Source organism: Cebus imitator, unplaced genomic scaffold (genome assembly GCF_001604975.1).
Source record: "Cebus imitator isolate Cc_AM_T3 unplaced genomic scaffold, Cebus_imitator-1.0 Scaffold98, whole genome shotgun sequence".
Taxonomy (NCBI): domain Eukaryota; kingdom Metazoa; phylum Chordata; class Mammalia; order Primates; family Cebidae; genus Cebus; species Cebus imitator.
Genome location: NW_016107413.1, coordinates 481275 through 553363, shown reverse-complemented (window position 1 = coordinate 553363; position 72089 = coordinate 481275). Strand labels below are relative to the sequence as shown.

The 72089-nt window shown below is 37.5% G+C and overlaps 1 protein-coding gene, 2 long non-coding RNA genes and 1 pseudogene across 5 annotated transcripts in view; 2 read left to right on the top strand and 2 right to left on the bottom strand.

Moving 5' to 3' along the window:
* The window catches only part of LCA5 (lebercilin LCA5), a 65623-nt gene extending 62088 nt beyond the window's left edge, over nucleotides 1-3535 (top strand). For both annotated transcript variants that reach the window (XM_017536409.2, XM_037741293.1), the window contains exon 8: nucleotides 682-3535. In XM_017536409.2, the coding sequence (XP_017391898.1) occupies nucleotides 682-1538 (857 nt within the window). In that variant the 3' untranslated portion in view covers nucleotides 1539-3535. The remainder of the gene's footprint in view (nucleotides 1-681) is intronic.
* A 26266-nt stretch (nucleotides 3536-29801) lies between these two features.
* Nucleotides 29802-32308, bottom strand: LOC108309863. The gene is made up of 2 exons (XR_001827531.2): nucleotides 32178-32308; nucleotides 29802-30234 (listed from the first exon to the last, which is right to left on the bottom strand). It is a non-coding gene; the product is annotated as an uncharacterized LOC108309863 (long non-coding RNA).
* Nucleotides 32309-36085: 3777 nt separating this feature from the next.
* On the bottom strand, nucleotides 36086-62351 carry LOC108309861. Of its 2 annotated transcripts, none has more exons than XR_005201526.1 (3): nucleotides 62041-62351; nucleotides 36551-36644; nucleotides 36086-36194 (listed from the first exon to the last, which is right to left on the bottom strand). It is a non-coding gene; the product is annotated as an uncharacterized LOC108309861 (long non-coding RNA). The 2 variants fall into 2 exon arrangements; XR_001827529.2 differs by lacking the exon at nucleotides 62041-62351 and adding an exon at nucleotides 48359-48395.
* On the top strand, nucleotides 37875-48360 carry LOC108309856 (annotated as a pseudogene).
* Nucleotides 62352-72089: the final 9738 nt, after the last annotated feature.

The following is a 72089-nucleotide window of genomic DNA, read 5'->3' as shown; positions in this document are numbered from 1 at the left end:
ATCTAATCATTCATGTCATGATTTTGTCAGTTGATACAATATTGTTTTTGATAGCATTTCCTTCCCTCTGGTACATAATTATGAATTACATTTAGTTTTCATATCTCTTCAGTTGTCTTTGATCTGGAGATTTTTGTTACATATATAAAGTGGGAGGAAGGGAAAAAGAGAATGTGTGTGAGAGATTAACGTTTTTGATGAATATAGACCCATTTTTAAAAATATAATGTTCTTCATTTTGAGTTTGTCTGACGTTTTCTTTTAATTAGATTCAAGTTAATGTATCTTCTGTCAGAATACCACATAAATCATCTCAGGATATGACATCTAAAGGTTTCATTTATTTTTAAGTTTAGAGTCTTTGTTCTGTCTATCCATCCATCCATTCCCACCATACAGCATTATATTAGTTATAAAAAAATAGGCAGAGAACCTTTCTTCTCTACCAGTACCTTGAAGAACAAATTTTTTTATAAATGAGAATTGTAAATGTAATATATATTAAATATATTATTCTCTAATCCCAGAATATCAAGTATAGAAATAAAATTTATGATGTCCTTTCTCCATTGATTTATAATACCCAAAGTAAATATGGTTGTTTTATGAAATTTGATAGTTTTCCTATTTAAAAATATTGACCGTTACAAAACCCCATTTAAAAACTTTGATTTCATACAGAATGGGAAAGAGAAGAACTTGATAAAAAGCAAAAAGGAAAGACATCTTTACTGCAAAGAGAAGAAAAGCCAGAATGGGAAACTGGAAAGTACCAACTAGGAATGTATCAAATTCAGAATACAGATAAATTGCAAGGAGAGGAAGAAGAAAGACTAAAGAGAGAAATGCTACTTGCTAAACTGAATGAAATTGACAGAGAACTCCAAGATTCTCGAAATCTAAAATACCCTCTTTTGCCATTGTTACCTGATTTTGAATCAAAACTACACTCCCCAGAGAGAAGCCCCAAAACTTGCATGTTCTCTGAATCCTCAGAGAGGTTATTTAATGGGCATCGTTTGCAAGACACCAGTTTCTCAACTCCAAAAGGAGGTCAGAATTCAGGAAATGTAAGTCTAGCCTCCCCTAATGAGTTTGCATTTGGTAGTTATGTGCCTTCGTTTGCAAAAACATCAGAGAGGTCAAATCCGTTTAGCCAAAAAAGTGGCTTTTTGGATTTCCAAAGAAATAGTATGGAAAAATTTAGTAAAGACGGTGTAGATTTAATTACAAGAAAAGAGAAAAAAGCTAATTTGATGGAACAGCTATTTGGTGCCCGTGATAGCAGCACTATTTCCTCCAAAAGCAGTGACCCATATTCTATGGCTTCCAGCAAAGGAGACTTTGATCCTCTAAATTTTCTCCCTGGGGATAAAGGCAGCAGAGATGAAGAACATGATGAAGATGAAGACTTTTTCGTCAGTGAAGGAAGAAGTTTTAATCCAAATAGACACCAATTAAAACAAGCAGACAATAAACCAGCAGTTAAAGCAGTTGATTCTGTAGAAGATGAAATTGAAGAAGTAGCACTGAGATGACTGACTATACATTTTTTCTAATTGTAAATATTGAAAGATTTTAATACAGTATTTATTATAAACTAAATTTAGACTTTTTAATGCTAAAAAAGTCCTTATTAAGGAATGAGTTTTAATAGCTAAATACAATGCAGTTAAAAAGAAGTAGATCATACATATACCACATAGATAGTTTGCCAAGAATGAAGGAGGCTCTTTTGAATGAAACCAAAAATAAAAATGTATCTTGAAAAATGAAATAGATTTTAACTCTTCATCCAGTACTATGGCAAGTTTAACTTCATTGGAGATTGTATATCTTTTCTACTTTTATACCTATTTATATATTTATTTTTGATTATATTCTCACTGAGCTAAATACAGTCTTCCCATTCATTAATTGTTGAATGAAAATTAAGGGTAAAAGTCTGTGTTGGGAAGTGTAGCTCCACGTGGTAGAGAACCAGTGCTTCTTAGGAGCCCTTCCTTTTATGGATAGGTCCAGGTATCCCTATCTTACATGGCAGTGCTGAGCTACTTACTCTTGAGTGATAGCCATCACAACACTGGGATATCCCATTCCTCTGAAAGTACCCACAGCTAAACACTACTCATTTCCAAATTACAGTGTTTACTGAAATCACTTGCCTACAGTTCTTTTAGAATATTAGATTGCATTCAGAAGACACTTCTCTTTTTGCGTGGACAGTTGCTCTCTGTCATAGCCCCCAGAACTTTGGATACAGTGTAATTCCTCTCCTTGTTCTCCTGCACTCTTTGTATCTCAGTGACTGAGTGTAAGATTTCATGCCAAATACAAGGAATAGAAGAAATACATACCAACTACAAATAGAAGAAACTTTATCCCAATATATTATAGGAAGATCTTCAGTTCAATTATGTTTCCAGAGTAATATAATTTGGAAATGTTAATACTTTTAAGATTTGTCCTCAAACCAAGGAGACAACAATAGTGTAATACTATTGGACTTTAGGACTAATTTTAAAGCAACTTTGGATAGTAGTTTTCTAGAGATAGGACTTCCGCCTTGCTGACTAGAGTGGGTAGTTTTCTGTTTAAATGCATTGATCTTTGGCTGTTTGTAATTCACTTCAGCTTGTAGAGAAGTTGATGACCTTGGATCATGATGGGTATGATTGGTCTTTAAAAAGCAATAATATACCACCAACCAAGGAGAAAACACTGTTAAAATGAGGAGTGGTGGAAATAGTGTTTTGAGAAGAATAAAAAATTTAGATTGGCACTTATTCTAAAGTGAGCTGTTTTTTTCAAGAATTTAGTAGCATTTGCTTCTAGTACGATTTCTGATACCAGGCATACATGCTGATGAAGGGAAGGAGTTACTGTTTTATTCTGAGTTCTTGTAAATTCATATTATTGAATTTCATTGCATGACTATTTGACAAGACTTAAGCTGGTTAGGTCTCTTAAATTAAAAGATGTACTACCTATCATCTTCTAAACTGTGTTCCTTTCATTTATTGGGAACAGAATCTCAAAAGTGCTAAGCTATATTAAAAAGTTGTCTTAATAGATTTTTACGTCTGATATGTATAAGCATTTAATATGTTAGAAATCATTCTAATATATGTAAAACTATTATTTGTAATGCAGTTCTTGGTAAAATACTATTATGTAATGTTAATTTTGTTCATAGCTGCTAATTTTTCTGCCAAAAGTATTCTTTTAGGTTATTTTAAAAGCTTTTTAAACTTATTAGCTAAGTTTTTTATTCAGATCATTTAAATTAGATTTTTGCTTTTTTTCTACCTGATGATCTCTTTAACCAGATACAACAAGACAGAATTATTAAAATTAAACCTAAAGTTAAGTTATAGACTTAAAGGCATTTTGGTGTTAAGCATTAAAATTGGAGATTAAAATGTACAAAACAGGTTTTTCTTTATGAACAAACCTTAGAGGGTAAAATTTTTTTTCTAAATGTTGTTAAATTTATTTGTATTCAGAACTCTTATTAATAAAAATTAAAAATGCACTATGACTCTTTATTTGAGTGAAACCCTAGGTTACTTAGAATATATGTAGTGGAAATTAACCCAGGGTTAATTTTTATTTCATTTTTACCTTTTTTTTTTTATGTGCAGTATTTTTAGTTGAAGTAGATGAATTTGCTCTAAATCGGGTTAGACAGTATGCTAGTCTTATCAGATAATTATAGTTTTAATTAATCCTTTCACCCTTAATGGCTGTCATAATGGCACGTATTGCTCATAATTTTTTCTTTTTAAAAGGTGAGGGCAAAAAGGATTAAACCGAATTGTGAAATGAACACAAACTTATTTCATGGCAGACTTGCTATTTTTCTGATCATCCTCTTCCATCTCATTTTCCGAGATACTCGGCTTCGGCTTCTGGTATCCCTGACTAGTCGTTAGTTGGATAGAGCGTGTAAATCTGCCTGATGAAAAGGGGAAGGGAAATTTGTATTATGGGATAATATGGATTTTTTTTAGGATTAAAGAAGTTACCATAAATTATAAAGAATCTACCTTAAAATGTTTTCCCTTTCTATATAAAACTTACCTTTCTTATGTTAGAGCCTCCTTTTATATTACTTGAAATTGCTCTCCATTTATTTAGGAGTTTTGTTTTGTTTTTGTGGGTGTGAGATAGAGTCTCACTCTGTCGCCCAGGCTGGAGTACAGTGGCACAATCTTGGCTTACTGCAATCCCCGCCTCCTGGGTTCAAGCAAGTCTGTTTAGGATGTTTTTGTTTTTGTTTTTTTAATTTTTTTCTTTCAGAGACAGCATCTCGCCATGTTGCCGAGGCTGGAGTACAGTGGCTATTCACAGGCGCGGTCTCACTACTGATCAGCATGGGAGCTTTGACCTGCTCCATTTCTGACCTGGGCCAGTTTATCCCTCCTTAGGCAACCTTGTGTTTCCCCGCTCACGGGAGGTCACCATATTGATGCCGGACTTAGTGCGGACACCCGATCGGCATAGCACACTACAGCCCAGAACTCCTGGGCTCAAGCGATCCTCCGCCCTCAGCCTCCCGAGTAGCTGGTACTGTATACAGGCACGCGCCACCGCGGGTGGCTGTTTAGGAGTATTTTAAAAAATTAACCACTAGTGCTTCCTGAATGCCCTGGACTGTGTTAGGTGGCAGGACAGCCTGGAAAGTAAAGCAGACAGGCCCCTGTCTTCACAACATGGATGAAGAGCACAGTGAGCCAGACTGCGTGAGGGTCCATCCCTGCCCCAGCACTTTTCCCTGTGTGTCCTTGGACTATAGCTTGCTCAGCCGTTACTGGTCTTTAATAATACTTTTTATGGTGGTTATGAGTAAATGAAATACTGAGATTTATGCTTGGCAGGTGCCTGGTACATTATAAGCACTCAGTAAACATGAGCTGCTATTACCATGCCTAACTATGGGTTTCTTTTAGGGAAACATATGAACAAATAGAACACAGGTATGAATGTGTAATACGTTGATGCTATACTTTGCACAAGACATAAGCAGAGAAAGCTTTTAAACTTCCAAATTATCATAAAACTTCTGTACTAAATATATTATGTCTTTTACACCTGCACTTAGAACTCTCCTTTATTCAGTATTAAATCTGGGAGGAAAACAGCACATACTGGGGGCCTGTTGGGGAATCAGGGGTGAGGGAAGGTAACTTAGAGAATGAGTTGGTAGGTGCAGCAAACCACCATGCTGCACATATACCTATGTAACAAACCTACAAATTCTGCACATGTATCCTGGAACTTAAAAAAAAAAAAAATTAAAATAATGAATAAATAAATAAATGTGCAGTACAACTGATGAGCTTGTTTTCTAATCCACAGAAGAATTAAAAAAACTAAACTTTGGAAGGATTTTCTGAAGACAGCTTCAGTGAACTAAGAAGGAGAGGCGAGAGTTAACAGCTTAACCTCTCTGCACCTTTGTTTTCTTCTTTATAAAACAGGGCTAGAGTGCCTATCTCGTAGTAATCTAACCTAATTCACTCAAAATTAATACAGGAAAAACTGCTTAGAACTGGAAGCACTCCAATGTTAGCTGCTATTGTTTTGTAAAGACAGTCAGGAGAAAGGGAGAGCAGTTATTTTTGCTGAATGCCCGGCATGGCATTTGGTGTTTTTATGTGCTTTATTCCTCACAGATTTTTTCCAAATAAATACTATTATTCCGGTTTTACAGTTACAGCTAACAGGTTGTGGTATATGTTATAGATTACCCATTAAATCACACAGGTAGTAGATTACGTTCAATAGTCTCAATGTGAGAAATCTAAAGAAATGTTTTAGACTTTTGCTTTAGTCTAAAAAGTCTTTAAGTGGTGACAGAAACCCAAATCAAACTAGCTTAGGCAAAATAAGGAAATTACTTTTGTCTCAAATCCAGAAAGCTTAATAAAATGTGGTTGGATCCGGAGGTTCAAATGATAGTACTTACTCTGTCCACTGCTGGGTCTCATTTTCAGATAAACTTTACATTTGATAATATTGCAGTTGTTGCAGTTGGTAGCTTGAACCCACATCATTCCTTTATCCGACATACCCCCTCCCCCCACCCCACACCCCCCAAAAAAGAAATTCTAGTCTGGCAGAAGTCTGATTGGCCCAATTTATGTTGTGTGCCTAGCATTAAGGGTGGCGGTGGTATCCTTGTGCAGGGAAAGGATGGATTTCTATTCTTACCCACTTCATAGAATTGACAGGATTTTTGTGAAATGGAGGAGGCATGATTCCCTGATGAAGGAATTTTTGACATACAAAAAATTTTCTATATTTTTTAATTAAAAATTTTAATCAAAATATGGAATAAACATTAAAAGTTAGTTACTTGTTCAGCACATTATAGATATCACATTTTTCTTTACCCTGATATAAAGAACTTGAGAGTTTTTTACATAGGCAATCACAGCTACTGAGATGGAAGTATATCTAGAAAAAAAAGGTTTGTTGAAGGCTTTTTTTCTTATATAAAAACTTCCCCCCGAGTCTTAAATTTAGTCTCAGTATTTGCTTCTAATCTCCGTTTTATCTGTAATATTTACTCTAAGTACTTACAGAGTAGTTCCAAGTAATCAGGACAAACCTTCATACTCTTTATCTAAAACAATTTTCAGTAGAGAAATAGAATCAATACAACCAAAGAACATAGGCCAGGAAAATCTGTTAGTGTTATTGCTTTACACATTATGACCACTGTCTAGAATATAGAAAAATGGAGCCCATATTTCTCAAGTCTAGTTTTATAATTAATATCATGCACTCCTTCATCCTAGGCAGAAAACTGTGGTGTTTCCCTGGACAGTGACTAATGTTTTCCTATTGAAGAACAGATTCAGCATCATTTAAATAAATTTACTTTAAGTAGTAGTTCTCAAAGTGTGACCTACAGAGCTGCAGCAATGTTCCCTGGGAACTTGGTAGAAATGTCAGTTCTCTGGCTCTATTCCAGACCTGCTATATGAGAAACTCTGCGTATAGGGGCCAGCAATCTGTATTTGAACAAACCCTCTAGGTGGTCCTGATGCAGCTTATTTGAGAACCACTATTCTAAAGTAACACTCATTGGGGTGAGTAGGTGTTCCTTTATATAAAGAAATGGCTACCCTGGAAGGTTTTCCCATATTTAAATCTAGCATCTAGGGCTTGTGATCACAATGAGCAGGTGCAGTATATGGATTCATCTTTGCCTCTACACACTACACACTGTCTGGACTACAAAGAAGCCACTGTCTTTTTCATTTTGTGACTGCAACCAGTTGTGGTCTTTAACTGTCAGTTCCGTGTGGTTGACATGTCAGAAACTTTGAACTAGTTACAAAAGAGGAATTCTATTAGAACAATCAACACTAAAAAGATTGGGTAGTTCATATAGCATTCCTCCATTATTTCCCAAATATGATTCCCAAACTTCAGAAAAAGTTTCAAAACATTATTCTTAGAGCATTCCCTCAAGAAAAACAAATCAATGTTATTTAAATTTGACGTTCTTTGTGAACATTCATTTTCTTATGCAACAAGTTTCTTAAATGTTCAGGTTTTTGAAAGTTTGAGAAAAGTATGTGTGAGTGTGTGTGTGTACTTCATGGTCCAGTCAAGTAGTTCTATGCTTGAGCTTTAAAAAATATTAAAATTATCTAAAATAAATTAGCCAATATACAAGTAATAGTTTCAAATAAAAGAAAAATGAGACAATTAAGTATTCTGTTTCTCATGTGTCCACTCCGCAGTGTATGTGAAGACAGCTGTATATAAACAAGCATTCCTATATACATCTAGAGGAAGTGTTTATTAACTAACAGTCAATCAAATTTGGATTTTGTTTGCTATACAAAGTCTTCATATGTCTTTTTTGGGCTTTTTATTTATATTTTTGTCTTACAAAAACAAAACCCACATTGTCTAGAAGAGACCTGTTTCTCTGTAATCTGTTTACATGGTACCAAGTATCAGGCCATATAAAATATTGATATTGATGATGAAGTGGGGAAGTGGTGGTGACAAAAATTGGTCTACTTCCAAATGTAGAAGGGAGAAGCATATTTCTCCAAGGCTCACGTTCTGTAAAATCCATCTCCACTAGAAAATATACAGTCGGACAGACAGGCCAGTGAAAATGTAGTGGCATTGCAAGTTTTGAATATATCTATAAAGCTGTGATTACGCCAATGTAATTTTGGCTATGGGACTAGCAATCTCTTACAGTAATGAATATACTGGTTTTGACACTCCCACTGGAGTCGTAACTTCATAAACTTCCTTGTTACTCTGCTTATTGATAAACATGCTCCAGAGTAAAGAGTTCTCATTTCGTTATGAAATTCTTCTCTTAGTACCCTTCACTAGTAGTTCTCATTTTCAGCTGTAACTTAATTTCTGTTTCTGGTTTTAAGTGTCTTTTTGATTAACTGCAAAGTTTGATGGAGTCCAGCAGCATTAATCAAATCAGTGTATATTGTCAGCTGGGTTTTTTTCTTAGCTGCTGAGAGATTGCTAGGATACTCTCTTAAAGATACAATTATCTTGATTAACTGCAAAACTCAGATTGCCCAAATAACATTTTTATTAATTCATAAAAACACAGGTCAGTATTGCATTTAAATTTATAGCAAGGTAAGTGCTGTATATCTCCGGATGCTTTTCGTATTGCAGAAATATGTTTACATATACTTATAAAGAATATGCTTTGAATAACAATTTAGTAGATGAGAATTAGTCATTTTTATTTTAGGGAGAACATTTCTTTGGGTTGCTCAATATATATCAATTTGAAGCTGAAAAAGTTCTGAATTTTATATCACCATTTGCAAATGCATCTCAATTGATATATCTCAATTGTATCTATAGCCCTGCAGAAATCCTATTGTAATTATCCTAATTATTATTTATTGGTATAATTGATTTCAAAATTTTATATAAATTGCAACCATTGTCCCTGGTTGATTTAGTAAAATAAAATCAAGAGGCATATGAAGAAAAACAGACCTTCACCTCTAATAGTTTGGTGTGATATGAATAGTTGTTTCAGAGGTTAAGGACTAGTGGCTTTATCTGGGTGACTTTTTTTCTAGCAATTATTTTATGGCTAATAAGTATGAAAGTAACTATGCCTGAATCTACACCTGCCCATCTTGCAGTTGTACATTAATTCATTCATTATTAAGCATTTATGGAGCTCCTGTTATATAATGTAATTTACTAGAAGTCATAAGAGGATTTTTAGATGACAATATAAGATTTTCATTTTGAAATACGCACTTCTATACAAATATGGAAAATTGATTAAACAGTTCAGGAATTGCAGATAAGAAATAATGAAAAAGTCAGTGGAAATATCCTATATAGATGAATCATAGAGTTATTTATGAGAGAGAATTGATACTACTTAGTAATCGATTGAATGTGGGAGGGGGTAGAAAGAAGAGTCCCCCAATAACTGAGGAGATGACAGCGACCCTGACTGAAATGGAAACTATAAGAAAATCAGATTTAGAAGGTAGGAAATCATGAGTAGCTCTGTTTCAAACATGTTGAATTTGTAGTGGGATATCCATATGGACATATCCAGCAAACAAAGAGATCTACACCAGAGATATTGATCTTTGTCACAATCCTACATATGCAGAATTTGTAGCCGTGTGTGCACAAGGTTACCCAGTATGCCAAAAGCAAACAATAATAACAAATAAATGATCCTGTCAGTTTTCACTTTGGAAATGGTTTTCCTAATGCTCATTTCTCCCTGTTAATTCTGAGTTTCATTAATATCTGAATTGTACAGTTAATTAAGTTGCTAGCCCTTCTTCATTCTCCTCTCTCTGCAAATCCTTCAAGGTGAAAAAAAGTTTTCTTTAATAGGGGAGGCATTCCGTTTTTAAATCTTTTTAGGAAAATGAGGAACTTTTTGATTCTCAAAAGGCTTTGATGCTTGTTTGCCTCTGCCAAACTTACCAAATGGTATTAAAGACATTTTAAATTGTTTATTGATACAAAAGAAACAAGCTCATAGAGGAAACAGACAATATAGATAAGCAAAAGAACATAAAATTAAACTAAAAGTTCAACCAACTCATCTGAAATGACATTTTTTGTGTGTGTATGTGTGTGTGTGTGTGTGTGTGTGTGTGTGGTGTGTATGTGTGTATATGTACACTTCTGGACTTTGTATCTTGTTCTAATGATCCTCTTTTTTCGGTGTCAGCACCACATATCTTACTATTGTATATTCTTTCTTAAACATTTTGGCTAGGAAATATACTCCATTATTGAGAAATCAAAATATGAAAAGGTATATAATACATTCTTGTTCCTTTTCCTGTCTTTAATCAACTAGTTATGAATGTACATAAATATTTTTTAAAACCTATTTTCATTAGTTTCTTGAGAACGAGTGACACTTCCAAAATGTGTGCAAATACAATATGAATTGTCATTCTTGCCACCATGTAAATATGGCATATTTTATACACTATTGTGTATATTGATTTGCTTTTTATTAGTTATATTTCTTATTGTGATGGTTAGTCTATATGTCAACTTGACTAGCTGAAGTATCCAGTTATTTAATCAAGCCCTAGTGCAGAGAAGTGTGCCTTGTGAAGATGGAGGCAAACTGAAGTGATGTCTACAAGCCAAGGAATACCAAGAATTGCCAGCAACCACTAGAAGCTCAGAGGGAAGCATCTTTTCTAGGGCCTTTCAAGGAAATATAGCCCTGTCAACATCTTGATTTCAGACTCCTAGTCTCCAGAACTGTAAGAGAATATTCTAATTTCTGTTGGTTTAGAGCCAACCAGTTTGTGGTAATTTGTTATAGTAGCCTTAGGAGAATAATACAGTGATCTTTTCATATCATTACATAGAAAGGCCTCTTCACTTTTAAGAGATAGCTTCATGCTTCAATTTTTATGGATATGCCAGCATTAATTTACCAGTCCTCCTGTGAGAGGTATTTGGGTTGCTTCCAGTCTTTGCTATTACAGACAATGCTTCACTGAATGAATTTGTACATTTACATGTGTGTAAGTGTAGTTGTGGGAGAAATTCCCAGAATGGAATTGGTGGATCAGAAGGTATATCATTTGTTAGTTTAACAGACGCTACAATACTATCCGACATGGTTTTAACCAGTTTACACACACATCAGTATAAGTGCCTGTTACACCCTTTTGATAGATGACTCATTATTTGTAAGGAAATTTGCGTTTCTCTTAATTGGAGATTGCATTTAAGAGCCATACACTTCTGAACTACTTATTCATATTCTTTCCCCATTTTACCATTAGGTTATTGATCTTTATCTCTAAGACTGATTTATATATTTGATATATTAGTCAGTTACCTGTGATGTGACTTGAAAACTTTTCTTCCAGATCATCTCTTATCTTTTGATTTTGGTTATTTTTTTTTCTTTTTACCATGCTTACTTTTTTATTTTATGTAAACTTTATCAGTCATTTATTTTTAATTATTCTAGGGTTATTAAAGGATTCTCTAATTTTTATCTAACATCCTAAGTTTTATTTTCTATAGAGTTTATACATATATATACACTGAGAAATATAGCTTTAACTAATTTTTTCCATGTGGCTGTCCAACTAGCCTGATACCGTTTGTTAAAAAGCCTATCTTTTGAGTTTGATTAGAAATTATACCTTTATTATATACTAAATTATTTTATGTATTTGGATCTATTTCTGGAATTTTTATTCTGTTTCACTGGTTGCCTATTTATTCATATGCCAGTATCACCCTATTTTAATGTTTGAAACTATAAAATATATTTAATGACTAGACTCTCCACCATTACTCATCCCAAGTTTTCCAGAGTTTTTCTTTATGTAACACTTTGCCTTATAAACTTTAGTATCATTTCGTTTAGCTTTTTTAAAAAACATTTTGGTGCTCTTATTTAAATATTAAATCAATGCTTTTATAATGTTTGGCCTACCTATCAAAGAATGCAGTATATGTTTCCATTGTTTAATTCTTCTCTATACTTTAGTAATGTGTTAAACTTTTAAACAAAATGGTCTTAAAACATTTAAACAAAATGGTCTTACACATTTCTTGTAATTCTGTAGATTTTTAATCCTTTGTGTTGCCATTGTTATTGAGGTCTTTTATATCTCATTAGTATTTGTATATGTAAAAGCTATTTTTTAAGTTTTTCAGGTACATAATAATTTTGATAATGATAGTTTTAAGTCTTCATTTCCATTTTATAGCTCTCTGATTTCTTTCTCTTGGCTAATTGCATTGGTTTCTTTCTCTAGCACAGTATTGCATAATAATGGCAACAGAGGTCATAATTGTGTTGGACATATTTTTTAGTTGCTCTGCTTCTCTTCATTTTAAGGATGATGCTGACTTTTAGGCTGAGATAGATCTATTTTGTTAGGCAAATATACATCTTTTCCCATTTTACTTGAGTATTTTTAATAAAAAATGGCTGTTCAGTTGTTTTTCATATGCCTTTTTGGTGGCCACAGATAGGCTGTGATTGTCTGAATGTAATGTGGTGAATTATGTTAGTAGATTGTATTTCTATTATTCTTTGTAATTTTTGTAATGGTTGCTTTATTCAATATGCAGGAGTGTTATTCGATGCATAAAAGATTCGTAATTGTACCCTCACTGTAAATTGTGCCATTTAAGAAAGTCTTTATTTTTAGATTATTGCTTGCTTCTTCATCTGAATTCTACCTTTTTTGATACTAAGATCTTGATTCTGTTTTTATTTTGAGGGGTGCTTGCCTAGTATTTATTTTTAACCTTCCTGGATCATTTTGTTTTTGGTGTGTATCTTGTATAAAATACAGAGTTGGATGGTTTTGTGATCCAGTCTGAAAATCTTTCTTTCAATGTATAAATTAAGTAACTTGACATTTATTGATATTTAGATAAGTTTGATCTTTATTCCATTGTATTATTTTGTGTACTCTGCTTTAGCAGTTCTTAAAATGTCTTTTACTATGTGGTTTTTCTTTGTGTGTGTGTGTGTATTTTTTTCTCATATTAAAGGTCTTTCAGTTTTTTCTTAGGTCTGTCGGTTTTTTTCCTAGGTCTTCTATTACTTTGGGCAGTATCTATAAGTTCCATATTCTGCAATGTTGAAAATTAACATGTTTCTTTTTCATGACTCCTTCTCTTCAACAATAGATTTTAGTTGATAATATAATATGGTCTTTCTTATTCTTTATACTGTTAAATATTTTTATATTTCTACTACTTGTTTTGTCAGCTTTAATACCTTTCAACTCTAAACTATTACAGTTAGGGAAAGCAATATACTTATTATAGCTCCTATGTTTTTCTCCTTTTTCTTCCCAACTTTTATTAGTTTTATAATTTTCATACCATCAAGACATAAAACATTTACACCCTGTTCTGATACTTTATTCTGCATTTGCTTTAATCTTTATTCTGTAGTTAAATATATTCAATGCTTATAGGCAATCTTACTGCAGTAATGTCCCAAATCATCTTTCATTTATCTGAAGTTCATCCCATCACAGTGAGATTCTTGTTGCTATCTGGCTGGAAATGATACCACCTGGCTCCAGATACCACCCTGAGGGTTTGCTTTTCAGGATCATACTTGGCTTACTTATGTTCCCAGAAAGGGGAAAGGTAAGCCTGACATAAGAACTTGTGTACAGGTAGTTTGTTAGGGAAGTGATCCCAGAAAGTATGAGTGATGGCCAGAAAAAAACAGGAAAAGAAGAGAACTGCAATCTGTGTGTGCATTAGTGAATTGATAAGGAAATTCTGAGAATTGTACTGAGCGTGTCTTGAATTGTCTTCTCAAAAGACAAAGGGGAGAAGTATTTCTCCATTGACTCCTTCTCACACTTCCTAGTTAATAATTCATGAGTGCTGAGTATGACTAACTCTTTAGGTGAGCTGTTCTATTTACAAAACAGTTTGCAACCTATGTGGAAATATTTGCCACAGATATAACTAGAATCAGAGATGAGACCAAGAATATGTGAGGTGGTACACAGAGGCATCTGATACAATTCCAGTATCTTAAACTGTTACTTTAATTACCTCTTTGACCAGATGGTTAAGATTATTTGATATTTGGGATCCATTTTAAATTTTATTTTGCCATGGTCTTACATTGTTAATTTCTGATTTTATTTCTATAGTTAGAGAATATGACAAGTAGGATTGCCACTTTTTGAAATTTATTGAGATTGTATTTGGGGCTTAGTATAATGATCAAGTTTTGTTTTTTTTTTTCATGAATACATGAAAAGAATGAGAACCCTCTGTTTGTAGAATACAAATTTCAGTTCTGCTCTTTGTCATTTTGCTCAATTAAAGATTAATAGAGAGTGTTTGTTTCCCTTTTAAAATGTTATTTTGTCGACCAGGCCTGGTGGCTTATGCCTGTAATCCTGGCACTTTGGGAGGCCAAGATGGGAGGATCACTTGAGACCTGGTCAACATAGTGAGACCCCCCCCCCACCCCCAACCATCTCTATTTACAAATAAAAACGATAATAAAATGTGATTTTTGTCAATTTCTTCCTATGTATTTATCTAATATATTTTCAGTAAAGTTAATGGTCCCCATTTTGGAGGTTTGGAGGGTGTTAATTACCCATAACTTTTTCCTTTCCAGTTTATAAACTAATTGAGAAAGATATTTAAATCGGATTGGATAGGATGAAATATTAGCTTCCTTTCATGCTACACTGAATTAGAGGACTTCTCTAATTCAGGACTGAATTTCTAGCCAAAATAGACTTTCCACTACTGACTCACTTTATTTAGTCATAAATAAAGGTGGATGAGAAAAGGCGGTAGCCCTGGAATTTTTAAATAGTAGTGATAGGAAAAACAATGTGATTGGAAGAGCATGCTTGGGAGAGTATCTTCCAGTTATGTCTGCATAGCAAGCACACTGTCTTACTGTTCAATGTTTTACCGTTCGTTGGATGGCTTGGGTGGGAAGGGGCTGAATTTTTCCAAAGCCGGACTTTAATTCTACTATTGTATGATTCATGGAGGTTTCCATGTGGAACTCATGCTGGTTTCAGGTGGGTAAGTGAGTGTGTCAAGGAGAGGACTCCATGAATACAGAATGATCCTTTTCTGATTTCACTGATCAAGTAAGTCATCCCTGTGGAAGGAACAAATGAGAGCTAAGGAGAGGCACTTCTGAGGGGTGCACCTTAACACTTATTAGGGGGACTACTCAGAGGGAGAAAATAGTATCCCTTCCCTTTGTCATTACTGTGTAATTTTTAGCAACATAAAAGTCTCCCTTTTGCTTAGTTTCTTTTACTTTGAATTATATTTTAGTGTTGACATTAAGACCCCCTACTTCTCTTTGGTTTGCATGTATCGTATTTTTGTTCATCCCTTGATTTATTTCATGCCCTCGGTATGGTTTTGTGTTTGATACAGTCTTATAAAGAGCATGTATTTGAATTTCTTTAAAAGCCAGCATAAGTCTTTTTTGCTTGTTACACTTAGAGTTGTCACTACTGGGTTTTGTTTTACACTGACCATCTAATATTTGAAGTTCTTGATTTGTTTTCCTCTGTTAAGTTTTGCTTTTTCTCTTTATTGATTTGAATGTTATTAATCATAGTACTTTTATATTACCTCATCATTAAACATTTATTCACTCATTTGTTTATTTCCTAAATTTTTCTGTCTGGGTCAAGAATAACCCAAATCTGTTGACCCTCTCAGGGGAAGATATAAAAATTATCTTATTTTCTTCATTTCCCCATCCCATTTATTAGTTTTTGTTCAAATGATATAGGAACATAAATTTATATTGTTATTATTACTTTACATTCCCTTCCAAAACTTTTACTTGATATGCATACTAAATTTCATAACTGTATTAACAATTACTTAGACTTTATTGGTTTTACTGCTTACTGGCTTTTCTTCTGTGTCTGTCTTCACTTTGTACGTTTTGATCTTTTGTTTTTGATGTGTCAAATATTTTCTTAGTTATGTTGACACTATACTTTTCCCCTAATAATTAAGTAAATTAGTATTTCCCAAATAATGACTGTCATTGTGAAATGAATTTAGGAAACACTTGGGCAAGCAAAATTAAGCATACTTCTTTATTGCAAGTTTCTCAGAGTCTGTATTATGCAATTGTGGATTATAAATCTTAGGGACATGCACTTTTCCCCAATTTGATACCATGTCAATTCTCTTGGTATTAAGTGTTACAGAGAATTTTAATTCAGATTTCTTCTTTTTAGTAAATTCTTTGTTTACCTAGATTTTATTTCTTTATAACTGAAATGAAAATGTCAACAGAACATGTTTACTCTAGGTCTCTCTTGTTTTTCCTAGTACTCTGTGCATCAGACAGTATAGTACATAAGACAGAAACCTCTAATATTTTAAACAGAAAGGATTTAATATAGAGAGTGAGGTGCTTATGAAATTAGAAGAACCGGAGGAGCAGGCCCTAGATTGGGCTTCCGGGTGTGATTCATAGAACACTGGCCTCCTTACAGTCAGGAGGCTCCCTGACTTCAAGAATGTATCATCCAGCTACAACTCAGACAATAAAAAGCCAGAATTAGAAAGCTACCAACACCACAGTCGCTGGACACCAGAGTCCAGAGTTTGGTTCCTGCTGCCCTTGCAGCAGCTGCAAACTGCATTTGCAGGTCTCCATAGTCTTGGTTGCTATCAGAAAAATGCCCCAAATGGGAGGAAGATGGCTCCCAGGACCTTACATTCCAGCAATGTCATTTTTACCTTTCTAATTTTTGATGCTAGTAAAAGTATGTTTTCCTGATTAATACAATCTTAGGCTACTAGGATTAACTAGACTAATGGATGCCAAATGCCACTTCCTAACTTCTGGGTTTCCCATCTGTGAGAATCCAGTATGTTCAATCCTCTACTCATGAATCATCACCTTTTCCCTTTCCAGGAATTTTCCACAAGGGATGGTGACAACAACTCACAGTGAACAGAATAAACTAGGGCTGAAGTTTCTCTACCACCATTGATTGCCCCTGTAATGAGTAAGACTTTAGAAATATTTTTCAGGATTTAGTTTCTTTCTCTTTATCAGAAGACCAAGTAAGCTATTGTTGTCATCAATACTCTGTCAGTGCTCATTTAGGTAAACAGCCCCATTGACTATTATTTCCTTGTCCTGTCTCACAAGACCTTCAGGAGCTCTTTCCCAGGGCTCCTGCTTTTCTGGACAACAAAATACTGCTTAAATATAGTAAAATAAAACTAAAATTTATAAGAATAACTGCTCCATTATTCACAAGAAACATCCTGAATGACTCCATAGTTTAATAACTGCAGTGACCTGACAGGATATACAGGTGATTTCCCTTTATCGATGTAGTACCCTTCAAGACCTGTCTCCCAGGAACACTCTCCCCCATCCTGACATATAGCAGAACCCCATTATCCTGGCCAGTTTTCATAAACACCCAAAAGATTCTGTGGATATGTATTCTGAACATCCCATAGGAGACACTAAAAGATGTACATTTACTCCTTTTCATCACCCCTAAAAATCACAACAAAATTCTGTCCTTTCCAGCTTAAAATTCTTACGGAAACAGTGACCATTTTAAGATCTCGCCAGAAAGACCTTAGAGAGGAGAGTCTAAGGGGAAGTCCTGCTCTCCTCCCTTGCGTGTTCGTTATTTTATCAGATTGCCTCATTGACACATGACACAGTTCAAAAGGAAAGTGTATAAGTGACAGAAAGCATTGGCTTAAAGGGTGGAAACTGAGTTGTTTGCTAGCAGTGTCCTCAGGTTCAGTTATTTCACTCTCCAGTTAGTTTTGTTAGCAGTCAACTGGAGATTGTAGTAACTTGCCCTGCCTAACCATGTAGAATGCTGTCCGTGCCATTTTTTATCTGTGTCCAAGTACTGATGACCATTTAGTGCAGTATAATAAGCATAGCTAACAGGACAAGTGGAGCTGGGTTGTGGCAGTGATAAGCCTGTTTTTCTGGGCATCAGCAGGAACACAGCAGCCCTTTCCTCAGGCCCATGGCTGTGGCTGATGACCAAGGCACTGAAGGCAGCTTCTCCAACACTCACTTGTACCTAGGCTGTGTCCGTGGCCCAGGCTAGAAACCTTCTTGCTCATTCATCGAGAAGCACCTATGAGTTTCAAACTTCATCTAGAGCCATTTTTCTTGAGCAGGGCCTTGGTTCCAGAAGGGAATTCTGAAAATACTAAGAGAATGCTGCACATCTTTTTCCCATTACACATTAGAGACAGGGCAGTCAGACCTAAGGAATCCTGTGGTTCCTGCCCAGCCAGCCACTGTGCCATACTATGGTGGTGATAAAACCTTAGAAGTACATCTTTGGCTCCTCCTTTAAATCAGCCTCTTAGCTAAAAAGAATAAATCATAGGAGGAGGGGTTTTGTGTTACCTCCTGCCCTGGAGATTTTAAGGAATCTATGCTCTCTGGGATCTCTCTTCTCTAAGAGCCTTTGGAAGGAAAACCTAAACAAACATTTAAAGCCCCTTTGAACGCTATCTTGTGAAGTTCCAAATACACCCTAGGAGGCCTGTGAGTCAATGTGATGTGGGATAACAGTCAGCTGCTTCCACTAGCTCCTGCATTCCTGCTGCTCTGATGACACAACTTTTAATTCTGGTCTTATTTTGAGGAACCTGCTAAAGATGGCTCTATTTGCCTTAATTCTCAGATTTCTTTGGACTAATGTGTCACGTCTAATTAAGATGGTGCAGTGCTATCACCTTGCTCTACTTACCACAGCTGTCTCTGCTGAAATGTGCCATTTACCCTGGATTGTCCCAAAAGCTGGGGAATAGCTTTGCTAACTGTGATTGATGCCACAGTACCATCTTAGCAGATATTTTATTTTCATTCACATTTAACCTAATATATCTTCAAGTGTTTTAATATTTCAATCAATAAGTATAAAAATAGATACTGGAAAATTAATTTTCCCACATAATATGATTTATGCTCCACAAGATTTTTTTTTCTTGCTCTGCTATTTTATCAGCCACTCTGCCAACCCCACAGATTACTGTGAGACTCAGGTACAGAAATATATATATAGTAATATGTCAGAGTAAGTTGTCCAATATATCAGGGTAAGTTGTCTGCAGGTGTATGTGCTAAGTGCCAACCTAATGTGTGATCTTTGTTGTCTGATAAACCGACCTAAACTCTGGAGGAAAAGTTTTAAAAATATAAACAGTGCTCTATATGTGTAGTTTTGGTAACAATAAATGATGTGTTTTTCATTCCAAAGCATCTCATTATGACAATAACTCTGCCACAGCCATTAATATCTGGAGCTAATAATCTTCTGACTCACTGACTTTTTAATGTCTGTAAGTCAGATAGTAATCACCAAGATTTGCCCTGCTCCTAATCAATAATAGCAATATATTGTTTTACCAAGCATTTCTTCTGACGTTATCAAGCTATTTGTGGATGGACCTGTGTGTGTTTGAAAGATGGATAGAAGCAAAAACATAAAAATAAACCACAAAATTAGATGGACAAATAAAAATCCATAAATGTTTCATATCACTTTTTCTTTTCACGCTTATATGTTTCAGCCAAGCTACACTGCCTGCCCTCTTCTAATTCAGCTAATTTGGCTCTCTTTCCTGATACACAGGTTTTCAGCAATTGCCCTGAGCAAAAGCTGACAAGGCTTTCTCAGCATTTGATTCTACATATTTTTTTCTTCAGTGTGGCGCGTTTTCCCAAGATACATACTTGGATCTGCTTCTAGGGTTCCAGTCCTCCAAATCTAGGGTGTCTGTCCTCTACTCTGAAATTATCCCCTTTTCCCTTTCTAGGAACTTTCCATAAGGGTGGTAGCAACAGTTCACGAGGAGCAAAAGCAACTAGGGCTGAAGTGGCTCTGCCAGCCAGTCTATCAGTGGGTTTTCAGCTACTTGTGATACTTATGAGTAAGGCTGGCCTGCATTCTTTTTGTAATATTTAATCTATATTATTATAAGTTACAATTAAGTAGCATTTTGTTGGAATAAGTGTTGAATTAAACCTAGATATTGAATGTACCTCACATAGATTTCCTTTAGAGGGCACTATTGATTCTCTAAATCCATGGAAACCTATCTTCATGTTTTCTTGGTAAAGTTGGCCAATTTTGAAATCTTAGTGGGTTTCAAATCTACTCTGTCTAGTACAAAGTTAGTACTATACTTGTTTTCAATTCTATACTTTGAAGATTGTCCATGTACAGAACAAGAGTTAAATGAGAATGTTGTTTATGACAAGTCATCAACACAATACATATAATTCTGTGTTTGAAAACTTCAACTGGTTTATTTGCTTTTGAAATAAACCAGTTCAAATGGGAATTTCCTTTTGTAACTTGATGCAAAATTTAAGTTAAACAATTCAATCTTTTTTTTTTTAGAAAGACAAATTACTTTTTAGAAACTAATGTCTAATTCTAGAAATTGGTGATTATTTACATATATTTAGAAGAAACGATGTTTATGGTAGTTTCATTCAGACATTCATTAACATATGAAGATATTCTACTAAAATTTTGTTGTCGCATGTGCTGTGTTTTGTTGTTGTTGTTGAGACAGAGTCTCGTTCTGTTGCGCAGGCTGGAGTGCAATGGCACGATCTCAGCTCACTACAACCTCCGTCTCCTGGGTTTAAGCTGTTCCCCTTCCTCAGCCTCCCAAGTAGCTGTGACCACAGGTGCGCACTACCACACCTGGCTAATTTTTTGTATTTTAATAGAGAGGGGGTTTCACCATGTTGGCCAGGATGGTCTCGATCTCCTGACCTTGTGATTCTCCTGCCTCAGCCTCCCAAAGTGCTGGGATTACAAGCGTGAGACACTGTGCCCAGCCAATTTTTGTACTTTTAGTAGAGACAGGGTTTCACCATGTTGACCAGGATGGTCTTTATCTCCTGACCTCGTGATTCTCCCGTCTCAGCCTCTCAAAGTGCTGGGATTACAAGCGTGAGACACCGCGCCCAGTCAATTTTTGTACTTTCAGTAGAGACGGGGTTTCACCATGTTGGCCAGGATGGTCTCGATCTCTTGAACTTGTGATCCGCCCGCCTTGGTCTCCCAAAGTACTGGGATTACAGACGTGAGCCACCACGCCCGGCCATTTGTTGTGTTTTTTAGACTCTGCCAGTTCATTGAATTTTGTTAAATGCCAAAGGAGAATACTTTTCTTTCCTCATTATCTGAAGTTAAGAGAATAGACCTTTGTAAATTGTCTCACTGCAGTCTTTATCTAATTTCAAAATGATTGGAACGCTAAAATACTTCAAAGCTCAGAAACGTAATTTTGTGGACATAAATACATTCATACCACTATCTACCAAATTTTGCCTAGCTTCCATGTAATAAGGTACTATTCTAACACGTGTGCCAATATCCTAGGTTAGTGGAAAGCAGTTATCTTGCGTTTTATAAACAAATTAACAAAAGGTAATGCATGTTCTGAAGAGAAGAAAATTGGTTTCCATTGTTTAATGAATTACATACAAATTCCTCCAACCGGCCTTTTAAACTCTTCACAGAATGGCCCCAGTTTGCCTTCCTAGGCTCGGCGTCCTCTACCAGTAACCTAAGCTCCCAGCAAACGGCACCACCCACTATTATCTGGACATTTGTCCTTTTGATATTCCTCTCTTGACTCATCCAGTGTCTTTTACCCAGAATGCTTTTGCCTCCCCAAATGCAAATGTAAAGGTCCCATCCATTCTTCAGGCAGCATTTTGAATACCACTCACTTAACTGAGTCCTCGCCAGAACCCGCCCATCTTGTGAATTTCCATGGCTGGTTGAATATAATTCTGAGTTTATCAATTTTGTTTTGTATTTAAGTGGGTTGGATATCTGTTTCCTCCCTCTTTCCAGATTGCAAATTTTTTAGAGATCATTTTGGGATCTGTATCAATTCTAGTGCACAGCATGTGGTAAGGGCTCAATACATATTTTTTCAAATGAATTGGGTTAAACCAAGACATTTTTGCCATTTGTCAAATAAGACACATTGAAAGGAGAACTTGGATAGTGTGGGATATGAGGAATAAGGATAAATACCAGAGACATTAAAAATGAAGGGAAAGACCTTGGCGACTTATTAAATGTGGAAAGCAAACATTCTTATGTTCTCTCTCTTATTTTAAATCACTGCCCTTATATAACACAATTTGTTGTTTAAAATGAAGTTCTATATGAGAAAGAACTTTTTAAGTCACCACCATATCCTCAGCACATAGTCACTGGTGCAAGACAGGTTTTAGGTGCCCAATAATATTTTATGAGTGAACGAATTAATTGATAAGGATGCAAACGTGGTAGCTAGAAAGACAGAATTATTACCAACAGATTAGAAAACAAAAAAGAAGGGATAAGTTTGGAGAGTATGGTGACTTCAGTTTTGTTAGAGATGCATAGATGAGCATCCAAGTAGAGAACACAGAGGAAGTAGCTGGAAATTGGCATTGGAATTTCATCCAAAGAGTCAGACTCAAAATGTGTAGTTTTGGGGCATACAAAATAGCTATAATTGTGGAAGCTATAATATTTGATGGAATTATGAAGAGGAAAATGCAGGGAGGTTTTCCCCACCTATATCATTGGGGAGTACTTCTGCAGAGGTATAGGGCTGAAAGCCAATAGTGAGAACTGCTCGTAAAAGTCAGGGAAAAAGCAGGGATATTCTAGGTCCTTTTCTTCACTAACCTCTGCTATATATGATGTTACTTAATTTCTTTTTTTCCTTGTTTTTAACATTTTGTACTGATCCTTATTATCCCATACTAAGTGCTATAGATTTTTTATCTCCTAAAAATCTCTTGAATTTATTCTACCTTCTTCACATCCACCACTATAGTTGAATTCAGAAACATCTCCTTTACTTGAATTATTTAGCACCTTCCTTGAGGACCTCCAACTTCTGGGAACCTGCCTATTTCATCCTCCACTATTCTGCTAGAATGATTTTTCTAAAATAAAAATCTGACCATGCTATTAAGTGGCTCAGAATTCTTCAGTATCTGTGCATGACCCATGCCACTGTCCAAACACTTGTTGACTTGGCTCTGCCTTCTTGCACAACTTTATCTTGTGCTCAGTCCCCACTGTTTCTTCTAATCCCCAGCCCTCAACCATACCAAGCCACTTGTTTCCTGATTGCACCATGCTCTTTCCTGTGCCTTTGACATTTTCCAATCAGCAAACTCCATTTTCTTCAAAAGACAGTCCAAGAATTGCCTTTTGGTGAAGCTTCTCTAATTCCTAGCAGATTTGGACACTTACTCCTTTCAAATTATGGCTCTTACCTGTGGTTTCATTGATGTTTCTCCACTATCCCTTCTTAAGAGCAAGGGCCGAATGCTTTAATGTTTTATCCTCAGCATCTACCCCAATGTGTGGCATGGGGTGGGTAGAAAATAAATATTGATTAAATAAATAGATAAGAAGGATAGAGTTTCGGGTGGGCGTAGTGGCTCACGCCTGTAATCCCAGCACTTTGGGAGACTGAGGCAGGCAGATCACCTGAGGTCAGGAGTTCGAGACCAGCCTGGCCAACATGATGAAACCCCGTCTCACCTAAAAATACAAAAAAAATTAGCTGAGCCTGGTGGCGGGTGCCTATAATCCCAGCTACTCAGGAGGGTGAGGCAGGAGAATAGCTTGAACCTGGGAGGTGGAGGTTGCAGTGAGCCAAGATTATGCCATTGCACTCCAGGCTGGGTGACAAAAGCAAAACCCTGTCTGAAAAAAAAAAGGAAAGGCTTTCAAGGAGTAAGATGTGGTGATCAGAGAAGGTGGAACTGGCCAGTGACATTTGGATTATGGGTCCTGCTTTGGATTCAAATAATTTATAGAATAAATTCAGATTGGATCAGATGGTTCTTAATAGTTGCTTATGCAGAAACTTACGAAAAAGTTTTAATTAAAGTTGTTATGAATGGCAGCTTTTGCTACTTAGAGATCAAAGGAGCAAAGAGGTTTACTAGATTCTAACAGGCCAAAGAACACTTGGAATGCAGAGTCTACTCTGGGTGACTCATTTTAGAGGGATGCAAACAAATCCAGGCCCTCCAGGTAAGTGTGGGCCGTGAAAGGAGTTGGGAAACCATAAAGAAAGATTGAATAAACTGTCACCCTGAAGAAAAAAAGATTTAGTAAGAACTGGGAATTGTCTTTAAATAGTTGAAACAGTCGTGTATAAGGAATTAAATTTATTCCCCACTGCTCCAGAGGGCAGACATAGGACCAGCTAGTGGAAACTAGAGGAAAGCAGACATAAGGTCCTTTTAAGAAAAAAAACTCCCAGGCTGGGAGTGGTGGCTCATGCCTGTAATCCCAGCACTTTGGGAAGCCAAGGCAGGCGGATCACCTGAGGTCAGCGGTTTGAGAGCAGCCTGGCCAACATGGTGAAACCTTATCTCTATTTAAAAAAATACAAAAATTAGCCAGGCATGGTGGTGGGTGCCTATAATCCAAGCTACTTCGGAGGCTGAGGGAGGAGAATCGCTTGAACCTGGGAGGCAGAGATTACAGTTAGCCAAGATTGCACCACTGCACTCCAGCCTGGGCAACAGAGTGAGACCCTGTCTCAAATAAATAAATAAATAAAAGAAAAAACTTCCAAATATTTGGATCAATCTGTAAATGGAATGAGTCTGGTGAGTTAGTGAGCAACTGAATTAAGTGATCTCAAGGCTTCTTCATCTCTAAGAATTAATGATTTATGATCTTCCAAACTATGTCAAGAGAACCACTATTAACCTGGTATAAACAGCCTTTCAGTGTTTTCTATGCATATTGACATATATTATTTATTTATAGAATACGTGCTTTTTCTTCTTTTTTTTGATATGGAGCTTCCCAATTGTCACCCAGGCTGGTGTGCAGTGGCATAATCTCAGCTCACTGCAACCTCTGCCTCCCTGGTTCAAATTATTCTCCTGCCTCACCTCCCAAGTAGCTGGGATTACAGGTGCCCACCGCCATGCCCAGCTAATTTTTCATATTTTTAGTAGAGACAGGGTTTTGCCATGTTGGGCAGGCTGGTCTTGAACTCCTGACCTCAGGTGATCTGCCCACCTCAGTCTCCCAAAATGCTGGGATTGCAGGCATCAGCCATCACATGAATCAAATAAGGAGCAGTCTATGCATACTAAATTATAATCTTATTTTTTCGCTCAATGTATAGTAAACATTTTTCTATGTTATTAAATATTTTACATCCTGACTTTTATGGGCCACATTGTATGGCTGCTCCATAGTTATGCAACCAGCCTCCTATTTTGGGGCACTTATATTATCTCCAAATTTTTTAATGATTATAAATAACCTTTGTAATAAGCCCTCATAATTTCTCTTCATCAAAAATACACTTATCTATAAGAACACGTTTCATGACTACATCAAACCAAATAAGTGAACTAACTCACTCTTGACATTTTAAAAGCATTTAATTTTCCTTATAATTTCCTTAGCCTGAAAGCATTTTGAGGCAGGAATTTTGGCTCTTAAATGTTCTATGCAGCAGGACACATATCATTCATTATATGTGTTGGTTTTTTTTTTTTTTTCCGTTACAAAATTGTCCCCTTCATGTTAAGAGTGCCTCAAGGTACAAGTACAAAACATAAAACATTTAATTAAATTTATAAAGCAGAACTCTTGTCTGGTAGCATAATCAACATTAATGACAATGTGAATATATAATAATGATTTTTGAAAACATAGGAGAAAACCCTAGGTTATTTTTTAGAATATAGGATAAAAGTATTTTAAATCACAGTTCAGCATAATAAGTAAGTGCACCACGCATGACCATACTAGACACAAATTGCATTATCTTAAAAGAATGCTATTATGTTCCCTATTTATTTTATTCCACAATTCTGAGATAAGTGCAGTGAAAGCAAAATGCTTAATTTAAGAGGACTTTTGGACCAAAGATCAAAATGTAGGTGTAGGTAAGTATCAACACATTTGAAATGATTTCCCTTTGTGAATAATTATCATTTTGTCAATTCAAGTTCTTTTATTTTTGTGCCTTATGATTTAGTTCAAGTACATGTGGGAAATAATTTAGTTGCAAATAAAGCCTTTTAGCATTTATAATATAGGCATAAGCCCAAGGCTGGACCCAGTCTAATTTTTCCAAAGAATAATAAAAAATAATAAGGCAGGCTACTCTTATAGAAATCTCTAAAGATGATTAAGGAAGACCAAAGACTCAAGGTGGAAATCTTGTTTTCTGAGAAGGCTTCCCCTGGCTGATTGTTCACTGAAGGAAACAGAATGGTAAAGAAATCTCAAATAAAACAAAAAGACAGCCGGGAGAGCTTTAAAAGGTCCTGTTCTAAGTCTGTGAAGCAGCCTTACCTGGATGACATAGTCAATTTCTTTAGGGTATTAATTTAATATTTTAAAGAAATCTCATTATTTGAGACTACATGACCCAGAATAAGTCTTCAACATGCTTCACCCCTAGTGAAAAGGGGCAAATCCCTATGTTGCCATGGGAATCAGACTTTTAGTACTTGGCTTCTGAGGTGACTTGTATTTGTTTTCATATTTTTTTTCAACTTGAGGAGGAAACTGTCTTGCAAATAACATTCTCCAGGGACCTGGCACCAGGAGATTTTCCCAGCACACTCTATGGCATTTGTCAAACAAAATGAAGAGATGCCACTGACCCTGTTCTCACTTCATAGAACCCAGTCACTATGTTAGTGACTTGACAGCAGCAGAGGAGAGGGTCTTCTGAGCATAGACTGGGCGTAGATTTATACCTTAAATATTTTGGGAAAGGAAGAAAGAAAGAAGACAGAAATGAGAAGAAAAGAAGAAAAAGGGGACAAAATGAAGAACAAAATATATTACCTCAAGGTATACTAATAAATTACCCAGACCCAAAGAGAAGTTTGTTTTTTTCCTTGGGTCCTGGGAGGTACTTTCTAACCCCTTAGAATGTCATGTCTTTGTCTACCTGAGGGACTTGGGCGACACCAACAGTCTAACAGTGTGCTTTTGGTGGGGCTGGAGGCTGAGGTCAGATGCATGGGTGATCAACCATGTCTGTGTGACTGAGATAGACACCAAGATGTGGATGAGCTTCCCTGATTGGCAGTACTTTGTGCATATTGCCTTCCAATGTTACTGGGAAAGCTAATGCTGTCCACAATCTGCTGGAAGAGAACAATCAGCTCTGTGTTTGGGACACTGCCCTATATATCACTTCCCTTGACTGATTTTATTCTGTAACCTTTCATTGTGACAAATCAAAACCATGAATATAACAGCTTTCAATGAGTTCTGTGAGTCCTTCTAGTGAACTGTGGAAACTGAGGATGGTCTCCAGGAACCCTGGAACTGCATCTGGTGTCAGAAGTGAGGGTGGTCTTGTGTGTTGCTCCCTGACTTCGCACTCAGGATAGCAATTCAGTTCTCTGCACTGTTCTTCATGGTGACCCACCTGTGAGCTTTGCCACCTTCTCCTCCTCCACATCTCTTTGGCATCCACCCACCACTCTACAACCAAGCACACCTACTACTATATAAGATTGATTCCTCCTCAGAAGTTTCCAGAAGATTCCTCCTCAACCTCCCACCAATTTAGGAGAAATTGTCTGCTGTAGCCTGGCGACTCAACTTATGACTTCTCTCATATATGAATATATTGTCTTTATTCAGGCTGTTCCCTTGCTTTAAATGTCCCTTCCTCTCTCATCCCATCTAAATCCTACCTGTATAAACAAACACTTAAGACAAGAAAGGGGAAAGCAGCAATATCTTGGGGATTTTATTTGAAGTAAATCCGAGGTCAATTATAGAATGGTTGGATTCAAGGAGAGGCGCGATAGTCTACGGTGGGAGGTAATATCATAGAAACAACACTGGGTGTCACCAGCCAAAAAGTCTTTTGTCTTTTTCAGAATAAATCTAAAGTGCTATCTTATTCTACTAAGGGTCTCATTAGGCAAAGGATGCGTTTTGTGATTAGTCCTCTGTCCTTACAACCAGTTATCCTCACACATAGACAATTGGATGACAGTAGAAGAATGTTTGAAACTTTGCCTGTTGTAAGTTAATACATCAGGATTTGAGGTCTCTTTATTACAAAAGTGCAAATTGATTGAAACATAATCTGTTCTACTGTTTTCTGAATTTCTTTGCCTTGTTCCCTTTCCATTGTATAGACTTAAGGAATACAATGAAAATACGGATTTATACAGTTGAAACTCAATAATGCCAAAACATAGAAATATACAAACTACCTAGAACTATCACCGTTTTGGGGTTGCTGACAGAACCATCATGATACTTCCTTGGCCACTTGCCATAATATACACAGCTCTATCCCTAGGGCTCAAGTGGGGACAGTAACATCAGAGACAGGTCATTTGCAGTCCAGAGGATATACTGTCACTCCCAGCTGCATGCTGCTGCAAACCATCCTGTAATGGTTGTGTATTATAATTTGTATATATAATCTATATTATAATTACAGTTATAATGGTAGAGTTACAAAATGGATACTTATCCGAAGTGTTTTTAGGGTAAACAATTCCATATCTGGCTTGCTTTCAGTGTTTCCGTTCCTTTAATAAATGATCTGTGTTTATTTGTTCAGTAGTAAAGGATATTTATGATATTTTTGAAAGTTTTTTCACCTCCATGGTGAAATGAAAGTTCTTAAAATGTCATGTTATGGCTTTAATAAAATGTTTACAGATTTTCTTGTGGCCCTTTCATCTCAATATAGACAAGACAGACACCTAAAAGGTTACTCTGCCATGGATAAATTGGAAGTTCTGATTGGCAGCCATCCCCTTGTACTTAGGCAAGACCTAGTTCCTCAGCCCGGAGAAGAAGCTGTAACACAGCACACAGCTCTTTCAGGTCCTTGCACTTCAGAGCTGCTCCCAAGTTCACATGTCCTTAGGCAACTGTCAGATTTATCAGATGACATATGAAAAGCTGTCAGGTTTTTGCTAAGCTCATCACTGCCTCAAACACAGATCAACTGCTCTCTTTCCAGGGGCTCTTCCTATCATATTGTTTTCCCGCATCAGCATCAGCTGCCCTCTTCCTTCTCTTGCACCTGCCCAGCCTCATCCACACCTTTGACATAATGTTTTTCCCACCCAAAATGATGCCTTTTACTCACCCCTTCTCAAAAACCTAGCAGCCCTTCAAAGCAAGCCCTAATGACCTCCTCCATTAGGAAGACCCCTCTGCTAAAAGTCCTTCTAATTTTAGTTTCTCGCCTCCCTAATCTCCCGGTGAACTTATATTCATATGCTTATAAAGTGTTTAGTTGGAAGGTCTTTGAAGGACTTTCAGTTCAACATCCCTCTGAATGCAGTGCTTCATCCCAGCTCGTGTCTGAATTAGAAAAGGAAACACATTGCTCTCCTAGACTACCAGTCTGACTAGCCCTCTTCTTAGGAGTTCTTCTTTACATTGAGCAACAGTCTGCTACTCTGCAAGCCTTGGGGGCTTTTGCTCTTCAGCAAAATCAAACACAATAAAGTCACAAGTTTTTTGCAAGGGTTTGTTTTTACAATATGGATGTAAGATGGGTTCAAAATTACTCTTGAAAATACCAGTCATGTCTATGGCCATATCACCCTGAACATGCCTGATCTATGGGTTCCGTAAAATACTAGTCACTACCCGGAAATTATAATAAATACTGTTTTTTACATATAGTACCTTCTTTTAGAGTGTCCATCATGGTCAGTTTTTTCTCCATTTTTAGAACGGATTTCTGCTTATTTGGCTGCATTGTAAATGTAGTTATTGACTTGTAATTTAAGAGCTGTTTATATATTAAAAACCCTGCCTTTAATCATATTAACATAGAGATACTGACAGGATGAGAGGCAAGGAACTGAGGTTATCGAGGTAATAGCAGGTGTATGTTCACTCCAGGAGACAGCTACTCCCTCTCAAACGTTACGGGCTTCAAATCATTAATAGTAGCTCTTAGAAAGCCCCAGTTATTTTTGTTACTTTGGTCACTTTGATGATCTCCACTGTTTATTATTGTTCCTCCATGTTTTTACTTGTTTAGCAGACAACTCTGATGTGGATGTTACAAACATCTTGGTTTCCCGACAAAGGAAAACATAGCTTCAGGTTTAGAGATGTCGAATTGAGGTGAGGGGTAGGACAATCAAGTAGAGATTGTCTAGGAGGCAAACAGGCAGTTAAAGTATTAGAGCCAAAGTTCAAGCAAAAGATAAGAACTGAAAATCTAGAATGTTGGAGTAACTGAGTAACTCTCAGGAAGGTGACTTCTCATGAAGACTTCTCACGAAGCCTTCGCTTCATGATTAAATTATACACTTTCTTGGGCAGGGACTGCTTCATATATTTCTCAATCCTCACGGCATGAAAGCAGCTCAGCAAGCCCTAAACAAATAGTAGTTGTATGACATTTCAATGTAAGTTCTAGGGAATCCAGAATATAAAAGCAAGTAATTTAGAAAGAAAGTGGGGGTACATTGGAGCAAGTTACATTTTTATGAACAATACAATCACCTTTTTCTCCATACCATCTCCAAACAGGCATGCATGCCTGCACATGCACACTCTGCCCACACAGCTCTTGGAAACTGGTTTTGCAGAAAAGTCTTCAGGTGCAAGGAGGGGGGATGTGACGAGGGGCAGATGAAGAAGGCTTTGGGCTCCCCACCCCACCTCTAGCAAAGCAGCTCTGTTTTTAATCTCTTGTTCACATTGAAATTCCTAGTAAGACTTTCTTAGATGAAAAGATCTGAGAAGAAGGAGAAGAGGTGTAAGAGGGAGGAGGAAGAAGTGGAGGAGCTAGGGGAGAAAGAGGAAAAGATTAAAACAAGCTCTAGCCTACTACAGCAGAAGACCAATACAAAAAATCCATCTGGACAAAAGCGGTCTCCAGGCTGGGACTATCCAAGTCATCATTCTCAGGGTTAATAGCTAAAGGACACTTAACCTGCCTTTTGCTTCTGCTCTACTCATCACCATCCTCTAATTTTTTTTTTACATTTTATTATTTATATATACATTGTTGAACTGACAGCATTACCATGGGGCACCACTGCATGAGAGAAAGCAGGAAGATAGCTCTGCCAAGCCTGTTTTCCCACTTTGGAAAAACTAAATGACTTTGCTCTTTCCATGGTCTATGTAATGGCAAAGAAGTCTTCAGAATATACCTAATCTATGGTTGCTGTTTAGTGAAAATCCCAAAGGTACTTTTTCAACATATACACAGAATATATACACAGTGACTGGGATGGGTGGTAAGAAATGAAAATAGAAGTTTAAGCATGTATGAGTTCAGGCAAGGTGATCTACCCAGCTTGAGTGACAAGTTGCAGATGAAGCTAGAAAGTGAGCAGGCATGGGGAGCCCTTGAAAGCCCAAATAACAGTTTGGACTTTTTTCCTTAAGACAATAAGGACACAATTTTTTCTCTTTTTCTTATTTAAGGAATAATCAGACGGGTGCACTTAGAGAATTAATCTGATGAAGGCAGGTGGGTGCGTAGGCCGACAACTCATCAGGTATTTTTCTGTTCTTAACCTGCTTGAGCCTTGGTTTCGAAATCTCTAAAATACGGATAATGCTACTTTCATAGAATTGTAGGGAAAATTAGAATAGCTGTTGTTGCCATAACTGATCTAGAGGCTATGTGGCAGGAAATTATGGATACAGTCTCTGACATTAGACTGCCTGGGGTCAAATCCTGGCTCTGCTTGTAAACTCTATGACCTTGGGCAAGTGACCTAAAATAGAGATGATAAGAAGAGTACATACATCATTTGACTATTGTGCAGATTAAGGTTAATAAATGTGAGGTGTTTGGTAAGTACAATGCCATTGTCCAAGTGAGAGATATAATTAGGATACTATCAGTGGGAATGGAGAGGAGCAATTAAATTCAAGCAACATTGTTGAGGTGAAATGTGATGACAATTGTTTATATGTGAAAGATAAGGGAGGGTTAAGATAACAGTGTGATAGTGTGATTATATCCTAATGACTGAGAAAGTGGTGTCGTTAACAGGAACAGAGTCGGTAGGATCATAAGTGGGCCTTGGAGGACAATTCATGATTTGATTTGGGGTTTATATTGAATGTACTTACAAGATATCCATGTAGAGCTACTCGGCAAGTGGTTGGTATTGCAGGACTAGAACTAAAGGACAAGGCAAAGGGTGGATACCTAGGACCAAGGTGTTTATGTCGTAACATCAGTAGTTGAAATTATGACATTAACTGAGACCACCAAGAAGGGAATAAAGAAAAATAAGTTATGGCAGAAGATAGAAGTTTTGGGAAGCTTAGAAAAGCCTCTTTTATATCTTATTTTTAATGTATAAAATGTTATTTTTCCAGCATATTTCAACAACAGCTGGGAGGCCAGGCACAATGGCTCATGCCTGTAATCCCTGCCCTTTGGGAGGGTGAGGCCAGAGGATTGCTTGAGGCCAGGAGTTCAAGACCAGCCTGGACAACACAGTGAGATCCCATCTCTACAATATTTTTTAAATTAGGCAGGTTTGATAGTGTGTGCCTGTAGTCCCAGCTATTTGGGAGGCTGAGGAGAGATGATCACCTGAACCCAGGAAGTCAGGGCTAGAGTAAGCTGTGATCTTGCCATGATACTCCAACCTGGGTAACAGAACAAGAATGGGGAGCTAATTTTTAGGAACTTATCAAGTTATAAGAGTAACTCTTGGCTGGGCACGGTGGCTCATGCCTCATCCCAGCACTTTGGGAGGCCAAAGTTGGGGGATCATGAGGTCAGGAGATCAAGATCATCCTGGCCATGGTGAAACCCCATCTCTACTAAAATACAAAAAATTAGCCGGGCATGGTGGCACGCACCTGTATGTAGTCCCAGCTACTCAGGAGGCTGAGGCAGGGGAATCGCTTGAATCCGGGAGACAGAGGTTGCAGTAAGCCAAGATCGTGCCTCTGCACTCCAGCCTGGCGAAAGAGCAAGACTGTCTCAAAAAATAAAAAGCAGCTCTCATTTACTGTAAACAGTTCATAAATACAGGATAAGGCAACAAGAGGAATAATAATGATTCCGAGCCTCACTATTAACATTTAGATGTATTTCCTTTCAAATAACTGTACATTTTTCTTACTCAGTGGAAATTATACTATTTAAATAGCTTGTATTCTATTTTTTTTTTCACTTAGAAATAGTATAATTCTCCCATGAGAATTTTCTCCTGTCATTAAAGATTTTTTTTTTTTTTTAAACGGAGTTTCGCTCTTGTTACCCAGGCTGGAGTGCAATGGCGCGATCTTGGCTCACCGCAACCTCCGCCTCCTGGGTTCAGGCAATTCTCCTGCCTCAGCCTCCTGAGTAGCTGGGATTACAGGCACGCACCACCATGCCCAGCTAATTTTTTGTATTTTTAGTAGAGACGGGGTTTCACCATGTTGACCAGGATGGTCTCGATCTCTTGACCTCGTGATCCACCCGCCTCGGCCTCCCAAAGTGCTGGGTTTACAGGCTTGAGCCACCGCGCCCGGCCTGTCATTAAAGATTTTAAAGGAGTGATGAAGCAGCTTATTTCCCTGACTCCTTTCGTGGGACTCGGGACAGGGGTGCCTTGTTTATTCAGCCCGCTGCTCTCAACTCCTCACAGGAGGAGACATGCAAGTGAATGAGGTGGGAACTGGAGTGCACCAGTGCTGGAACCAGCTGACTGCTTCAACGCCAGCAGGATCAAACTCCACTTACTCTGACCTGCTGCATTGCACCTCTTGAGGGAGGGAGCACGGGATGAGTGGGTGCTAGGACTTTTGGGCTCCGTCAGGAGTGAACTTCATGCAGGCCCTGCAGCGTCTAGGTGGGGGTGACTGAGACCCCTGAAGCCCCAGAGGGTGTGTTACTGTGCTCTTTTAGCTCTGCCATCTGTGTGTGGCTTAAGTGTTAACAGCTAAGTGAGCCCTCTGCCTTTTCACCTGAGGCAGCTACCTTCCACCAGTGAGGGCAAAGGGCCAGTGTGATAGCCTTTTGTATCCACACTCATGGCTCCCGATCTCTTGTCCAGTGTCCAGGAAAAATAAAGTCGCATGAGCAAATTGAAGGATGATAAATGCAGGGAATTTTATTGCTGATGGAAGTGGCCCTCAGTGGGAAAGGGAGCTGAAAAGGGGATAGAACGGGTAGATAACCTTTCCCTCAAGACCAGCCATCTCTGGCTGGATTCTTCTCCGAAATTACACTGTCAAGCTGTCCCTCTGAAGTCAAGCCACTTCTCTCTGATGTCCAGCCATAGTCCCTGACATCTAGCTGCTTCTCCTCTCTGCCAGCTGAGACTGAGGTCTTTATAGGTACACAATGGGGCAGGGCAGGACCAGGGGTGGTTTAGGAAAAGACAGTATTCCAGTAGAAAAATGGGGATATAAATTCTCGCTTTGGGCTGCAGTCTCAGGCTTTTCGGCTTGAGAGTGGGACTTCACCAGGGACCCTTTTCTGCCTGGAATTTCTGTTACCCCCATCCCTATTGGTATCATGATGAATGGTTGCATAGTGCCCACATACACCTTCCTTAAGACTGAAAATCAAATGTGTGATCAAAGGCACATAATCACTTTTAGTTGAACTTCAGAGGGCAGACAAGTGGCTAGGACTTCCTGTGAGATTACACCTTCCATCTTGGGACTAGGCTAAAGCTCCCTCACTCTAAGGAAATATAATCACAATGTAAAACATTTAAACAGAAATTAAAAAGAATGGCTGGCAGGTCAGGTGCAGTGGCTCATGCCTGTAATTCCAGCCCTTTGGGAGGCTGAGGCTGAGGCCAGAGGATTGCTTGAGTCCAGGAGCTCAAGATCAGCCCAGGCAACATAGTGAGGTCTCATCTCTACAATTTTTTTTTTTTTTAATTAGCTAGGTGTGGTAGTGCACACCTGTAGTCCCAGCTATTTGGGAGGCTGAGGAGAAATGATTGCTTGAGCCCAGGAGGTTGAGGCTACAGTGAGCTGTGACTACCTGGGTGACAGAACAAGACCCTGTCTATAGCCAGAAATAAAATAAAATAACAGGTGTCAACAAAATCAAGTGTATTATTCACACTCAGTCTTTGCCGATTCGAATTGCAACCCAGAAACAAGTTTTAGTGTTTGGAAGCCACATTATGTACCTCTAAGAAAGGTGCTCTCTTGCTTTTTAGCCAAAAGGACTCTACCATCTACACATTAGTATTATAGTAAACACTTGATCTCAAGGTGTTTTCATCCTGGCCAGGCACATATGATAATTTTGCATGTAATTTACAGCAGTACTATGTGGAAAAAAAGTATTAATTTTATTTACTTTATTATCAGAATCCCACAAGCTAAACAGCCATTCAGTTGGGAAGAATTGATAAGCGTGTTTCCTTAGGCTTATACATTTGAGTTATCTGCAAAGGTATAATATGTCCACTTCTCCCATTAAGTCTGTTTATCGAAACATCTTCCTTTGTTTATTCACCAGAAAACAGAAGAAGGTGAATTAAAACTTTTTTGGTTTCTGATAATAAAACATACAAGCCAAACTACAGGAAGAGATGCAAATTCCCCTTGAATCCTGCTTCACCTGCCCAACAAGATATATCTCTCAGCTAGCACATGTGATGTGTTTTCCAAATTATTTTTCTTTAGTAGATGCTACAAAATTACTTTGACAGCACATAAGACTGGCTTGTCAAAAGAAGAGGAAAGAAAATTATAATCAACATGAATTCAGAATCCAAGGAAATGATTTTTCTCCGTCTCTCTTTGTCAATGTTGTATGGGATTCATGTAGCTCATTTGGTGCAGAAGGGAAGATGACTGCTTCAAAGAATGAGACACACCAGTGTTTTTGACTGAAGCATGAATTTGCTTCACAACCAAGGAATGTTTAATGGATAATAATGTTTTCTCTATTGAAATTCCAATAAAAGTACAATATTTAGAAGAATATGCAAAACAAATGGAAATAAAAAACTTAAGAAAAACAGCCTTACTTCAAAAGGGAAGTTAACATTTCCTTGTATTCCTGCCTTTTGCCATGAGAAGAACGTTCCTTGATTAACTGTTGGTCCAAGGAAGATGAGCGACTCTTGTAGCAGACCTGGTCCTAACCTACAGCCTGAGGGAAGTCTAACCAATCTACAGGTGCAAAGTGAGAAATAAATGCTTATTGTAGTATAACATTGAAATTTTTTGCTTGTTTGTTATGCAGTGTTATTGTAGCAATGGCCCCGCTAATGCAGCTTGTATTTACTAGTATTGTTTTACACTATTCTTATACATTAGGTCATTTAACCCTCAGAACAACCCTATGTGGTAAGTACTAGTATCATCTGTACAATGCACCAAGGTAATGAACTTGTCTGATGCTCCATAGCAAGTAAGTGGTGGAGCATTGGAAGGCAAGCTGCAGGCCCAGGGCTGGGGCGCTCCTGTGCTGCCCACCATCACACACTCCTCATGCTTCTATTCCCTCTCTGAAAATTCTTACTCACCTGAAGCTCACTTGCCCCCAGGTTAACAGGTGCTAAGTTTACCTTCTTTCTCTAATCCTTTACATAGTGATCTACTTATTTGCTCATACACCTTCTAGAACATTTGAAAAACAATGGAATCATATAAAATGTCATTTTATAGGTTAAAACAGTCAAATATCACCAGCCTCATTGGATTCAACCTACCCTGCCACACATTTTTGAAGTTATATCTAAATTTTTTTCATTCTAGATTAAATTGTTATAAAAATGGCAACTTCAAGAATATTAAAAATTCTGAATTTTCAAATAAAAATCCATCATACTATTAATGTATCCAATGGAATCTAAATACCACAGTTTTTAAAATTGAGGTAAAATTCACATAACATAAAATTCACCATTTTAAAATGTATCGTTCAGTGGCTTTTAGTGCATTCACAGTATTGTGAAACCTTCACCTCTATAAAGTTCCAAAGTATTTTTATCATCCCTAAAGAAACCCCTTATTTATTAAGCAGTCATTCTCCATTCCCTTCATCTCCCATCCCTTGTCAACCACTAATCTGCTTTCTGTCTCTGTGGATTTCCCTATTCTAGACATTTCATATAAATGAAATCATATAACATGTGGGATTTTGTGACTGGTTTCTTACACTTAGCATAATGTTTTTGAGGTTCATCCATGCGATTGCACATATCAATACTTCATTTCCTTTAATGGCTGAATAATAGTCGTTGTACAGTTATACCAAATTTTGTTTATCCATTCATCAGTTGATGGACATTTGGCTTGTTTCCACTTTTATTTATTATTAATAATACTGCTATGAATGTTCCATGTACAAATTTTTATGTGAACATATGTTTTCAGTTCTCTTGGGTGTATACCCAGGAGAGGAATTGCTAGGACATATGCTGAGATTTGGCTGCTTTTTCTTGATTAAGTGTTCCCCTGGTTGTTGTAAGCTTTTGATTACATTTCAGGGTTCTGAAAAAGTTGATTCTGACAGTTGTGCCACCTTATGCACTGCTTTTGTGGAGGGTCAGACTTTTTTTTATCATATTTTTGGAAACATCTGAAATGAATGGAGCATTCCCTTTCTTTCGGTTTATTATGTACCTTTGGATGAATAACTTATTGCTAAAATGAGACAAGACTGAAACTGTGGAAATCTCATTTACATAAATAAGTTAACAAAATATAAAACGTTTAATTATAACAATGTCACTCACTTCTGTAAACATCAGCTGAATTGAATCAGCCAAAACCACATTATAATAAATAATAATTCTATTTTAATTTTCTATTTGTTGGGTATCTTCTATTTATCCTTCTAGATCTATACCATTCTATTTTATCTTACTTTCTGCCTGGAGGCTGACCTGTGTGGACTGTATCAGCATACTTGCCTTCTTGCTTCCAGCTGGATTTTACCAATGACTACTTCTTGGCAGGAGATTAGAAGAACAGAAGACAAGGCTATTTATTCTTCCCGCTCCTTCCCTGAAAAATTACCTCTCCTTTCAAGGTAACCCTATCTATACTATCTCCTGGTAAATGCTCCCTTTTATTCCTTTAGGCCCTAAGATATTGACAGCTTTCTTGTTAGTATTCTCAGGGTATTACACTATCTTTGGTTTCTTTACCTCTTGCTCACATTTGTAAATAGTTTATTTATTACACATTTCTTGACCTTTTAACCTAATGCATGCCATGTATTTCTTGCCATGTGGCCATAGGTGGTTGCTGTGAATAATTCAGTCCATCAGTGGCCAATACAATTATGTTCCTCTTCAATTCTGTTAAAATAAAAGAGATAATACTACCTAACTTGTAAAAGGATTTGTTGGACCAGCACTTGTCCAATATGGTAGCCACTAGTCATATTTGGCTAAATTTAAAGTAAATGAATGAAATAAAATTTGAAACTTAATCTCTCAGTGACATAAATCGTATTTCAAGTTCTCAATAATCACATGTCTAGTGGCTACAACATTGGACAGAGATAGGACATTTCCATCATTGCAGAAAGCAATGCATTAGACAGTTATTTGTATAGTAAGTATGCAATTTAAAATCTACACTGGGACAACATTTATAGTTTTGAAAACTATTTATAAAATGGAAATTATTTTTCTTATATTCATTATCCTATAAAATCAGTCCATTCAAGAATTATTTTCAAAAATAAATTTTTTCTTAAAATTATTAATAAATACTATATATCTGACCTATGTAGACTGAAGCAAATTTTTTAAAGCTTATTTATGTTCAGTATCTGAACATTAGAAATAATATAAGCATAATGTATTCGATTGACTTCAAACATAGCTGCTATGTTGGTTTCCTGTGACTGCCATAACCAAATACCGCAAATATGGTGACTTAAAACAACACAAATTGATTCTCTTACAGTTTGAGTCCAGAAGTCCAAAATCAAGGTATCAGTGCTTCCTTCAGAGGCTCTAAAAGAGATTCTGTTCCTTGTCTCTTCCAGCATCTGACAGCTGCCAGCATTCCTTGGCTTGTGACTACATATGCCTCAATCTTCACATGGTTTTTCTTTCTGTTTGTATGCCTCTCCTTTGTGTATCTTTTATAGGAACACTTGTCATTGAATGAGGGCCCTCCTGGATAAGACAGGATGATATCCTCATCTCAAGACCTTTAACTTAGTTGCATTTGCAAAGATCTCTTTTCCAAGTAAGGTAACATTCACAGTTTCTGGTAATTAGGACATAAGCATTTATTTGGGGGCCGCTATTCAACCCATGGTAGAGTTTTTTGCATATTATATGCCCTTGTGGCTTTTCTAATCAAGAGATGAGGGTAAACTCTATCTGGTCTGACCTTGGGACTTGCTTTGACCAATAGAATGCAGCAGACATGACATTCTAGGACTTTTGGGTCCAGTCCTACAATGGTCACATAGCCTCTGCTTTTGATCAGAGGGACAAACAGCTGCTGTGTAAGGAAGTTCACTTATTGTCCTGGAGAGAGTGGCTACATGGAGAGAAAAAAAACTCTGAAGATGAAACACTATGGAGGGATATAGAAAGAGACCCAGACAGTCCCTGAACTACAGGTAAAAACTGGAAGAACAATGGTACTATTTATGGAGGTTAGAAGAGCAATAAGCAAATTATTATTGAGGACTGGAGATGAATGCCCAATATTAAATAGTGGGGAAACATTTGAAAAAAAACCATTATGTGCAGAAATCTAAAGATAAAAAATATACCTAAGGAGTCTGTGGAACTGGCTAAGCAGGTTTCCGGGTAGAATTCTGAATGTGCCAATTGGCTTCTAATATGGTGTGTCTGTGTCCCCACCCAAATCTCATCCTGAATTGTAACTCCCACAATTCCCACATGTCGTGGGAGGAACCTGATGGGAGGTAATTGAATTATGGGGAGGGTCTTTCTTGTGCTGTTCTCATGATAGTGAGTAAGTCTCATGAGATCTGATGGTTTTAAAGACAGGAGTTTCCTTGCACAAGCTCTCTTCTCTTGTCTGCTGCCATGTGAGACATTCACCTTCCACCAGGATTGTGAGGCTGCCCCAGGCATGTGGAACTTTAAGTCCATTAAAGTTCTTTCTTTTGTTGTAAATTGTCCAGTCTTGGGTATGTCTTTACCAGCAGCATGAAGACAGACTAATTGGTACCAGTAGAGTGGGGCACTGCTGAAAAGATACCCAAAAATGTGAAAGCAACTTTGGAAATGGGTAACAGGCAGAGGTTGGAACAGTTTGGAGGGCTCAGAAGAAGACAGGAAAATATGAGAAAGTTTGGAACTTCTTAGAGACTTGTTGAATAGCTTTGCCAAAAATGCTGATAGCAACATGGGAAATAATGTCCTGGCTGAGGTGGTCTCAGGTGGAAACCAGAAACTTGTTATAGGAATGGGAACAAAGGTGATTCTTGTTATGTTTTAGCAAAGAGACTGGTGGCAGTTTGCCCCTGCCCTAGAGAGATGTGAAACTTTGAACTTGAGAGACATGATTTAGGGTATTTAGCAGAAGAAATTTCTAAGCAGCACATCATTTAAAATGTGACTTGTGTGTTGTTAAAAGCATTTGGTTTTATAAGAGAAGCAGAGCATAAAAGTTCAGAAAATTTGTAGACCGATAATTCAATAGAAAAGAAAACTCCATTTTCTGAGGGGAAATTCAGGCTGGCTGCAGAAATTTGCATAAGTAAGTAGGAGCTGAATGTTAATTCCCAAGACAATGGGGTAAATGTCTCCAGGACATGCCAGAGGTCTTCGTGGCAGCCCCTTCCATCAGAGGCCTGGAGGGCTAGGAGGAAAAAGTGGTTTCATGGGTGGGGCCCAAGGTACCCATGCTGATTGCAGCCTAGGCTGTGGTTCAGGCTGTGGCTTCCGAGGGTACAGGCCTCAAGTCCTGGCAGCTTCCATGTGGTGTTGAGCTTGCCAGTGCACAGAAGTCAAGAATTGGGGTTTGGGAACCTCTGCCTAGATTTCAGAGGATGTATGGAAACACCTAGATGTTCAGGCAGAAGTTTGCTGCAGGAGTGGGGATCTGAGGGAACCTCTGCTAGGGCAGTGAGGAAGATAAATGTGTGGTCGAAGCCCCCACACAGAGTCCCTACTGTGGCAATGTGTAGTTGAGCTGTAAGAAAAGGGCCACCATCCTCCAGACCCCAGAATGGTAGATCCACCCACAGCTTGCACTGTGTGCCTAGAAAAGCCACAGACACTCAATGCCAGCCATGAAGGTAGCCAGGAGGGGGCCTATACCCTGCAAAGCCACAGAGGTGGAGCTTCCCAAGACCATGAAAACCTACCTCTTGCATCAGTGTGACCTGGATGTGAGACTGGAGTCAAAGGAGATCATTTTGGAGCTTTAAGATTTGACTGACCCACTAGATTTTGGACTTGCATGGGGCCTATAGCCCCTTTGTTTTGGCCAATTTCTCTCATTTGGAATGGCTCTTTTTACCCAATGCCTGTACCCTCATTGTATCTAGAAAGTAACTAACTTGCTTTTGATTTTATAGGCTCATAGGTGGAAGGGACTTGCTTTGTCTTAGATGAAACTTTGGACTGTGGACTTTTGAGTTAACGCTGCAATGAGTTAAGACTTTGGGGGACTGTTGGAAAGACATGACTGATTTTGAAATGTGAGGAAATGAGATTTGGGAGGGACCAGGGACAGGTTGATATGGTTTGGCTGTGTTCCTACCAAAATCTCATCTTGGATTGTAACTCCCACAATTCCCATCTGTCGTGGGAGGAACCTGGTGGGAAGTGATTGAATTATGAGGGTGGGTCGTTTCTTGTGCTGTTCTCTAGATAGTGGATATCTCATGAGATCTGATGGTTTTAAAAAATGGGAGTTTCCCTGCACAAGCTCTCTTCTCTTGTCTGCCATCATGTGAGTCATGCCTTTTGCCTTCCACCATGATTTTGAGGTCTCTCGAGCCACATGGAACTATAAGTCCATTAAACTTCTTTGTTTTGTTAGAAATTGCCCAGTCTTGAGTATGTCTTTATAGCAGCATGAAAATGAACTAATACAGCCTCTTATACTACATATTATAAGGCATTGCAAAAATGATATTGACTAAAGAGGAATGATTCCATTTTCAAGTAAATTTAGAGAAAATATTTCCCACTGAGGGCTTGCTAAGTTGGAAAATAAAATATTTTCTCTTTCCCACATTCTTGAGTTAGAAAAATGTTCTAAAAGTGAGAAAGGGCCCCAGGAAAAAGATAGAATTCAGGACATTGTCAATAAGACATTGCCTTAGTGTAAAGATCAAATCAACAGTGTAGTTACAAGATTCCTAATTTAACTCAGTGCCTTGTCAACCTTCTCAGCTAGACAAAACAGCTTGTAAAAATTTTAAAAGTATTGTTCCACAACACTCTGACTTAAAGCCTGCATTAGAGAGGGGCTTGTCTTGAAGAGATTTGTATGTGTGACTTTTTCACTTATAATTTGATTTATTTGATTTCAGATTTAGACTTTGATACACAGGAAGCACACTAAATTTCTTAAGGTTTATATCAGCTTGAACTAAAAAGTACATGGAAGGTGCAAAATGAAAAAAAGGTAGTTTTTTTCATTTCATTGTTCTCTGAGCCCTCAACTTGCTTTGCAAAAGGTAGACTGAGACAGCTACATGATGGCAAACATGAAAAATTTCTTGGGAACAAAGGAAATATGATTCAGAGGGTAGAGCCCAGAGCCCAGCAGACAAAAATATAAGCTATTAGAAGCAATGGATTAGGTAATCACTTCTATATAGCAAAACTCAACCCAAATCAAGAAACATTCCTTGCTTCCAGATTAGGGGACACAGATAAGATAAGCCTGGCTGTATTTCAGAATTTCTATTGGCTGCTGACTACTATGTGCCTTCATTTCTCCAAGTTATAAATGAGTGTCTAATGTGGTTATTCCGTTCTGTCTTAACACTATATTGCTGGGCATGGAGGTACAGATAACTTGCGTTTTTGCTTCACAGTTCATATCAAAAGGAGCTGCACTTATGAAATTTCATGCATATCCGTATGATCCCAATGCAGATAAAGAGATACTGGGCATAGAATTTGATACAATTTGTTGAGACTTCAGGTGTCTTTGGAGCAGTTGACTGTATGTGAATTTTTGTAGCCAGAGAGCAGACTGTGGGAGATTGTATGTAACTATGGTCAGTAAGAACTATTCGTGCACTTGCCAGTTCTCTGACCAAGAGAGCACGTCTATTTACCCACACCTTGAATCTGCATGGAACTTGTGATATTTTTGACAAGTTTAATGCAGCAGAAGTCGTATTCTTGGATTTTTGATCCCAGGCATTCTAATGTCGTATGGCTTCTTTTTTTAGCTCAGAGAGGAAACAAGCAGCTATATAAAGAACCCATGTAAAGAGAGAGCATGTGCAGGAAAAGAGGCCCCAGAGTATAAGAGCCTATGAAGGGAGAGAGAGAGAGAGGATCAGCCAGGTCTCAGCCACTTCAGTCAAACATTTGGGAAACATGACATGTGTACAAAGCTATCATGATTCTCCAGCCAATGCACATGCTGCAGAAATGAGCTTTCCCTTTTGAGCACTGCTGGAATTCCTAAACAACAGAATTGTGAGAGTTAAATGATTGTCTTAAGTCAGCAGTGTGAAGCAGGTTCACTGTGCACTGATTACCAAGTTGTTTGAGTCCAGTGAGAAAGAACACTCACATACAAGTTCACGAAGCAGGCTTATTACTTACAGATAGTGAACAAGGGACATCAGAAGCCTAGGATTCACTATGAATCAGTCCTCTCTCTATAGGCAGCAGAGGGGTGTCATACACCCATAACTAAGTACATGGTTTATTTTAAAGAGTGCAGTTTACTTTGCTGGGAATTAACAGCAAAGAAAAGAGAAGGTATTGAGTCCCTAGTAATTGTAGAGTTTACAAAAAGTGAATTGATGACTGCCATTAAATAAATTATGTATCACAAAACAATGTTGAATAGATGAATAAACAAAATGACTGAGGAGTGACAGTGAGCAGGAGATTTGTGTCTCTATTAAGTAAAATAAAGATTATTTTTCTTGCAAATGGTCTTTTTGGAAAACTTGACATAAATGAACATGGACATTTTTGTCACTTCTTCCTTGAAACCATGCAAATATGCAACTGAAACACAGGGTATGATGCAGGTTAATAATACAAATCACCAAGCTCATTATCACTGAGAGTCACAAAGATGCAGAGAGAACACACACCTTAACTGATCAGAACTACTTAGCATGGTTTTCACAGTTAAATATTCTAGTTCTATGATAAATAGATAAAAAACTTTGATAATAAATTATTTTATAGATTTGTCACTTGTATGAAATAATGCACATATGCCTTCAATATTTCTTACTGATGACCTCTTTTCTTTTTTTCTGTCAATATGTCATATTTCAGTTTTGACATTTTAAACCCTTTGGTTTGATGAGAGGTTTTTTCACCCTGGAAAAATGCATGTGGTTGGATTCAGGAAGAGTAAGGGGTTTGTTCTTGGGTCCATTGGGAGGAAAATGATAGTGGTGAGAGATAAGAGGAGAACTAGCAGAGGGATATCCTGTAGGTAGGTATGTTTAGGAAAAAGAACATATGGAGGGTAAGGACTTGGATTCTTAAAAATATATATTTAATAAATTCAACTTTTATTTTAGATTCAGGTACATGTGCAGGTTTTTTACATGGGCATATTGTGTGATGCTGAGGTTTAGGGTATGAATGACCCCATCGCTCAAATAGTGGGCATAGTACCCAGTAGGTAGACTTTCGTTCTCTTGCCTCCCTCCCCGCAACCCCTAGTAGTCTCCAGTGCCTATTCCTATGTTTATGTCCATGAGTATCCAACATTTAGCTCTCACTTATAAGTGAGAGCATGTGGTATTTGGTTTTCTGTACTTGCCTTAATTCACTTAAGAACCTGGATTCTTTAAAGCCACCCCACACCCCAACTAAAGTCTCTTAGGTCAAATTTGCATGTGCTCTGATATACCCAGACTCTTTTGAAGAGTGCTAGTTTACATTATCTTACATTTGGTAATCAAGCTTTTTAATTGTTTATCCACAATGGGTTAATAGGCATTACACTGTCACAGCCTGCAGTGTTGATACATTCATTTCTGCCCAGGAAGGCTATTTTGTGTGATTCTCAGTTTTGTGACTTTAAATTAGATGAGACTTCAAATTTACACATTTTCTTCTATCTCTCTGTGTTTTATTACATGGTTAAGTGCTTTAAGATTTATTGAATCCAGGTGTTTTATTTCTCAATAATCACCAGAACTCACCTAATTTGATTATGCCAATCTGTTATTTTCAAGAATTGTGTTTAAAAATTTCGTTTCCCAGTTAATATTGTATTTATGTGGCTTTCTTGATTTAAAAATATATTAAGAAATGTAATTTTATGAAAGATCATTTGAGAAAGTTTGCTGAAGCATTTTTTTCCTTATGATATAACACAGCTTAATAACAAAGAATGTTTTCTAGAGTAATATTTGCAGCAAATTCTAAAACACATTGCTTGCAGTGATCTCCACCCTTTCCTCATGAATACAAAACAGAAACAGTGTGTTTCTGTTTTTCTGGGCATAGAAGTGGATAGCACAATGATGTAACTCCTTATTCACAACATCATTGGAGCCCCACATTAAAAACATTTTTGCTTAAATAATGAGCATTTTTGCTCTTCCATAAAGAACCCACATGAGACACAAAAAATGCTTTTCCCAGATGGTCCCTTTTGCATTAAAATTACTAACCCAGACATCAAAAGCAAACAATAAAAGTGTTGAAATATGTAATTTGGGCCAAAACAACAGAGCCTTGAACTTCCATGGGCTGTGCAATTTTAAGAGAACAGCTGGGTGTGCACAGGCAGTCAGCCCAGCTATGACTCTCAACCTTGTGTTTCTTTTTCTATATAGTCACTATGGGTACAGTTTCCTTCTTTTCAAAATGGAAACATGGTTATAATCATTCTTGAACTTGAGAAAGGCATAGGCATTTCCGTACCTTTTATAAAGGGGGAAAACCGTTTTTAGTATTTATGGTGTAATCAGTCGTTTTTGTTTCGCTATTCATTTGCCTTTTTGCTGGTAAAATAATCAGTATTTTTCTTGGGAAACTACCTCTTTCTCCACGGAATCAACCATGGGTGTTCCAGAAGACATATAGCCTAGATTTCAAGTCCTCTAGGAATCAGCCATATCTAATCTAATCACAACTTCAATCATTTTTTCAGGATACAGCCACAGAGCTGGAGGTACTGATCCAAGGAAGTTTCAGTATCAGCCATGCACTAAGTCCAGAATGAGTGCTTCCTCTGTCTGATTAAGGCCCTGACACTGAGTTAGGGTTGTCAATGCAGGCTCTTCTCCCTTATCGCAAATTCTGTCTTGGGACTTAATTGCCTTTGCTGGTCATCTCCACCAGGGCTTTGGAGGCCCATCAGGCCATTTTGACAACTCTGAACTTGAGAGTGGGAGTCTGAGTTGGATACTCACTTGAGGAGGGCTATGAGACTCCATCAACTCAAAGGGTCAGAGCCCTGGGGCTAGAACCCTCAAAGATCCAACTATCTCTCCTTATCAGCTCACATGGATGGTTATTTTCTTTACATGTATATCATACAGGGGACTACTTTGGGATTTCCCCATCCATGCTGGAAAAGAAGCCAGCTCCAAAGACAAGCTGACCTTTCCATCATCAGAGAGAGAAAACTATCAACAGATTTTAAGGAACCTGTTACCAGTTTAAAAGAAAATAGTACTATAGATACATATTATTTATAGTGCATCTTTAAAAGAGTAGAGTATAAATATTTAATTTTTAAACTATAATGATTGCTTCCTGCTCCTCTCCTCCTTCACGGGCTCCCTGGAGTCCTTGCAAGCTGGCCAGGATGTCTCAGGCTGAGTCTGAGAAAGCTGTGGAAGATGCTAAGCACCTTAAGACCAAGCCAGGGGATGATGAGTTGCTGTTCATCTATGGCCACTACAAACAAGCAACTGTGGGCAATGTAAATACAGAATGGCTTGGGATGTTGGACTTCAAGGGCAAGGCCAGGTGGGATGCCTGGAATGAGCTGAAAGGGACTACCTAGGAAGATGCCATGAAAGCTTACATCAACAAAGTAGAAAAGCTAAAGAAAAACACGGAATGTAAGAGACTGGATTTGATTGCCAGCCATGCGTTTATCCTAAGCTGAGACAATGCCTTGCTTTTTCTAATACTGAAGATGTCGGGAATTAGGGAAAATAACCAGTTAACCCAGCTCTTCAAGGCTGCTCACCACAGAACTCTAACAGATTAGGTGCTGAAATGATTACTGACCTTCCTTGAGTAGTTTTTATCTGAGATCAGTTAAAAGTGTATTTGTGACTTAAAAAAATTATAATTAACAGAGGTTTTGGATAATTAAGGAGCAACCTCAACAAGTTTCTGAGATCCATTATTATAGAAGCATGGAGTAACAATAGGACATTCCAGCTAACAGAATCCTGAACACAAGATCATTTGTTGTATTTATTATATATTTGCATGCACACTGCAAGATCTTAAGAAATTCACTAAGCAGTTGTAACCTTTGCTTTCTAGGAATCTTGAATACGAAGTTAAAAGAATGGCATTTTCATGATCATCCCAGTGTAAATCTGACACACCTCAGCATTATTAACATTCTTCCAGATAAGATCTGAATTTCCTTCCACTTTCACTGTGGGTATTGGAAGGGCAATGAGTAGAAAACAACAACTTAGGGAATGCGCAAACATGGAATTGGAATTTGTAAACCATATTCAGGAAGAGACAGCTTTGGCTAGAACAATAGTTTTAGTGGTTTAATGGTTTTTAATGTTTTTTGTAAGGGTTCTGTTTGGACGTTTCAGGCTTCTTTGAACTTCCCACTGGCACATGGGGAGAGGGCATCAAGTGGATGGGGCTGTGATGTTCTTAGACACTACAATGAACTGAATGCTTACATTTCCCCCAAAACTTATATGTTCAAATCCTAACTCCAAATGTGATGGTATTGGGAGGTAAGGCCTTTGGAAAGTGATTAGATCATGAGGATGGAGCCCTCATGAAAGGGACTAGTGCCCTAAAGTAACCCCAGTTAGCTCTCTGGTGCTCCTTCTGCCAGGTGAGGATATAATGAGAAGGCAGCAGTCTGCAGCCTGGAAGAAAGCCCTCGCCAGAACACAACCTTGCTAGTACCCTGTGTTAGTCTATTTTTGCATTGCTATAAAGAAATACCTGAGGCTAAGTGATTTAAAAAGAAAAGAAGTTTAATTGGCTCACAGTTCTGCAGGCTATACGGATGCATGGTGCTGGCATCTGCTTCTGGTAAGGAACTCAGGAAGCTTACAATCATGGCAGAAGGCAAAGAGGGAGCCAGTGTTCTCACGTGTGAGAGTGGTAGCAACAGAGAGAGAGGTCCCAGACTCTTTTAAACAGCCAGGTCTCACATGAACTAACTGAGCGAGAACTCATTTACTACCAAGGGGATGGTGCTAAACCATTCCTGATAGTTTCACCTCCATGATCCAGCCACCTCCCACCAGGCCCCATTTCCAACATTGGGAATCACAGTTCAACATAGATTTGCAGGGAACAAACATTCAAACCATCTAATACCCTGACCTCGGACTTCCAGCCTGCAGATCAGAAGAAATAGATATCTATTGTTTATAAACCAGCTAGGAGGCTGTCAACTTAGAACCTATCTTTTTGGAGTGACCTTGAATACATTTTCTCTTATCTAGAAGGATCTCTACAGTGAGTTGTTTCAAATATGTGGGCTCTAGAACCAGACTGATGGATTCAGATTCTGCGCTGCCACTTACTTGTTCTACTGCCTTGAGTAAGTTAAATAACCTTTCTGTGCCTTAAGTTTTCTCATCAGTAAAATGACATTAATATTAGAATTTCCCTCATAAGCTTGTTATGAGAATTAATGCACTAATACAAGGATTGGCAAATTTTTTCTGTAAAGAACCAGATAATAAATACTTTAGGCTTTGTGGACTATGTAGTCTCTGTGGCAACTACTCAAGTATGCCCTTGTATTAAATAGAATGGAAGCAACCACAGATAATACCTGAATGACTTGATGTGACTATGTTCCAATAAACTGTTACTTACAAAAACAGGCAGTGGGCTGAATTTGGCCTGCAGGATGTAGTTTGCCAATCCCTGGAATACTCGTGCACTAATACTTAGGCCCATTGTAAGAACTCCAAAAATATGAGCTTTTTAAAAAAAATTATCGTGGTCATCGTCATTATCATCATCATATACATTCACTCATTCAACAAAGGATAATAAATCCTACTATGTGCTAATTTTACTGTGTAGTTCTCAGCGTTTTCGACTTTGCTGTCACTTCTATGCATTTTCCACGCTCAGGGCTCAGGTTCTGAAACCTTCCACTAAAATTCCTCTACTGGCAGAAGGAGTAAAACTTCATCCCATGGTTCTGGTGCTGGCAATAGTCCTAAATGCAGAATCTGCATTTCAAGTGTCAGATTTTATCTTAAAAATCCATGTAGTATTTGCATTTTACTCCATGATATAGTTATGTTTCCTTTAATGCAAAAAATGATGACTGAAACCATTCATCATTGAGTAAAACTGATCATGTTTACCAACCATCTTCTGGTTTTCCATCACACGTACATTTACACAAATTTGAGAAACGAGGTCTATGATAACAGGAGCTTAAGCTTTGAGGTAGGTAATTTTCTTAGGGTTTAATAGTCTTGGTATTCTATGTGGATATTCGATCTTTCTAAAACACAAAGAGAGGGAATAAAATTAGGCAACGTAGACACCAAAAAGTTCACTGAAAAATTTAGGGAACTCCATTCATTGCCTTTCACTTGGCAGGTGACAAAGTATGTGTCTGGGTCCTGCAGCTCTGATCTTACCGTCATGGCTCAGGAGTGTGATGACATACAGGAAATCAGCATGTGCCCATTAAGTAGTATAAAAAATAAAATTATGAATAAATAGTAAAGAGAATGTGTGTGAAAGAGATCATTATGAGCTAAAGCATACAAAAATTTCAATATTTGACCATTTGTGGCAGTTTCTATGGTTCAGCCTAATACTTCTCCAAAGCTTGTTAACCAGCAATGTGCATAGCACTGGTTTTTAAGTGAAATAGTACCACTGTAGTTCATAATAAGAATAGCACTTTCAGACTGTTTAAAAAGTGCACCCAGAATAGAGAATGTGGAAATACAAAGCAAAAGTTAGTGGTTAATGCTGAAAACAATCAGAACATTCTGTTTTTAGTAGCCTAAGAGTTTGAATTGTGATCAAGGGTTCATAGAATCGTTTCAGACATTTTTGAGAAATGATCATTGTGGGTGGTTCTTGATCCAGCAGATGCTAAAAAATAAAACATCAGGACCAAAAGACTTAGCCTTGAGCATTGCATGAAAACACTTGGAAAGATGAAGTCACCTGTGTTCTTCATGGCCGTAAGCAAAGTGCATTTATTCAACCATTTTATCAGTGTGAGGTGATGAGAAAGCAGATATTGTTTCACTCTTCCTTTGTTTTAATCAGTTGCCAGACAATGCTCTGAAGACATATGACACATTTCTTTTAGCATTCCCATTTCCCTTAGTAGGCAGCTTAGCACCCACAGCAGACTTTTCAGACTCTTATATTCTAACCAAGACATATTCTTTCCTAACACTCATTTAAATTCCAGTTTTTTTGTTTTCGTTTTTGAGATGGAGTCTTGCTTTGTCACCTAGACTGTAGTGTAATGGCACAATCTCAGCTCATTGCAACCTCCGCTTCCTGGGTTCAAGTGATTCTCCTGGCTCAGCCTCTGGAGTAGCTGGGATTATAGGCTCCTACCACCACGCCCGGCTAATTTTTGTATTTTTAGGAGAGATGGAGTTTCACCATGTTGGCCAGGCTGGTCTTGAACTGACCTCGTGATCTGCCCAACTCAGCCTCCCAAAATGCTGGTATTAGAGGCATGAGCCACGTGCCTGGTCTTAAATTCCAGTTCTTATCTCAAATCTTAAGTTTTATATAGGGGTGAATAAACTGGTGATTAAACCATACAGAGAAAGTAACCAAACTCAATAACACCATTGACATATGAAGAGTGTAAGTATGAAATATGCATGAAATTTTGCAAGCTAGGGTAGATCAGCACTATATGAGTCTTCAGATAGTAAATTCCTGAGTCTAGATCTGGAGAAATAGAAGCTCAGAAGTGAGAATTTGGGATATCAAGAGCTTCTAAGCCTATGTGAGTGTTTCTACCTGTGAATTGACACGCTTTATGTAGCCTTGAAGTTTAGATTTGCTGCTTTCATTCTGTCTTAGATTTAATGACTTGAAGCTTCAACTGACAAAGCTGGGGGAGAAAAACAAAACAGTTAAACAATTTTAGAAGAAAGTGTGAACAACTAGTCGACATTTTTTGATGGAAATAACTGTCAAGTTGACAAGAAACTTGGCCTTCCTCATATCAGAAATTTGATCCAAATGGAAAACATTTTTTAATTAGAATTCCTAAACATACATACACAGAAATTGATAGTTTTAAAAACCCATCTATATTTGATTTTCAAAATGTTTCCCTTTTTGCTTTATCTACCCCTTTGGTTGTTGAGATATTTTAAAGCAAATTGCAGTTGCCTATCATTTCACGCCCATCCGTACTTTGGTTTGCATTTCTTAAAAATTAAGGATATTTTATTTTATAACTATATTGCCACTTGGGCAAAATTTTAAATGATAATTTATCACTAAATGTGTACTGACTTCCTCCTTATTGCAAAAATGCCTATAACAGGAGAAAAAGAAAAATAAGGGTAAGAAAGAAAAGTGAAACTAGGAATAAAAGTATTGAATATCAGTTCAATAACTGATTCTATAAATCTACTACATACAGAAGGTCCCATTCTAACCTTAAACCCAGTTGCTTGCTTCACTGGGGCCAAGGCAGGAGGAAAACTCTGGCAATCACAAGATTCAGTGTCTCTGAAGGGGCGCAGCATCATTTCTCTGGAGAACATAGCTTTTCCTGTCTGTAAGGCGTGTGAGGAATTTCTCCTGGAAATCTTAATGAAGAAGACAGTATGAGATTTATTGGACAATACACTTTACAAAATCCCCACAATAAATACAAAAGAGGTTTTGTGCCGCTCGTTGTTAGAGTGTCTTCGTTGCACACTAAGGTCTAACACTGAATCCAGCTGAGTAAAAGTCGTCTGACAAGGGGCCAGAGCCGTGTGTCCCTGTGTAATGTCCGCCTGGTGGCTGCCATCCTAAGGTACAACATAAAGCCCATTCATTTCAAATAAGCTTTTAATCTCCCTCTCAGACTCCCAGTGTCCCAATTCCCCCATTAATAATACAGTCCTAATTTTCAAAACTTGAATCCAGCTGTTACTACTTTTAAATGCTGTTTTCCATTGCAAGTCAATGTGACACCAAATGTGTCTTCCACGTTCATTCATCATTTGTGAATTTGGCCCAGCCACTGGATTTTTTTCCTCTGTTATTCAGGAGGGTTGCAAATGCCAAAAGCAATCAATCTATGAAGCAAATCAATGTGAACAGCCATCACGGGGAGAGCTAACCCTGCAGCTATCTGGTATTTTTTTTTTTAATAGAAGCAGAGCTTGTCTTTGGATCTAATGACTGGAATATCCATGCACTAAAGGGACTGTCTCCCTTCAGTTTTTAAAAAATTCTCATACTCTGGGCCAGCTTTTGTGATAGTTTCCAAGCTGCAGGAACAGCTTGAGGCTGGGGGCGGTGGTCCTGCTCTGTCAGTCGTGGGGACCAGGTGGCTCCCGGCATCCTTGGTTCTCTCACCTCCATGCTGCTGCTGCTGCTGCATTGATCCTCGACAAACACTCTGACTCAACACTCTACCACCTACCAGCGATATCTCTGAGGACGGTGCAAAATGCAATTTATTTGTGCCCTTGGTATGTGTAACATAGCTCATCATGCTTTTAAAGATCTCCTCCTGGCTTCTGCTAACAGCCTTTGCTTGCTTCCTGCAGTTCTGTTCATCACACGACTAAATAAACCTGCTTGACGTTGCCATCTCTCAGGAGTCCAAACAGAAAACACACTGAAATCGTATACTTAGGTGAGGTGACATCAAGAAACAATGAGAAAAGACAACTCAATAACTAGGAAAAAAATTTTGAATGCACAAATATTTTCTTGTCAAACTTTAAAAAGATAAAGAAAACAAAAATATTTTTGGAAATTTGAACATACCCACAGTGGTAAAATATGTCCTGCTCCCACATTGCATATTTTCCTGGGTATAACATTCCTATTTTAAAATCGTAGCAACAGATCCAAGAAACAAATGCCTTTGAAAATTCCATTTCATGGATGTGTCACTGTATGCATTTAAACTTTTTTCCAACTGAAAATTATTGCAAACAGCATGAAAAATGTCAACACAAAGAACAGAATAAAAGTAATGGATGATCTTTAAAAAGCAGAGGGATAAAAATGTCCGTTAAATACTATACTCAAATGATTAATGTTAATATTTAGGTTAAATTATTCCCTGTAGGCAAGAAAATAAGTAAGATGCCCACAGAGTAATACATAAAATAATAGTAGCAGGGGAAATAAAGTTAGAAAAGTCAGTAACATCCAGCTCATTTTAGAAATCTGGTAGAATATCCAGCAATAAAATAAAGTTCGTTAATATTGCAAAGGAACAGAAAATTTCAGATTGCTGTTGATTTTTCTACTATATCAAAAAACATTGTTAGGTGTTTTATGTTGCTTTTGGCCTATAATATCCAGATTACATGTTCTATTTCACTTTGCAGAAGTCTTACTTTAATTCCGTCACTCTTTCCAATGTACATACTCATTCACTTATTTTTAGATTTCTATGCATAATTAAACAGTAATCATTGATTTTCCTAAATACAGCCTTTTCTTTGGAATCTTTACCATTAACGTGGTAGATGTTGAATTCTCCTTTCCTGCTTTCGTGTAGACATTTGCTTTCCTAGATTCCAAAACAGCAAGTATCTCAAACATGCCTCACCATTACTCCATTTTAATTAAAGGCTTCCTTTTAGAATTATGTTCGGTACCCTGGGAGTTACAGTACAATGAACGAAGTCACAATTAAATGAACAAAATTAAAATAAACTGGAAAATATTATTTAGATATTTGTCTGCAGGAGGTGAAGTCCAAGCTCCCTGTTAAAGAACAGGAAGGAGTTAAGTGTAGAGAAAAGGGGAGGCTGTTTCTATGTCCCAAGATATATCACTGCTTATAGTTGCATACAGCCAATTCTCCATATTAATCTCCTTATATCTTTATATGTATATCCTAACAGTCCTGTTTCTCTGGAGAACCTTAATTAATACAGACAGTGAGCTATTTGTCATTAGCAGAAGGGCCTTACAATGTCATAGCCTGGTACATAGAAAGGGTGTTACGTATACCACTTAGCCGCAGGGGAGAAACCTGGACACTAGAGGGATGCCTGGAAGAGAGAAGGATAGAAACAGTTTTTCTTTACTTATGATTGATGGTCATAAAAGCCATACTGCTGACAAAGTCCAGCGCCAGCTCCACAAGCTGTTGTATCCACCTGCCCTCTTTAGTTCCACTGGGGAAAAGCAGGGTCATTTATCCACTAAATACACCCCAAATCACACTAGAAGAAATAGGACCCTGAGGTCAGGGCACATGATGAGCCACTCCAGGGGAGCCCTGGGCATGATTACAGTGTTTGGTAATGAAATGTTCCACACTACTCTAGATGTTACATTGCATATTGACTATCCGACTCTCAACACACTGAGAGCCCTTCTGGAACTCATCAGCACCTCCAACTACCATCGCTGAGTCTTTTTCATTCTAATTAAGGGTTTCCAATTCTTAATTGCCTAAATCTCTCTAGGGAAGTCTCAATACACAAATCACAGATTGATTTGTTTGTGGTGGGACAAAATTACTGTTTTCCCCATAGTTTTAAATTCTCCTCTAAAGACCTATAAGAACCTATGATTGGGGTCATTCTTTATATAAAGTAGTAGTGTATTACAGGAGGGAAGATTCTGAACAACCCAATCCAACTGTAGACTCACTATAGGTACAAGATACCAAGGTTTACAACCAGGCTCCAAGAGTGGAATAAAGAGAGGAATGAAGATTAGAGAAAAGCCTTAGATTTTCTACTTGATATTCTAAGAAGTGAGGGTGAACATTCACTCTTTCTTTAAAATCAAGCCCAGAATCCTTCATATTTTTGTAGCGGCCATAGAATATGATGAATATCCTGGAAAGTCAGTTGTTCCACGGGCACTTTCTAGATCCTGTTGGCCAGAAAACTGTCTATCTTAAACCCAGAACCACAGCTTCCACTGAAGGTCTGTAGAACTAATTGTCACACAGAAAAACTTTTATCATTTTTTCTGCAATTTTTCCAGCTATCCAAGGTCATTTGCATTCTCCGTTACAATGAGTAGCAGGACATGGGGCTATGATTTTAAATTCTGGGCACCATTCTAGAAATATAGGAATTACGAATAATCTTTTGTCGAAAATGTCTAAGTATTGCAGGGGTTATTTGGACATCACTGACTTAGCCTGGAAAGTACTTCTAATTGAAATAGTTTAGAAATCATATACTAGCTTCCATTAGAGTTGGTCTAGCTAGGGCCTAATTTCCATAACCTACGATTTTGAGAGGCAGCAATTCTTTAAAAAAAGATTGGTTCTAAGTGTCAGATATGACAACTCATGTCAGCTACCTGTGTGCTAACTTTGGCAGAATACAAAGTTTTAGTACTAGGTATGTTTGAGTCGCACACAATTGTCATGTGATTCGGTCATCCTAATGATTTTTCATTCATTTTTTCCTTCTCTCTCTTTTAATGGTTAACTGATTAAAACAAGATGAACACGGAGCATCCCAGCAATGAGTATCTCCTGGTGCCCTCAGCTCCCTGGCTTCTGCTTTGGCTTATCGTCTAACAATGCCCCTGACTCAGACTGTCTCCCACCAAGGCTGGATTTTTGGCTGTCTGTTTCTACCACATGATTAAGATATTGGATGTGCCCAGATCCCATGGGCCTTTCGGTGCCCCAGACACTCCTACCTAATCAGTAGGAAAAATGTCCAATGCAGTAAATGCCACTTTAATTATAAGCTTGCTTCAACTGGATTAGAATCAAAATAGCATGCTTAAGACAAAAATTAGATCTGAAAAACAAAATCAGGAAAAGAGCTTCAGGGACAGGAGTCCGTTTCTATTTCATGATTAAGTGATTTTCTTCTCTAATTCTCATTTTAATATTCTCATTTCCACCATAAACCTACACTATCATCCAATCCCATGCATTTTTACTCAAGTAATTGTATTCTTTCTACTTGCCTTTCCGATATTACTTCAGGTATACTGCCTTTCTCCACTTCAGAGCACCCCTAGTTTTGGACGCAGATGCAAAGCATTAAAGCTGTAACAATAGAAGTTAGTAAGCAGTAGGAACAGTGGCTTTAGAGTTGGACTTGCTTTCAAATTCTGGCACCGACGCTCGTTAGCAGTGTAACTTTTCACACCATATTTACCCCTGTAAGCTTCAATTTCCTTAGCGATAGAATAGTAAGAAATAATAGTTATTTTGCAGGGTGATTTTAAAGACAAATCAACCAATGTTGATAATGCCTTTGGCAAGAGGCTTGGCGAATGCAGTATGCCACCTGACAAACGCTACTTGTTGATATGGGTAGAAAAATGCTCACCAAATCCATGTGTAAATCTGGAATCAGGAAGACTCAAGCTCAGACAACATCTCTAGCACTTAAGAGTTGTGAGACTCTAGGCAAGTCTCTTAATCTCTCTTTGTTTTGCTGGCTCTTCTGCAAAATGGCACCTATCTCACAGATGTCATTTCTGGGTGCTGTCTTGATTAATACAAGCTTCTTTCAAAAGATAAGTCTCAGCTGCATTTGTTTATAATGGATAAAGTAACCACCACAGACCTTTAAAATACGCTACTAATGAGAAATAAAACGTGATCATCATCTTCTAAAGCTTTCCAGCAGCAGTTATTCTTGTTCTGTCCTCATGGCCGTAAATAACACCTTCTATTCAACTTGCCCAAATTGTTGCCTGCTAGACTTCTGACTCCAGGCCAGGATCTCTGGCACTAAAACAGGCAGAGTAATGAACAAAGTGTTGTCTGCTTTTTATGCATTCTACAGATTTGGAGTACAGTAGGAGGGCAACCAGTGCTGCTGAGCCCAGGTCAAGGATGTTAAGAGACTCCGATAAACCACAGTGGCCTAATGTTGATAATGTTGAAGAACCAGATACCTCAGTTGTTCAAAAATAGGGTTCCTTTTTCTAGTCAGAGATACAAATGCCATCGAGAAACCAGCTATATTATGACAAGATATATAGAAGACAGTGTGATGGTTAATTTTATGTGTCGATTTGAATGACACATTAAGGGATGACCAGATAGCTGGTAAAACATTATTTCTGGGTGTGTCTGTGAGGGTGTTTCTGAGAGAGAATGGCATTTGAATCCATGGACTGAGGTAAAGAAGAGCTGCCTTTGTCAATGTGGGCAGCAGCATCTAATCTGTCGAAGGCCTAAACAGCACAAAAGACAGAGGAAGAATGAATGTTTTCTCTCTTTCTCCATGAGCCGGACACCCATTTTCTTCTCTGAAATACTGGAGCTCCTGGTCTTCTGACTCTGGGACTTATGCCAGCAGCTCCTATTGTTTCTCAGTCTGAATTACAGTCTGAATTCATAGTTCTCATCATATGCAGATGGCATATGATGGCACTTCTGGCTTCCACTATCATGTGAGCCAATTCTCATATTAATCTCCTTATATCTTTATATGTATGTCCTACTGGCCCTGTTTCTCTGGAGAGCTCTAATACAGAGAGTGAGCTGTTTATCATTAGCAAAAGGGCCTTGTGACAGGTACACTATTGTCCCTAATTATTTGCTGTTACTGTCTGTGAGGAGACTGTACTTCACCCCACGGATGGCAGGCTTGGTCACATGACCTGATTTGGCCAGTGAAAAGTGAGCAGTATGCCACTTGCAAACACAGTCTTTGAGAGCCACTGGTAATTCTTCGCTCTTAGATATTTCTTCAAAAACTCTTCTCTAATGATTTCCTTAGGCAGGCCAGGAGTCCCTGTTGGACTTGACTGGACTCTTCTTGAAAAGGTTACAAAGATAAGCTAGTATTAGCGTTTCACTTTACAATGTGGGTGCACATCATCCTCAACTTTGGTTTTCAGTCAACACAAACTTACACACATACAAATACACACACACACGTATCACTCACACATATTTATATTTATATTTTCTAGACTGTTGAATAAATTCCCTGTCTTTTGTTATTTTCTGTGAGATAATTTAACTTCTTAATGCAGTTGGAAAATACGGTGCAAATGATACTGTCATAAATGAAAGAACTTCATCAACCTCTAATTAGAAATTGAATCACTATGTGAATAGCATAATAAAATAGCCCATTTTAGTAATCTACAACAGAAATTAGTTCAGGGAAGACTTTATTGAAAGGATATGACTAACATGCCCTAATTAAATGCATTTAAAAATATTTCCTTAACTCCTGGACCAACACTGTCCAATGCAACTTCCTGCAACGATGGAAGAATTCTGTCTCTGTGCTATATGATATGGTAGCTGCTAGCTACATGTGGACTACTTGAAATGTGGCTAGAACAGCTCTGAAGATAAATTTTAAATTAATTTATATTTAAATTTATATAGCCCCACATATGGCTAGTAGCTGCTGAATTAGTGCACCTTAGAGCCTACATTGGAAGAGTATTTTTTCATAAAAACTGAAGTATTCTTTATGTTACTATATTTGGAACTAAGAAGTTTATGTTTGTATATGTATAAGCTTATATCCACATACATATAGGCTTCTTAATTGTACGAACACACACGCACGCACACACACACACACACACACACGCATACCCATGTCTATATCCCTGTAGTTATGTATTTATGCAAGTACACACAACCTTGCCTTTTTTTTTAGGCAACCATACCATTGTAGAGCCAAGAAAGTATTGCCTATTTTATTCCTGACTTCCAGGGATTGTGGGTACTCCCACTGGAGAGCTAATCTAGCTTTAGGGAGAAAATCTTACAGCAACGTATTTTCTCAAGACAAAATTTGCAAAAGTATAGTACCACATCCTGGAATCATAAGTCAAAGATCTTCTTATTCAATCCATTCATTGATCTAGAAAGAATTATTATTATTATTATTATTATTATTATTATTTTTGAGACGGAGTTTCGCTCTTGTTACCCAGGCTGGAGTGCAATGGCGCGATCTCGGCTCACCTCAACCTCCGCCTCCTGGGTTCAGGCAATTCTCCTGCCTCAGCCTCCTGAGTAGCTGGAATTACAGGCACGTGCCACCACGCCCAGTTAATTTTTTGTATTTTTAGTAGAGACGGGGTTTCACCATGTTGACCAGGATGGTCTCGATCTCTTGACCTCGTGATCCACCCGCCTCGGCCTCCCAAAGTGCTGGGATTACAGGCTTGAGCCACCGCGCCCGGCGATCTAGAAAGAATTATTGCCAAATTATCCTGACAACTTCCAATACTACATTACCAAATCTCTATACTTTATTTCCTCATCTTTTCACTGGAAATTAGACTCCCAAGTTCTTCAAATAACCAGATTTTAGTTGCCCCTAGTCCTTAAATTGAAATTGAATTATATTTTTTTTTCACTATACAATTTAAGGAGTGTATGTACCTCATTTTTAAGGAACACTACTGCCAAAGTATAATATTCTGGAATCTGCTGTAATTTTAGGAACATGGGATTTGGAAAATAATTTGGGTGTGAAGATATAATTATTTGGGAAGCCTGGAGAGCTGGAGGCAGGCCTACTATCAGGAACATTTAGACACTGACAGTCTTTACTGTCTGTGTTTATAAACTTCCTGGTGGACTTTCTCAGGGAGCAGAGGCCAGGGAAATACTTGTTAGTCAGGCCATATTGGTCCTGCCTCAGAGAGGTTTCTTTCTCCTTGGTTAATTAAGACATTCAAACTATTCTTAAATGGGGGTATAGTGTGTTCTTTATATTTATTTCTCATTTCATTATAGAACACTAGAAATACCTGATTCTACTTCCTAGTGTCAGTGAGAGAATTAATTCATTTACAGGATTTAGCATAGCTAATATCATGCCCTCAATAAATAACTACTGATTTTTTTTAACTGAGTTTTAAAACTAAAATGTAATTTTAACTAAAGAACAAAAATGCTTCTAAGAAGCATAAGATCTTTTGAAATAAAGTAAAGGGCCATTCATTAGAAAGAGACAAATCTATACCAAGTATACTAGCAAGAAAAGCACCTACAAATTTAAGATTTTAGTTTTCTATTAAAAAATAAAATATAATGGAATGACTTAGTTCAAAATCAGGCTCCCTTCTGCAGATAAGGTAGGAACTAACAGCACTGACCTTTATTAATATGAGAAAAGGAAATTAATGAATATAAAGCAGAAAAGCTGAGACACACTGAAGTTTCCATGAATTGCTTATGATTGCTCACATGCCAGACTCTGGAATATTTCCCGGATTTCATCTCGTGTTTCCCTCGACCCAGTTGATTGTAATTAATAAAACTCTAAGGCATCTGCAAGAAGTTCACAGTATTGTTTTAGGGAATCTCCTCTGTAGGCTAGTGGAAGAGACTGCTAGTTATCAAGGCTTTCTTCCATAAAGTAAGTAATGTCGTCAGTAGGATTAGTCTCAAATGGTCACTGTGCCATCTTTCAGTTGGATTTTTCTCAACTTGGAAACTAGGTTGGGCAGTTTTGAAAGTGTATTAACTCATTCAAAAACAAACCTAAAGAAGGTAGTGACATTTTCCAAAGTAGCCGACTAGCATCACAGCCTTGCTTAAGTAATGAAGAATTCAGATGTGTAGCAAAAGAATATTAAAATGTGACAGCAGTTATTTTACAATGTTTACTGTAAAATGTCTATCAATCTTATATTATGTCTAATGTTAAAGACAGTACATCAAGATTATTTATTTCTCAAAATGTAAATACAGTAGGAATCAGAAAGAGTAGATTTATCAGGAATATGTTTTATATTTGTCATGCCTTTATTCCCTGGGAAAAACATAAAACTCTGTGCAGCTAAAGTGTCTACTTGACTGCTTGATGATGATTAACATTTAAGAATTTGCTCTGGGGGAAATAAGGTGGAAATGTAAGTAGTGGTGCAATTTGCTGTTACTGCTGTTTTTCGCTATTTCCAAATAAGAACACAAGTGAAAGATAGTGGGGAACCTGCATGAACTATATAATATTCAGTCCAATCCTCTTGTTCTCATTGATTCTGTAGATACATGCTGGTTTAACTGCATAGATGGCTTTGTTTTTAAGCTGTTAGTCTTTAAAGAAGCTTTAAAGCTTCCTTATTTAGCAAATGTTCTTATAGGCTTTGGATGCAAAGTGTCTACATGTACATATAGACACCGAGATATATTTTATATTCATCAAACAGAATATCAATTCAGTCCAAGTTGCAGGGTCACGTCCTCTAAGAAAACATTGACTCTTCTCATTGCTGATAATATACATCCTTCCTCCCTTGATGGATTATACCTTCTAGTTCCTTTACTTTTGAACCCAGGCAAAAGTCTACTATCCTGTGAGATGAATCTAATTAAATTTTAGGGCACATTCAAGTGCTAGAAATAAACAAAAGTAAGACAAGAGCTCACGTATAATAACAATAGCAATCCCCACAGCAGTCATTTAAATTAATGCTTGTAATCAAGCAACATAAACATCATAATGCAAAAGCAGAAATAAAATCAACATTCCACCTTATAAAACAGAGGGTGAGGGAGAGTGCTGGTAATATTGACAAAGATACTTTTACTTTACCCATGTAAACATCAGACTGTCTTGTTCTCCCTAGGCTTGCTTTTCATTCTTTGGCATGACAGTTCTGATTCTTCAGCCTCCCCATGAAGAAAAGAAAACTTCTCTTGAAGCTGAATTAAATTCATCAGCAAATGAAATTATATTCATTTGATAAAATGCTAAATGGAAAAGGCAGGTTTATTTTAAGCCGTCAACAGGCTGTTTTAGTTAATCATGCACAGTGCAGAAGACAGGAGTTTGGTTGCTAAGAAAATGGTTGGCATGTTTCCATGAGATCCATGTGACGTGGAATGCATCTGTTCATTTCAATAGCAAAATAGAAAAAATAAAATAAACAGTGCAGGGTATATTTGGTGAGTCACTGTGGAACACAGGGCCAAAATAACTTCTGTGTTGTCAGTGTATTCTATACAACCTTATTGTTGCGAAGTTAGCCTTTTCTTAAAATTCAAAAAATTTTTTAATAGTGATGTTTTGTTAGAAAAGTAATACATATTCATTGTAAATAAATCAGAAAATACAAAATAAGAAAATTAAAATCTGCTGTAACACACACCCATACAAATACCAGTATCTATATTGGTATGTGCATAGCAGGAGATGAATATTTATTTGCTAAATGAATTAATATATATTTTATTTATAAATATAAGATCATACTATAATACATTTATAATCTTTTTAAATTAAAAGACATCATAAACATTTTTTGCGTTATTAAATATTCTTCTTTAGCATAATTATAATAGTTTCATTATTATGGAACAAGTAAGTTATCTGGAAGTCCTGCAAAATTTCTTCAGTAGCCAGGAACTGAATGCAAGCATCTTCCCAGTAAGACTGATACTGTGGTGCTGATATGATGAAATCTGAACATGTTCAATATTTTTTGCTGGGATGTCATACATATTCTCTGATTACTGAGTTAGTAAATGGAATCTTGGTTGTCTTGATTGTGTGTAATTCCATCATTTCTACCACCAGAGAGAGACCATCACTGCTTAGATAGATAACTTGCCATTCACATCCAGGTATACTAATGTGAGAGAGAATGGCCAAAGATAGCAACGTGCTTGGCACACCCTTGCATGCCATCATGGGCTTCAGAGTGAAGTAAGAATGGTTATCGACTTCCACAACATCTTCAAGGTTGCTGCTGCGAACAAAGAGGCCAAACAGAAGAGTATTAAATCACAATGTGGAAGATTATATTATTAATGAAGCTTTTAATTACATAATCCAAAAGGCTGAGAAGTTCAAAACATACAAAAAAAAGGGAAGCAGAGAAACATAGTTGGTATCTCCTAAGAAAATCCACAGTCTTCACTAAGGACAAGGTGGAAAATAAGAAAATTTAACGTCAATGCAAAGACAGAGGGCAAACAGAAGATTGTTGAAGGTTCAATAAGACTATTAGTTAGCTGAACAAGAACCAGCCTGCTGAGAAGAAGAATCTGAATATCAGAAGAAAAGCTGGAGAAGTCTGCAAGATCATCATCACAAGCGGTTAACAAGGAGCTGAAGACATATCAAGAGAAATGGCTTACCAGGGGCAGAGCTCCTCTGTCACCAAGTGCTCCTCTGAAGCCACTATTAAAGCGGGCGACCATGCTGACCAGAAAGAAAGCACATTTCACAGACCTGCTGCAAAGTTTAAATATGTGACTAAGTCAGTTAAGTGGCAGTTTAAATCATATTTAAACATAAATTAAGCTGTAGGTAAATAGATCAAAAGATGTGTAACAGCTCAAACAAAACAGAAGTTTATTTCTTGCTAACTTCACAGTTGAAGGCATGTGTTTCCTGGTTGGTGGATGGTTCTCTCCACATAGCAACTCAGGGACAAAAAGTCATTTTGCATTCTCTTTGTTACACTTCATATTCATCATTCGCCTCCAGTCTGTGAAAGAAAATGAGGGCTTGGAGGTGGCACACCTACTTCTTTAAAGCTTTGTCCCAGAAATGGTATTCATTACTAGAACTCAGTCATGTGATCTAACTGCAGGAAACTGGCATATGTAGTCCAATTGTGTACCCAAGAACAGAACATGGTTTGGTAAAGAAGGGAGGAAATAGCAACCATTATCTGAGGTTGCTTAAATTTAGTCATATTATGAATACTTTAGTACACTCTGGCAGTGCTGTAAATAAGCAAAAATTAAAATCCTGCACCCGGATTCCCATTGCCACCAACGTCACGTAATTTTTTAAAGGTATATACAATTTGTGTGTCAATAAATAAAGATCCATTTTAAATTGATACCATAAAAAACAAGTGGAATTTTTGGGTCAGATGTACCTACAGAAATCTATGGCTCTTCATTAAGTAGTATCTAACTGACCTTGAGAAACTGTTCAATTTACATTCTTACCTGCAGTAGGTGAGAGTAGCTGCCTTCTGTGCTATCATCCACATCATTGTTATCACTGCATACAGCATTCACATTTTAAAGTTTTTTAAGAGGCACATTATGATATGGTAATTGAGACCACAGACTCTAGAGCCATACTGCCTGGTTCTGAATTCCACCTTGTCCTTGTTCTTACTGAGATCTTTCTGTGTCTCAATTTTCTTATCAACAAAATAGGGTAATAATAATACCTACTTCATCAGGTACTGTTCATATTTGTGAGGATTAAATGAGTTAATATGTAAAATGTCTTGAATAGCACCTGATGCATAATGTCATATGTTTTGCTGTTATCATTTTTAATCTGTCATATATGTTATGAGCATCTGATGCATAAGTCTTATGTTTTTGCTGTTATCAGTTTTAATCTGTCTTATATGTTACAAACATTTTCTTCTCCATATTGCTTGTCTTTCAGCTTTATTTTTAAATCGTTGCTTTCCATACAGACTTCAAAATATTTTTATGCAATAAATAATATCTAGACTTTCCTTTATAGCTTTTGTGCTTCCAATTGTATCTTATAAAGGACTCTCTCTCTTTTTTTAAAGTCATTCATGTCACATATATGTTTTTAAAATTTTTTCCTGCTGTCTTAGCCTGTTGGTATTGCTATAAAAGAATATGTAAGTCTGGGTAATTTATAATAAAAAGAGGTTTATTTGACTCATGGTTCTGCAGGCTATACAAGAAGCAGGGCACCAGCATCTCCTTCTGGTCAGGGCCTCAAGGAGCTTCTGCTCATAGTGAAAGACACACATCACACAGCAAGTGAGAGGAGGAGGTAAGAAAGGCACCAGGCTCTTTTTAACAATGAATTCTTGTGAGAACTGGTAGAGCAAGAACTCACTACCCCTAAGATGGCATCAAGCTATTCATGAAGGATCTGCTCCCACGACCTTAACACCTCCCACTAGGCCCCACATCCAACATTAGGGATTAAATGTCAACATTAGATTTGGAGGGGATAAATATCCACACTATTTCACTTGTTTTCAGTTATAACTGAGAGCACAGGTTTTGGTGATTGTTTTGTAAAAACCATATCATTACTTTTCCTTAAAGTTTCTACATTATGGGTTTCTTAAAAAAAAAAATCTTTGCCTCCCAATTACAGTTTAATTAATTTACTAACAATTGACATAAGTAGAGATATAACATTGCTTTCTAAGTTGTTTGTTAATTATCTCATCATTGTTTATTATTCTATGCTCTGATTAAAAGGGCTTGTTGAAGGTTGGTACCTCCATCACTCATCAGATGTTGACTTGACTGAAGCCACACTCCTTGTCTTGTTTTAGAGTCAGTTAAGAGATAGGTCTATATGTAGAGGCAACTCTCAACTACCAGCCCATAGATAACCCACTTTGGAGATCAATGAAATAAAAACCCAGACTGAAAAAAATCATCTGAGCCTGGGCTCTTCACACTGCTTTCTACTGGGCTCTGCTCAGAAATGCCAGCTAACTTTAACTTTACATATGTCAGCTCGGAAGAATGATTTTTTAAAGGTATATATATGTGTTACAGAGCTAATTACAAGTGAGTTTTGAAATTTCTGCCATCTAGCTATCTGTGCATTATGCTCTTCAACGATTACAAGTAATGGAAAGCTGAATGTTGTTTTTGAAAAAATGAAAACCACATGTCATTCCCGGAATCAGACACGGCTATGATTTTATAGAATAGAAATCAGAAGACAGAAGGGACTCAAGGAAATTTAGCAGAAGCAAGTCACCCAAAGTAGATATAGATTTTTGACTTTGAAATGTAGATTTAGTCAATCAACAGCTCATAAAACTTTTTCTATAAGACCATTCCTTGTCATGGGGGGCTCAACTATTCATGAATATTCTGTGAAAAAGGGGTTCAAAGAATCTCAGATGTCATCACAGCTTTTTTTTTTAATACAAAAAAATCTTTACAGAGGTATGTATGGACATTGGATTTTGAAACTTTGTCTAGGTTTGGCACACGGGCTCATGACTATAATTCAGGTACTTTGGGAGGCCAAAGTGGGTAGATCACTTGAGGCCAGGAGTTTGAGGCCAGTCTGGCCAACATGGCAAAATCCCAGTCTCTACTAAAAATACAAAAATTAGCCTGGCATGGTGGCATGCCTATAATTCCAGCTACTCAGGAACCTGACGCATAAGAATTGCTTGAACCCAGAAGGGGGAGGTTTGCAGTGAGCCAAGACCATTCCACTGCACTATAGCCTGGGCGACAGAGCAAGACTATGACTCAATTATGATCTTCATCAGCTTCTCAAGCTATCTAAGGTGAAGAACCAGGTTTTTTTTCCCATATGAAAGAGAATAGTTCTGTAAAATATAAATTGCTGGAAAGAGGAAATGAAAATATAAACTAATATAAACAGAAGCCCATTTGTTTATTATTAGATTTAGCAAACACAAAATTACTAAGTCAAATTGCTGTAACAGTTTGTAAATCCAACTTTTAATTTCTGCTTTTATTTCCTTGTCAACCTAGCAACAGTTAGCAGGCTGTTATGGGTCCATGTATCACACTTGGAGCAGCACTGCTCTATGCCATTTCTGGCCCCAAATCAATGCATTTTTCAAAGCTAAAAGCTCCTATGACATTAGAGAATGATGAAGAGAGAACCAATTTAACTGTTGTATATGTATCTAGAACAAATGTTACAACTTCCTTGTTCCTATGCTCTAGTTAGAAAGACAGTTTCAAAAACAGGTCTTTTGACCTGATATTTAGTTCTAAATTGATAAAATGATGATACACTTGGAATCTCTTACTTTGTAAGTAATGTCTAAATCATAAAAGTGCTGCTTGAACAGCATATTCCCTTTTCCAATTGTAGTTTATTCAATATTTGTTTTTATGCCTAATAATTATTTTTTTTTAAAAATCAATGCCCATGAGTTTAGTGCCATGTGGGATGGTATATAACATGAAGCTTTACATTCTGGTTTTACTCCAGGTAAGAATTCTTCAGACTCCCTTTGTTCTTTGGTTTCCTAAATGAGGTGCTCTTGGCCTCTTAGGCACTGGCTCAGCCTTTCTGTTCAACACTGAAAAAACTCCTTGGACCCAAATAAAAACATTCATGGAGATAATTTTACTGACTTCCTTCCCTCCACCCTTACTTCTGCCTTTAAGTTTTCAGTGTCTTGGGTTTTGCTTCTGATATGTACCCTTCATGTGATTAGACTGGGGAGGGTACTAATAAGCACAGTTATGTTATCAAACTGTAGGGAAATCCATTTCTCGACTCTCTTTGAAGAATGTGGATTTAATCTCCCAGAGTAAAAAAAGCTTCCATTGTTATATAGTTTATTTTATGGTATGATAACTCCATTTGACTGTTTAGACTTCAAATAGAAATTTTCTTCAGCAATATTGCTTCATGTAACAAAATACTGGCCTTTAGAATATCTTTAAACATTTGTACAGATGAAAAAAAATTAAACCAGTTATTCACCTTAGGGTATAGTTCTTTCAACCACCTTTGATTAAAGCATATTTAGAAAAAGTCAGTTTATGGTTAATATAGTAGGTAAAAGAATCAAGCAAAATTTTAATGTCAAGTTTTCAGTAAAATGTCATTGCACACTGTTAATTTTATCACAATCAATCTTAGCTCATTGACCTTACTGACAGCTCTATCTTAGCATTAACCTAGTAGCTGACCTTGTTTTTTATTAATTGCCATCCTCTTTCACTCCTTAAATTTGTTATATTATTATTTTAAAAATAAAAATCTGCTAATGTTAAGGTTCACATTTACCAAATAGATACAACTCTGAAAGCATTTGTATGGTGATCGAAATACATACTATGCATGGTTATACATATTAATTAACAACTATAAACAGATAATTTCTAAGCCCTACCCAAGGTAAGTTTTAATCACTCACCAGAAGAATAAATTCCATTAATAATCTTAAGGGTCTCTCTTGGTCTGCTTCAGAGAAAAGGTTGTACAGCTGGAAGAAACAAAGTATTTGAATACCCAGAAACAACACACTCCCCGGGGAAGGGGAGAGAAGATGAAAAGACCACGATGGAGTCAACCACACATACCTGGAGCTGTTAATTAGTAAAACTTGGCTCCAATGTCAACAATGTTATGGTCTAAAAGACTTCAGGCAAATGACAGGCTTTATGTCCAGCCCCAAGGCATCCTCCTGTTGTCCAGGACCTGTTCTACCACCTCCATTAGGCATCCCATCCCTTAAAGCCTCCATCCTCATCTGGGACCTTATTCTTTCAATATCTTGGACACATGGCTGCATAGTAATCAAGCCTAGGGAGCATCACCATGTTCTTTTATCCTGTTCATGAAAAAGTGAGAAGACCTCTAAAGCATTTCTAAACAATCCACACATCTCCAATACCTGGAATTTCACAAATGAAAACCTACTTCTCACATTCATTTAACTAATTATCAAAATCTCTTGTGTTAGAGATAAAAACCAAGGCATGTATAGCTGCCTCTGAAATTTAGTGTTTTGATTAAATGCTACCAAAAACCATTGCTGGAGTATATATTTTCAATTAGAATAACTGCCTGCCCTAAGGTCTGGATTAAAATGAAATACAGTAAGTATTTACACATAGATTGTTTGTTGAAGTATTTTAAAGTAAATTACAGACCACAGAACACGTTCCCTTTAAAAAGTCAAGCTTTGTGAAACAGGATTACACTCAGGATGTTCTCTTGCTCATTTCCTGCTCATTTCCCACAGCTTTCCAGCTCCCAACCGTACTATGACCTTGAAGGCTCCTGACAAGGCCTTTTATAACTTAGATGCTAAATCCAGTGTCGAGATCCCAGCACAGGTTCTGATATATACTTTTAAAGTGTTAGTGCTCTTTTCTGTAACTTTAGGCACAGTCAAATATGTCTCAATCCTGTTTTTCCCTTGCCACATACTCTGAATGTTTTAATTATAATTTTGAGAAGCCTTGATTCAGGTATAAGACAGAAGAGTCTGGAAAAGTAATTAAGTGGAATACACCATGCTCACTGTTCAGCAAATGAATCTCAACCCCCATGTAATGACCGAAAAAAAAAATCCATTTATTTCATTAAATCCCCAAGCTGTTCTGAAAGTGCTCAGACTGACAACCCAAATACATAAAAGCACCTGAAGATAATGACTAATAAATGTCCCTGGAAAAAACATAGCTAATATAGATGCTCTTATGGGCAAATTAGGTTCCACATTTTACTAGCAAAATTTGTAAAACAGAGTCTACTAATTGTTAACAACAAGATTCTTTTCTGTATTAAATGTATAATATTTTCCTGTACATATTAGTTTTAACTTCAAATCCTCTAGACCAAATAAAAGAATTAGAAGTAGGTGATAAGTTCATAGAGGCATTTCTAGGCAGGCAATGGTTATATTATAATACATACCGTTCTGAAGCTGTCTGAGTTTTAATTGAATACAACAGGAAATGCACGCTTTCCACTCAACACATTTGAGTGCTTTCCCTCCCATAGAATGGAATTTTGGGAGTGCTTTTATTTTCATTCAAATGGGTAATATATATGTGCATGAGATGTGGGAAATGCCACTAGTAATAACTGAAAATTTAACTTGAGAAAAGCTTCAATTGCAAGGAAATAAGAACAGATTCAGAGTGGTTTTGGGAAGCTGCCAAATCATGAGTAGAAACATGTTAAAAAAATCCTTCTCCTGTTTTTTCTGACACTCAGAATTTTGAAATCTCCTTTGATTATCTTTGAAGCAGCCCCGCCATTCTCAGAAAAAGCTGCAAGGAGCAGAAAGGATAGCTGTGTGAGTGAAAGATCTTTTAGGAGGGAAAGAGATTCAGATTCTGATTCAGCTAACATTTAGGGTGTTGCTGATAAGTTTGAGACACCATGCTTAATGATTTCTCAAATAATCATATGTTATTGTGTACTATTGTGTACTTGTATTCAAATAACCCAGCTCGGGGAGAGAATAAAGAGAAAATGTGCAAGTGCATATACATTTATCTTTTTCTTTTGCATTATGTGTATATGTGATATGGGCAGGAGGCAGAGGAATACTGAGTAGAAAAGGGTGTTTTCCCAGCAAAGGCCCCATTCTCAAGCCTGGAAACCCATGGCACTAAGTGAGAACAGGTTTTTGTGCCCAAATGTTGTCTTTTGTCTGGCTACGTCCCTCTATTCTATATTCATATAAACCCTAAACTCCTGTCTCCCTGAGAAGACAAACAGAAGAGCAGCAGAGAAGGAGAGAAGAGAAGTAGCATCTGAACATATAGAGGGGTTCAGCTGGGGAAGGTTGGAGAGCAGATCGGCCACAGGACAGTCCAATTTCAGGGGAAGATCATCTTCCCGCTCGGTCCCCTTTCCAGCCCACCATCGATCCCACTGAGCCACCTCCACCACTAATAAAACCCCTGCATTCATCATCCTTCAAGTCCATGTGTGACCTCATTCCACCAAAATTACCCTTTCCAGTTTTCATCCTGGGTGTTTCTGGATAGGAATATATCTCACTGATATATTCACACCTCTACCTACAGACAAAGAAAAGGCTTGGAGCACCTCCATTCATTGTGCCAACAGGACGTGAATGACTTTACAGATCCCCAAGGAGAAGTAAGTAGAAGAGCCCTGGACTTGGATTGATGAGTCCTGCTTTCTATTCTGCTGCTAGAAGTGAGATCCTAGAAGTCAATAAATGCATCTGAGTCTCCAGGTTCTCTTTCTTGAAATGTAGACATGATAATCTACTGCAAGGAGCTGTTATGAGGACTAAGGGTTCATGCTTCATGACAATGAAGCTTTATGCTTCATGACATAAAGGCTTCATGACAATGAAGCTCTTTTAGAGAAAAGATCTTTGTAGATTCAACAATTGTGATAGGATTTGTACAGACACCTATTTTGGGCTCAGTTTTCATCATCACCATTAAATGCATTTGCATTGGATAGAAAAAAAAAAAAAAAAAGAACCAGCAAGAACCGGGCATCAAGAGGGTACTGAACTGTTTAACACTTAAGTTATTTGTGGATGGCAAAGCTAAAGGAGCACTGTAACACGCCTTCTGCGGCTTCGGGAGTTACAGGCACCCATCCCTAGACACTACTGTGGGGCTGGATCCCAAAAGCCCTGGCTCGGCGCCTGCACCTGCCATCTGCGTGCTCCCGCCAGGGTAAGGGGTTTGAGCATGCGCATGACGGCCGAACAGACAAGCCACACCCCTGTTGCACGTTCTGTGAGAGAGGGTCAGGAAACGCTCCCATTTCATACGTATTTATATACAGATATGTATATATGTATGTATATATTCATTTAACAATTCCAATGATTCACATTGTTTTAATAATAAGTAAACACTACTGTGGAGTTTATACCTGGAAAAGGCTTAGTAAAATGTGGTGAAGTCCACTCTCCCTTGGCTAATCTAAGTTCCTAATTACTTTTCATATTGTGAGCATCTCTGTGTACACGGTGACCCGGGTGTTTAAAGAAAAGTATTTTTTTCATATAACATGACCCTTAAACATCAGCCAAATTTCCCTCATATTCTCTACTGAAGAAATAGTAATTTATTGTAATGCTGGAATTAAAACTGGTTGTGTTCAGTAGCCTGGCCTCTAACTAAGAGGGGTTTTTTCCTAACATT